A 66332-nucleotide genomic window follows, 5' to 3' on the forward strand; every position below is an offset into this window, starting at 1 on the left:
AGTATCAAACTGAGGTCTGGAGGAGGGGCATAGAGGGAGGAGCCAGTGCACACCCAGAACTAAAGTCTTTCTTAAAGTGCCCATGTCTCCTGCGGAGCCCGTCTATCCCCATGGTCCTTACGGAGTCCCCAGCATCCTCTAGGACTTTAGAGAAAATAGGATTTTAATACCTACTGGTAAATCCTTTTCTCTTAGTCCGTAGAGGATGCTGGGCACCCGTCCCAGTGCGTACTGTGTCTGCAGTTATTAAATGGCCCTTAACTCCAGAACATTTATGTGGAGACAACTTTCCTGACTTGACCATCTTCCTTGGATGTTTTCCCCCTGTGTGACTGCTCCCCAGCCTCGGAGGGTTGCATCCGTGGTCCCTAGGATCCCGTCCTGGATCCCAAACTATCGCCCCTCTAGGTGGTGAGAACTGTGCAGCCACCAATGGAGTGAGATTCTGGTCTTGGAAGACAGGATTATCCTCCGGTGCATGTGTAGGTGGGATCCGGACCACTTGTCCAACAGGTCCCACTGGAACACTCTGGCATGGAGCCTGCCAAACTGAATGGCCTCGTAGGCCGCAACCATCTTCCCCAGCAACCGAATGCATTGATGGATTAACACTCTTGCTGGTTTCAGAATTTGTTTGACCAGACTCTGGATCTCCAGAGCCATTCCACTAGAAGAAAACCTCTTCTGTGTCCAGTATCACTCCCAAAAACAACAACCGCGTCATTAGGATATCGGATTTTTCTGTATTTTGGAATAATTGCATACCATAACGAGATATTATGGTGATGGGACCTAAATCTAAGCACAGAATGCATTTATGTTTCATATATACCATATACACACAGCCTGAAGGTCATTTTAGACAATATTTTTTATAACTTTGTGCATTAAACAAAGTGTGTGTACATTCACAGAATTCATTTATGTGTCATATACACCTTATACACACAGTCTGAAGTTCATTTAATACAATATTTTTAATAACTTTGAGTATTAAACAAAGTTTGTGTACACTGAGCCATCAAAAAACAAAGGTTTCACTATCTCAGTCTCACTCAAAAAAGTCCGTATTTCGGAATATTTGGATATGGGATACTCAACCTGTATTACTTTTTTCTGCTACTGGTTCTTTACCTATGCAAACAAGCATCTGACTTGCCTTTCCTATTGCTTTGTTACATTGCTCACCTGAAATAGTAATACTTAGATAGCTTTCCTCTTGCCATTATAATGCCCTTAATATTATAGTTAGCCTTTGTATTTTTGAGACGTGTATGATTTTGCATTTTTTGGCATTAAATGTTGCCATGTTCTTGACCATTCCTCTAGTCCAGGGGCGGAACTGCCAGAGACAACGGAGTCAGTTGCCGCCGGGCTCCAGCCCTAAAGGGGCTTCCTCCATTGCCCTCCGGCTGTTACGTGCCCTTCCTACTAAATAGACAAAGGCGCTACCAGCAGGGTCTCGCAGTTTGTACATTCCATGCCGTAACACCCTTCTTTCCACCTTTTTAAAGACCCAGCCCAGCAGCCTCGCCGCTGCCACCACCGCTAGCTGCAGCACTGCCAGCGGTGGGGTGCCCCTGCTTCTTCTCACACCACAGATAGCTGGGCAGCACTGCAACTGCCTGCCTGATTGCTCCGCCCCCTTCCGGCTCCCAAGCACCTCTGCTGCCCAGTGATCCAGGAGCCTGCTGCTAGGAAGAAGTGGCCGAGCTTCAGCAAGCGAGTCTGGACACTGGCGGAGGAAGCCATGATAACCAGATAATGGGGAGTGGAGAGCCAGTTCCAAGGTAATACTTTATACAGCTGGTTGAGATCCTGGTCGGTGGATATGGATTCCAAGAAAACCCTGGAGGTGCTTCCTTTCAAGGGAGACACTCTCTTTGGAGAAGACCTCAATAAGATTGTAGCTGATCTGGCTACCGCTAAAACAGCTTGCCTACCTAGTATGACTTCTACCACGCAGAAGGCTAAAAGTACTTTCCCTTGGCCCTTTCATCCTCAAGGTAAAGCGTACCCAAGGTCAGGCATACCCAAAGCAAGCTCATGCTTCCAGACCTGCCAAGCCCAGACTGAAGCAAGCCTGGGCTGCCCATCAGCCTGCTTCCAAAACGGACAAGCCTGCCGCATGACGGTGCAGGCCTCCCTCTGGGGGATCCCAGGGTGGGGGGCCCGACTTCTAGGTTTGGCATAATTCTAAGCTAGAGAATTCTGTTTGGAGCTCACCTTGTACTTTGTGAAGAAATAATCAGCATTGTGGCTGAGCAGATACATGTAGTGTGTGGCTGCAAACTGCATGGATCTGCTGCGTTGTAATGCTGATACTTTTTTTTTCAAAGTACCAATAGCTTCATATAATGTTCACAATTTTTATGCAGGATCAAATAGCTCAATAGGTAGGGTGTTTGATTAGAATTCAACAGGTTATAGGTTTGAATCCTGGGTATGGTAGTTTGAGATGTGTTATTTAATAAAGTATGTTGTTCTGACTGCCGGCATCCTATCACCTGGGATATCATACTAAATAAATGGAGTTGATCAATTTTTTTTTATTTTTTTTTTAAACTAGGGACAATTTCCAGATACTTTTCTTTATAACTGAGATTGCCCCCTGGAACTTCACATCAGTTGACAACTATGCATGAGTGGGCAGTGCTTGCTCTGGATCTGCCCACCCATTTATGTGCCGTCATAAAAGAAAGCACAACTGACAGTTATCCTGGGCGTACACTACACAATTATCTGTCAGGCTATCTATCCAGTCTGGATGGATGGAATGAAAATCTGGTAATGTATAGGAGCAAATGTCAATTAACCATTTGCTCCCAAACACTAGAAAAGTGGTCAAAAAATGGTCATTACACAAATTGGTTAAACCCAAAATTTAACCAATTTGTTTAGGGGACCATTTTTGTCCATTTTCTAGTGTTTGAGAGTAAATCGTTGATGGTCATTTGCTCACATAGATAACCGGATTTCTATTCCAACCAGCCAGTGTTGGAGATATGGTCTGCCAGATTACATAATGCATACCAGAGCCATAACTAGACTTTTTGGTGCCCTGTGACAGATAATTATATGCCCCCCCCCCTCCCCATTTTTGCAATATAGACAAAAGGCGCATGCCTTGTGGGGAAGGGGCATAACAAGATTGGTCTCAGAGAAAGCACATGAGATATGAAGATATATCTAGTATACTTGACACTCAATGGTTTGTGGTATTGCCGGGGTGCCCTCCTTAAATGCATATACAGTCACACATGGCGTGTTTGTGCAAATGGCATATTAGCAGTCAGCACTAACTGGTGACATGCCATTTGTACAAGTAAGCCATGTGTGACTAGTATATAAACATACTTTATTAAATAACACCTCAAACTATCATACCCAGGATTCAAACCTATAACCTGTTGAATTCTAATCAAATACCCTACCCATTGAGCTACTTGATCCTGCATCTATTCTAACCTCCAAAAACAGATTCAGTTGCATTTTCCAGCGTGTTTTGTTTGCGCCTTTGCAAATGTCTTACATCGACAAACTTATTTAGTACTATTTTGCAAATAGGGTTACATTGTCGCAACATTGTGTTCCCTAATTGCTTGATTTTTTTAAATGCAACAATTGATAAAGACACCTGATAATTGCTCTGTGGAGTCTTATTTTGTGTCTACTTCTTATCTACATTTAATTCCCTACCTCTAATCAAGGCATTTTTAAATGCTGGGGGCTGCCAGGACGTGAGGCCTACCTAGACTTTAGATCTGAATTTGAATGTACTTGTGAACTAACTTAATTTCCTACTTCTAAATTCATTCCTAAATTCACTACTTATATTAATCCTGTAGTTGGGCATTTTGAGCCTTCAATTGTGGGCATTGTTTTGTGTCCAGACCAGCAGCTGGTGGTGTGCATTTTGCTGGAAAGGCATCGAAGACCTCCGATATGCTGCATCTCCTAATGTGTGTCTCCCTCAAGTGGCTGTCAGCAAATGCATGCTAGACACCCCATTCCAAGCTGATTGTGACATCACGGAACATGCATCATAGAACAGGCATGCTAGAATATGGGTCTTCAACCTGCGACCCTCCAGCTGCTGTGGAACTACATATACCAGCATGCCCTGCCTCAGTTTTAGCATACCTTAATAGCAAAACTGTGGCAGGGCATGCTGGGATGTGTAGTTTCACAGCAGCTGGAGGGCCACAGGATGAAGACCCATGTGCTAGAGCCAAGCCGCAGGTGCATTGAATGCTAGCAAGCTGAATGTTTAAATCCTTTTTGTTCCGCAGCATTCCAATGCGGAAGATTCCATGGAACCAGAGATTATTCCATTGAGAAGGACATGCTGCCTGGATGACTGCACTGTGCAAATTAAGTCACGGAGCCAGTTGGCTTGTGGGTGGCTCTGGTGACTGGGTGGTTGGGTGGGCGGTGTGTCGGAGGTGGAGCACATGCAAATGAATGTGTATCATCCAGCTAGTGAGAGTGAAAACTCATGCAGGAGTGTGCCTGCTTGTCAGTGGGTTATGCACCTTGCCAGACGTCAAATCTACATGGAGCAGCTGGAGGGGACAAGAGCAGGTTTGCAAAATATAGATAGAAGAGCATATATGCTGGCGCATTCTCCATGATTGTGTCAGCTTATGTTTTGGTGCACTGCACTTTCCTCCATTAAGTTTTAGCTATTTTGGTTAAACGCAAGTGTAGTTGCTTCTCGCCCTTTTGGCTGTGATCTTGTATCGTGGTTAAAGAGTCTGCTGGAGGGATTGTTTTCTTCATTGGCGAGAGACTGAAGATATTCCAGGATGGAAGGCTTGGGAACACTATCCGTTTTTAAGTTGTGGAAGAGTTGAAAGACCGGATTGGACTACATTCTATAGTAAAGGATATCTTTGTATTTATTAATCCTCCCTTTATATGTGTCTGTCTTTCAATAAAGCTTCGGGCTTGTGATTCCCTCACCCTCTTACACTCCACACCCATAGCCTTATTAACTGTTGTATTATTGTATTGTTTAAATGTATAGTGCAGTTCATGATTTATAGTGTAGGCTGGCCTGTGCTGTAGTTCTTGAACTGTACTATACCGACAGCATTTGTATTGTGTTTTATCTGTGCTGCAACACAGTACTTATGTGTGTAATGTTTATGTATGTTTTTTTGCTTCTTTATGTCAATAAAGACTGCTTTTTCAATCCAATATCTGAAAACAATCAATGTTTATCTTTGATGGCAATAGAAGTGGTATGATATTTGCTGCTTTTGAAAGGCAATATCTGATATGTCCCCTATCTGGGAACCATATATTAAATGGCTTTTCAGAAAAGGGAGATGGTAGAAGAGCTTTCAGTACTGGTAGGACCGATGCACATTTCCTATTCTAGCCTCCAAAAACAGATTCAGTTGCATTTTCCAGCGTGTTTTGGATGCGCCTTTGCAAATGTCTTACATCGACAAACTTATTTAGTACTATTTTGCAAATAGGGTTACATTGTTGCAACATTGTGTTCCCTAATTGCTTGATTTTTTAAATGCAACAATTGATAAAGACACCTGATAACTGCTCTGTGGAGTCTTATTTTGTGTCTACTTTTTATCTACATTTAATTCTCTACCTCTAATCAAGGCATTTTTAAGTGCTGGGAACTGCCAGGACGTGAGGCCTACCTAGACTTTAGATCTGAATTTGAATGTACTTGTGAACTAACTTAATTTCCTACTTCTAAATTCATTCCTAAATTCACTACTTACATGAATCCTGTAGTTGGGCATTTTGGGACTTCGATTGTGGGCATTGTTTTGTGTCCAGACCAGCAGCAGGTGGTGTGCATTTGCTGGAAAGGCATCGAAGACCTCCGATATGCTGCATCTCCTGATGTGTGTCTCCCTCAAGTGGCTGTCAGCAAATGCCTGCTAGACACCCCATTCCAAGCTGATTGTGACATCACGGTACATGCATCATAGAACAGGCATGCTAGAACATGGGTCTTCAACCTGCGACCCTCCAGCTGCTGTGGAACTACACATCCCAGCATGCCCTGCCTCAGTTTTAGCATACCTTAATAGCAAAACTGTGGCAGGGCATGCTGGGATGTGTAGTTTCACAGCAGCTGGAGGGCCACAGGATGAAGACCCATGTGCTAGAGCCAAGCCGCAGGTACATTGAATGCTAGCAAGCTGAATATTTAAATCCTTTTTGTTCCGCAGCATTCCAATGTGGAAGATTCCATGGAACCAGAGATCCTTCCATTGAGAAGGACATGCTGCCTGGATGACTACACTGTGCAAATTAAATCACGGAGCTAGTTGGTTTGTGGGTGGCTCTGGTGACTGGGTGGTTGGGTGGGTGGTGTGTCGGAGGTGGAGCACATGCAAATGATTGTGTATCATCCAGCTAGTGAGAGAGAAAACTCATGCAGGAGTGTGCCTGTTTGTCAGTGGGTTATGCACCTTGCCAGACGTCAAATCTACATAGAGCAGCTGGAGGGGACAAGAGCAGGTTTGCAAAATATAGATAGAAGAGCATATATGCTGGCACATTCTCCATGATTGTGTCAGCTTATGTTTTGGTGCACTGCACTTTCCTCCACTAAGTTTTAGCCATTTTTGTTAAGCTCAAGTGTAGTTGCTTCTCGGCCTTTTGGCTGTGATCTTGTATCGTGGTTGAAGGGTCTGCTGGAGGGAGGGATTGTTTTCTTCATTGGCGAAAGACCAAAGATATTCCAGGATGGAAGGCTTGGGAACACTATCCGTTTTTCAGTTGTGGAAGAGCACAGAGGTCGGATTGGACTACATTCTATAGTAAAGGATACCTTTCTATTTATTGCCCCTCCCCTTATATGTGTCTGTGTTACAATAAAGCTTCGGTCTTGTGATTCCCTCACCCTCTTACACTCCACACCCATAGCCTTATTAACTGTTGTATTATTGTATTGTTTAAATGTATAGTGCAGTTCATGATTTATAGTGTAGGCTGGCCTGTGCTGTAGTTCTTGAACTGTACTATACCGACAGCATTTGTATTGTGTTTTATCTGTGCTGCAACACAGTACTTATGTGTGTAATGTTTATGTATGTTTTTTTGCTTCTTTATGTCAATAAAGACTGCTTTTTCAATCCAATATCTGAAAACAATCAATGTTTATCTTTGATGGCAATAGAAGTGGTATGATATTTGCTGCTTTTGAAAGGCAATATCTGATATGTCCCCTATCTGGGAACCATATATTAAATGGCTTTTCAGAAAAGGGAGATGGTAGAAGAGCTTTCAGTACTGGTAGGACCGATGCACATTTCCTATTCTAGCCTCCAAAAACAGATTCAGTTGCATTTTCCAGCGTGTTTTGGATGCGCCTTTGCAAATGTCTTACATCGACAAACTTATTTAGTACTATTTTGCAAATAGGGTTACATTGTTGCAACATTGTGTTCCCTAATTGCTTGATTTTTTAAATGCAACAATTGATAAAGACACCTGATAACTGCTCTGTGGAGTCTTATTTTGTGTCTACTTTTTATCTACATTTAATTCTCTACCTCTAATCAAGGCATTTTTAAGTGCTGGGGGCTGCCAGGACGTGAGGCCTACCTAGACTTTAGATCTGAATTTGAATGTACTTGTGAACTAACTTAATTTCCTACTTCTAAATTCATTCCTAAATTCACTACTTACATGAATCCTGTAGTTGGGCATTTTGGGACTTCGATTGTGGGCATTGTTTTGTGTCCAGACCAGCAGCAGGTGGTGTGCATTTGCTGGAAAGGCATCGAAGACCTCCGATATGCTGCATCTCCTGATGTGTGTCTCCCTCAAGTGTCTGTCAGCAAATGCCTGCTAGACACCCCATTCCAAGCTGATTGTGACATCACGGTACATGCATCATAGAACAGGCATGCTAGAACATGGGTCTTCAACCTGCGACCCTCCAGATGCTGTGGAACTACACATCCCAGCATGCCCTGCCTCAGTTTTAGCATACCTTAATAGCAAAACTGTGGCAGGGCATGCTGGGATGTGTAGTTTCACAGCAGCTGGAGGGCCACAGGATGAAGACCCATGTGCTAAAGCCAAGCCGCAGGTACATTGAATGCTAGCAAGCTGAATATTTAAATCCTTTTTATTCCGCAGCATTCCAATGTGGAAGATTCCATGGAACCAGAGATCCTTCCATTGAGAAGGACATGCTGCCTGGATGACTACACTGTGCAAATTAAATCACGGAGCCAGTTGGCTTGTGGGTGGCTCTGGTCACTGGGTGGTTGGGTGGGTGGTGTGTCGGAGGTGGAGCACATGCAAATGATTGTGTATCATCCAGCTAGTGAGAGAGAAAACTCATGCAGGAGTGTGCCTGCTTGTCAGTGGGTTATGCACCTTTCCAGACGTCAAATCTACATGGAGCAGCTGGAGAGGACAAGAGCAGGTTTGCAAAATATAGACAGAAGAGCTCTCCAGCCTAGTTTGCTGTCTGTTTCCACTTCTCTTTTCTTGAGCCGCTCCCTTCTATGCCCTTGCGCACTATCCTGACTTCTCCCATCTGCTTACTTTGTGCCTTCCAACGCACAATGCGAACTACAGGTAGTGCTGCAGGGCCCACACCCTTTTACTTGCCATACAGAGCAGCTCTGGAGCTGTTACAGTGCCCAGCTTCTGCAAGAAATCAGCTTGAATGCTTCAGGGGCTGGGGCATAGCCAACATGAGCCCCACACCGAAGGAGCGTGGAGGTGTTTAATGCGAACTAGGGGTCATCCAAGCGCTGCAAAAGGCCGACATGCCCTGCACGCCCATTTTCTCTATTCATATGCAGACGAGGGTTGAAGCCAACTTTGACCCACTGCTTGGATGACATCACCATATGCAAATCCATCTGCTGCAGGCCTTCCTCCAGGAATGCTTGCACTAGTTGTTGCATTTGGTTTGTTGTTTGGGGGTGCTTCAGTATTAGGCAGCCTTCTGCCCTCCCATGTTCATCTGAAAATATGTGTTCTCCCTGCAGTTGTTGTCCCCAGATGAGAGTTCCCTTGTGCTGCCTCAGTTGAATCTTCTTTACTTGACAGAGATGTGCCTGAGCAGCGGCCCTCCCCAGCCCTATCCCAAATCATACTTATTTTGCATAGGAGATACCATGGTCATGAAGATTGTTCTCCCAGGGTGAGGTTCATTCATTGCATTCTGGGTATGCTGACCCCTGTGATTTCCCCAAATGTGGGAAACTTGACTGCATTATTTGTGGTAGTGGGGGACTGTGTTTGTGCTTTCCTCTGGTCAGCTCTGGTAAAAGTCAGATTTCTTTGTCTCAGATCTTCCTCTAGCCTTGTTCTTCTTTCGAGAGTTCCCTTGTGCTGCCTCAGTTGGATCTCCTTTACTTGACAGGGGGGTGCCCAAGCAGCGACCCTCCCCAGCTCTAGCCCAACTCCTACTTACCTGCCAGGTGAGATACTATGATCATGAAGGTGCTTCTCCCAGGACAAGGCTCACCCATTGCACTCTGGGTGTGCTGCCCCTGTGATTTCCCCAAATGTGGGAAACTTGACTGCATAATTTGTGTTTCCACTGGTCGGCTTTCATATAATTCAGATCTCTTTGTCTCAGGTCTCTCTCCAGCCTAGTTTGCAGTCTGTTTCCACTTCTTCTTTTTTGAGCCCCTCCCTTCTATACCCTTGTGCACTATCCTGACTTCTCCTCCTGTCTGCTTACTTTGTGCCTTCCAATGCACAATGCAAACTACAGGTAGTGCTGCAGGGCCCACAAACTTTTACTTGCATTACAGAGCAGCTCTGGAGCTGTTACAGTGCCCAGCTGCTGCAAGAAATCAGCTTGAATGCTTCAGGGGCTGGGGCATTGCCAACATGAGCCCCACACCGAAGGAGGGTGGGGGTGTTTAATGCGAACTAAGGGTCATCCAAGCGCCGCAAAAGGCCGCCATTCCCTGCATACCCCTTTTCTCTTTTCATATGCAGATGAGGGTTCCAGCCAACCGTGCCCACTGCTTGGATGACATCACTGTATGCAAATCCGTCTTCTGCAGACCTTCCCCCAGGAATGCTTGTACTAGTTGTTGCATTTGGTTTGTTGTTTGGGGGTGCTTCAGTATTAGGCAGCCTTCTGCCCTCCCATGTTCATCTGAAAATATGTGTTCTCCCTGCAGTTGTTGTCCCCAGATGAGAGTTCCCTTGTGCTGCCTCAGTTGAATCTCCTTTACTTGACAGAGATGTGCCTGAGCAGCGGCCCTCCCCAGCCCTATCCCAAATCATATTTATTTTGCATAGGAGATATCATGGTAATGAAGACTGTTATCCCAGGGTGAGGTTCATTCATTGCATTCTGGGTATGCTGACCCCTGTGATTTCCCCAAATGTGGGAAACTCGACTTCATTATTTGTGGTAGTGGGGGACTGTGTTTGTGCTTTCCTCTGGTCAGCTCTGGTAAAAGTCAGATTTATTTGCCTCAGATCTTCCTCTAGCCTTGTTCTTCTTTCGAGAGTTCCCTTGTGCTGACTCAGTTGGATCTCCTTCACTTGACAGGGAAGTGCCCGAGCAGCGACCTTCCCCAGCTCTAGCCCAACTCCTACTTACCTGCCAGGTGAGATACTATGATCATGTAGGTGCTTCTCCCAGGGCAAGGCTCACCCATTGCACTCTTGGTGTGCTGCCCCTGTGATTTCCCAAAATGTGGGAAACTTGACTGCATAATTTGTGTTTCCCCTGGTCGGCTCTCGTATAATTCAGATCTCTTTGTCTCAGGTTTCTTTCCAGCCTAGTTTGCTGTCTGTTTCCACTTCTCTTTTCTTGAGCCGCTCCCTTCTATGCCCTTGCGCACTATTCTGACCTCTCCTGTCTGCTTACTTTGTGCCTTCCAACGCACAATGCAAACTACAGGTAGTGCTGCAGGGCCCACACCCTTTTACATGCTTTACAGAGCAGCTCTGGAGCTGTTACAGTGCCCAGCTGCTGCAAGAAATCAGCTTGAATGCTTCAGGGGCTGGGGCATAACCAACATGAGCCCCACACCGAAGGAGGGTGGAGATGTTTAATGCGAATTAGGGGTCATCCAAGCGCCGCAAAAGGCCGCCATTCCCTGCACATCCCTTTTTTCTTTTCATATGCAGACGAGGGTTGAAGCCAACTTTGACCCACTGCTTGGATGACATCACCATATGCAAATCCATCTGCTGCAGGCCTTCCCCAGGAATGCTTGCACTAGTTGTTGCATTTGGTTTGTTGTTTGGGGGTGCTTCAGTATTAGGCAGCCTTCTGCCCTCCCATGTTCATCTGAAAATATGTGTTCTCCCTGCAGTTGTTGTCCCAAGATGAGAGTTCCCTTGTGCTGCCTCAGTTGAATCGCCTTTACTTGACAGAGATGTGCCTGAGCAGCGGCCCTCCCCATCCCTGTCCCAAATCATACTTATTTTGCATAGGAGATACCATGGTCATGAAGATTGTTCTCCCAGGGTGAGGTTCATTCATTGCATTCTGGGTATGCTGACCCCTGTGATTTCCCCAAATGTTGGAAACTCGACTGCATTATTTGTGGTAGTGGGGGGCTGTGTTTGTGCTTTCCTCTGGTCAGCTCTGGTAAAAGTCAGATTTCTTTGTCTCAGATCTTCCTCTAGCCTTGTTCTTCTTTCGAGAGTTCCCTTGTGCTGCCTCAGTTGGATCTCCTTCACTTGACAGGGGGGTGCCCGAGCAGCGACCCTCCCCAGCTCTAGCCTAACTCCTACTTACCTGCCAGGTGAGATACTATGATCATGTAGGTGCTTCTCCCAGGGCAAGGCTCACCCATCGCACTCTTGGTGTGCTGCCCCTGTGATTTCCCCAAATGTGGGAAACTTGACTGCATAATTTGTGTTTCCCCTGGTCGGCTCTCGTATAATTCAGATGTCTTTGTCTCAGGTCTCTCTCCAGCCTAGTTTGCTGTCTGTTTCCACTTCTCTTTTCTTGAGCCGCTCCCTTCTATGCCCTTGCGCACTATCCTGACTTCTCCCGTCTGCTTACTTTGTGCCTTCCAACGCACAATGCGAACTACAGGTAGTGCTGCAGGGCCCACACCCTTTTACTTGCCTTACAGAGCAGCTCTGGAGCTGTTACAGTGCCCAGCTGCTGCAAGAAATCAGCTTGAATGCTTCAGGGGCTGGGGCATAGCCAACATGAGCCCCACACCGAAGGAGGGTGGAGGTGTTTAATGCGAACTAGGGGTCATCCAAGCGCCGCAAAAGGCCGCCATGCCCTGCATGCCCCTCTTCTCTATTCATATGCAGATGAGTGTTGAAGCCAACTTTGACCCACTGCTTGGATGACATCACCATATGCAAATCCATCTGCTGCAGGCCTTCCCCCAGGAATGCTTGCACTAGTTGTTGCATTTGGTTTGTTGTTTGGGGGTGCTTCAGTATTAGGCAGCCTTCTGCCCTCCCATGTTCATCTGAAAATTTGTGTTCTCCCTGCAGTTGTTGTCCCCCGATGAGAGTTCCCTTGTGCTGCCTCAGTTGAATCTCCTTTACTTGACAGAGATGTGCCTGAGCAGCGGCCCTCCCCAGCTCTATCCCAAATCATACTTATTTTGCATAGGAGATACCATGGTCATGAAGATTGTTTTCCCAGGGTGAGGTTCATTCATTGCATTCTGGGTATGCTGACCCCTGTGATTTCCCCAAATGTGGGAAACTGGACTGCATTATTTGTGGTAGTGAGGGACTGTGTTTGTGCTTTCCTCTGGTCAGCTCTGGTAAAAGTCAGATTTCTTTGTCTCAGATCTTCCTCTAGCCTTGTTCTTCTTTCGAGAGTTCCCTTGTGCTGCCTCAGTTGGATCTCCTTCACTTGACAGGGGGGTGCCCGAGCAGCGACCCTCCCCAGCTCTAGCCCAGCTCCTACTTACCTGCCAGGTGAGATACTATGATCATGAAGGTGCTTCTCCCAGGGCAAGGCTCACCCATTGCACTCTGGGTGTGCTACTCCTGCGGTTTCCCCAAATGTTGGACACTTGACTGCATAATTTGTGTTTCACCTGGTCGGCTCTCGTATAATTCAGATCTCTTTGTCTCAGGTCTCTCTCCAGCCTAATTTGCAGTCTGTTTCCACTTCTCTTTTCTTGAGTTGCTCCCTTCTATGCCCTTGCGCACTGTCCTGACTTCTCCCGTCTGCTTACTTTGTGCCTTCCAACGCACAATGCAAACTACAGGTAGTGCTGCAGGGCCCACACCCTTTTACTTGCCTTACAGAGCAGCTCTGGAGCTGTTACAGTGCCCAGCTGCTGCAAGAAATCAGCTTGAATGCTTCAGGGGCTGGGGCATAGCCATCATGAGCCCCACACCGAAGGAGGGTGGAGGTGTTTAATGCGAACTAGGGGTCATCCAAGCACCGCAAAAGGCCGCCATGCCCTGCATGCCAATTTTATCTTTTCATATGCAGACGAGGGTTGAAGCCAACTTTGACCCACTGCTTGGATGACATCACCATATGCAAATCCATCTGCTGCAGGCCTTCCCCCAGGAATGCTTGCACTAGTTGTTGCATTTGGTTTGTTGTTTGGGGGTGCTTCAGTATTAGGCAGCCTTCTGCCCTCCCATGTTCATCTGAAAATATGTGTACCTCCTGCAGTTGTTGTCCCCAGATGAGAGTTCCCTTGTGCTGCCTCAGTTGAATCTCCTTTACTTGACAGAGATGTGCCTGAGCAGCGGCCCTCTCCAGCCCTATCCCAAATCATACTTATTTTGCATAGGAGATATTATGGTCATGAAGATTGTTCTCCCAGGGTGAGGTTCATTCATTGCATTCTGGGTATGCTGACCCCTGTTATTTCCCCAAATGTGGTAAACTTGACAGCATTATTTGTGGTAGTGGGGGACTGTGTTTGTGCTTTCCTCTGGTCAGCTCTGGTAAAAGTCAGATTTCTTTGTCTCAGATCTTCCTCTAGCCTTGTTCTTCTTTCGAGAGTTCCCTTGTGCTGCCTTAGTTGGATCTCCTTCACTTGACAGGGGGGTGCCCGAGCAGTGACCCTCCCCAGCTCTAGCCCAACTCCTACTTACCTGCTAGGTGAGATACTATGATCATGAAGGTGCTTCTCCCAGGGCAAGGCTCACCAATTGCACTCTGGGTGTGCTGCTCCTGCGATATCCTCAAATGTGGGAAACTTGACTGCATAATTTGTGTTTCCCCTGGTCGGCTCTCGTATAATTCAGATCTCTTTGTCTCATGTCTCTCTCCAGCCTAGTTTGCTGTCTGTTTACACTTCTCTTTTCTTGAGCCACTCCCTTCTATGCCCTTGCGCACTATCTTGACTTCTACCGTCTGCTTACTTTGTGCCGTCCAACGCACAATGCGAACTACAGGTAGTGCTGCAGGGCCCACACCCTTTTAGTTGCCTTACAGAGCAGCTCTGGAGCTATTACAGTGCCCAGCTGCTGCAAGTAATCAGCTTGAATGCTTCAGGGGCTGGGGCATAGCCAACATGAGCCCCACACCGAAGTAGGGTGGAGGTGTTTAATGCGAACTAGGGGTCATCCAAGCGCCGCAAAAGGCCGCCATGCCCTGCACGCCCCTTTTCTCTTTTCATATGCAGACGAGGGTTGAAGCCAACTTTGACCCACTGCTTGGATGACATCACCATATGCAAATCCATCTGCTGCAGGCCTTCCCCCAGGAATGCTTGTACTAGTTGTTGCGTTTGGTTTGTTGTTTGGGGGTGCTTCAGTATTAGGCAGCCTTCTGCCCTCCCATGTTCATCTGAAAATATGTGTTCTCCCTGCAGTTGTTGTCCCCAGATGAGAGTTCCCTTGTGCTGCCTCAGTTGAATCTCCTTTACTTGACAAGGGAGGCATTTTGGATTTTTTCTTTGGGTACCCATACACCTGATGGTCTGAATGAGAGCATCGAACTGAACAACATTGGCAGTCTCTGAAGATTTTATCTATTGATTTACCTAATACATTATTTATTGAATATCCATTTATTGTATGTTTAATAAATAAAAAAATTATTAGAAGTAGCTATTTTGGAAACAGCTTTCCTCTTAGGATGAAACTGTATAATCCTGTTGTGTGTGTTCCTTTAAAGTTCTTTAGTAAAATCCACTAGTAATGATGAACATCAGATTTCTTCCTCCATCCTCTTTTTACACTTTCTCTTGGTTCTATATATATTTTTTTTTCTATTTTTATTTTTTTCCCCTCCTTCTCCCAAAAGGCCCCCCTCCCCCCCCCCCCCTCCCTGTTTTACATTTTAAAATCTTTAAATATTTAAATCTTCGAATCCTTAAATTGTCTGTTTAATATTTATTTTTTCTTCAATTCTTTTTGTTGTTTAAACAGCAATGTAGTTATTCCAGGGGTTAAAATAATGAAATATAGAAATAATATTAACAAAAATTAAAGGTAAAAATGAATTGATAGAATGATCCCATTAAAAGTAAATAAATAATATGGATGTTAAGCTGAGCAGGTTGGATTCGAACATGGGACTAGCTGCATAGAGTGCATTTGATGTTTCCCCTGCGCCACAAGAACTGCTTTAGTAATGGCATGGATTTATGTTACCCTAAAAGGTTTTATATAAGTAAATGGGGATCCTTAGTGCTGAGTCTCTGAATTATGTATATGTGATTATAGATATGAGGTATTGATTGAAAGATTATAGGTTAATCTGTATATAGATTATATATTTTCTGTTATTTTTTAAACCACCTTGTTGCTTATTTTATTATTATTTTTAATCACCATGTTGCTTATTTTTATATTATGAAATGCCTTTATATGTGCAATTGCAATTAGAAAGTTGTTCCATATGTGAGTCATTACATGTATGCATCCAATTAGTACATGTATGTATCCAATCAACTAATTAGTAATGCTATTGGTCCGGTGCATTTTAAAAAGAGCCTGCTAGGCTGCTGATGTATCCTCTGACGAAACCGCTCTTGGATAACAGCGGAAAAACGCGTAAGGAAGGTGATTACCGGACACTCTGATTGCTGAGATATAAGCCCGTTCATGAACGAGCTACATCACGGCGGACGTCTGATGTAAAGACAGCGGTGAAGGGGAAAAAGCAATTTGAGACCGAGCAAAAGGAGGTCTCTACCCCACGGCAGGGAGAAATATCCCGACCGCGAGTGCCAATAAGATCCAGCCACGGTTAACGGGGGTCGTAGCATACCGCTGTGTTTCACCAACCATCACAGCGCTCTCCCCCTGTTTTCTTTCATTACTCACGTGAGTTACATATGAACTTTAACTGCAGTAAATAAGAGGCGTTGGTTACAACTGTTGCTGTTCATCCACAAGAAGGAATTTAATGTATCAATTACAATTGGAAAGTAATGATTAAATTACAACAGCTGTATCCAGGAGGATTTTTTGGACACTTTAATAAACATTCCGTTGTCATCAAGGGCAATATGAAATAGATCCTGATTACATTTAGATATGGATAGTGGTGCCTATATATGTTGACTCCATTGTATTTTATTGAATGTGGGTTTCTTCTGTCTATATATATTTTTTAAAAATAAAGAGCTTGTATATTTTATTTTTTGCGCTCCCTTAATAACAAGTGTGATTATCTTTAAAATTTGGTTTATTATTGGTAGAACAGTACTACCTATGGGAGCAGCATTTTATAATATATGGTGAAAATTAATAGATGTATAAAGATTAAATAAGCAACAAATTGGTGAAATAGATAAGTTTTGATAGAATCGCTGGGTTCTATATATATATATTGACATTTGGTTATATATATGTATAGACTTTATAAATTCTTGACAGAGATGTGCCTGAGCAGCGGCCCTCCCCAGCCCTATCCCAAATCATAATTATTTTGCATAGGAGATACCATGGTCATGAAGATTGTTCTCCCAGGGTGAGGTTCATTCATTGCATTCTGGGTATGCTGACCCCTGTGATTTCCCCAAATGTGGGAAACTCGACTGCATTATTTGTGGTAGTGGGGGACTGTGTTTGTGCTTTCCTCTGGTCAGCTCTGGTAAAAGTCAGATTTATTTGTCTCAGATCTTCCTCTAGCCTTGTTCTTCTTTCGAGAGTTTCCATGTGCTGCCTCAGTTGGATCTCCTTCACTTGACAGGGGGGTGCCCAAGCAGCGACCCTCCCCAGCTCTAGCCCAACTCCTACTTACCTGCCAGGTGAGATACTATGATCATGAAGGTGCTTCTCCCAGGGCAAGGCTCACCCATTGCACTCTGGGTGTGCTGCTCCTGCGGTTTCCCCAAATGTTGGACACTTGACTGCATAATTTGTGTTTCCCCTGGTCGGCTCTCGTATAATTCAGATCTCTTTGTCTCAGGTCTCTCTCCAGCCTAGTTTGCTGTCTGTTTCCACTTCTCTTTTCTTGAGTTGCTCCCTTCTATGCCCTTGCGCACTATCCTGACTTCTCCCGTCTGCTTACTTTGTGCCTTCCAACGCACAATGCAAACCACAGGTAGTGCTGCAGGGCCCACACCCTTTTACTTGCCTTACAGAGCAGCTCTGGAGCTGTTACAGTGCCCAGCTGCTGCAAGAAATCAGCTTGAATGCTTCAGGGGCTGGGGCATAGCCCCACACCGAAGGAGGGTGGAGGTGTTTAATGCAAACTAGGGGTCATCCAAGCGCCGCAAAAGGCCGCCATGCCCTGCACGCCCCTTTTCTCTTTTCATATGCAGACGAGGGTTGAAGCCAACTTTGACCCACTGCTTGGATGACATCACCATATGCAAATCCATCTGCTGCAGGCCTTCCCCCAGGAATGCTTGCACTAGTTGTTGCATTTGGTTTGTTGTTTGGGGGTGCTTCAGTATTAGGCAGCCTTCTGCCCTCCCATGTTCATCTGAAAATATGTGTTCTCCCTGCAGTTGTTGTCCCCAGATGAGAGTTCCCTTGTGCTGCCTCAGTTGAATCTCCTTTACTTGACAGAGATGTGCCTGAGCAGCGGCCCTCCCCAGCCCTATCCCAAGTCATACTTATTTTGCATAGGAGATACCATGGTCATGAAGATTGTTCTCCCAGGGTGAGGTTCATTCATTGCATTCTGGGTATGCTGACCCCTATGATTTCCCCAAATGTGGGAAACTCGACTGCATTATTTGTGGTAGTGGGGGACTGTGTTTGTTCTTTCCTCTGGTCAGCTCTGGTAAAAGTCAGATTTATTTGTCTCAGATCTTCCTCTAGCCTTGTTCTTCTATCGAGAGTTTCCTTGTGCTGCCTCAGTTGGATCTACTTCACTTGACAGGGGGGTGCCCGAGCAGCGACCCTCCCCAGCTCTATCCCAAATCCTACTTACCTGCCAGGTGAGATACTATGATCATGAAGGTGCTTCTCCCAGGGCAAGTCTCACCCATTGCACTCTGGGTGTGCTGCTCCTGCGATTTCCCCAAATGTGGGAAACTTGACTGCATAATTTGTGTTTCCCCTGGTCGGCTCTCGTATAATTCAGATCTCTTTGTCTCAGGTCTCTCTCCAGCCTAGTTTGCTGTCTATTTCCACTTATTTTTTCTTGAGCCGCTCCCTTCTATGCCCTTGCGCACTATCCTGACTTCTCCCGTCTGCTTAATTTGTGCCTTCCAACGCACAATGCGAACTAAAGGTAGTGCTGCAGGGCCCACGCCCTTTTACTTGCCTTACAGAGCAGCTCTGGAGCTGTTACAGTGCCTAGCTGCTGCAAGAAATCAGCTTGAATGCTTCAGGGGCAGGGGCATAGCCAACATGAGCCCCACACCGAAGGAGGGTGGAGGTGTTTAATGCGAACTAGGGGTCATCCAATCGCCGCAAAAGGCCGCCATGCCCTGCACGCCCCTTTTCTCTTTTCATATGCAGACGAGGGTTGAAGCCAACTTTGACCCACTGCTTGGATGACATCACCATATGCAAATTCATCTGCTGCAGCCTTCCCCCAGGAATGCTTGCACTAGTTGTTGCATTTGGTTTGTTGTTTGGGGGTGCTTCAGTATTAGGCAGCCTTCTGCCCTCCCATGTTCATCTGAAAATATGTGTTCTCCCTGCAGTTGTTGTCCCCAGATGAGAGTTCCCTTGTGCTGCCTCAGTTGAATCTTCTTTACTTGACAGAGATGTGCCTGAGCAGCGGCCCTCCCCAGCCCTATCCCAAATCATACTTATTTTGCATAGGAGATACCATGGTCATGAAGATTGTTCTCCCAGGGTGAGGTTCATTCATTGCATTCTGGGTATGCTGACCCCTGTGATTTCCTTAAATGTGGGAAACTCGACTGCATTATTTGTGGTAGTGGGGGACTGTGTTTGTGCTTTCCTCTGGTCAGCTCTGGTAAAAGTCAGATTTCTTTGTCTCAGATTTTCCTCTAGCCTTGTTCTTCTTTCGAGAGTTCCCTTGTGCTGCCTCAGTTGGATCTCCTTCACTTGACAGGGGGGTGCCCGAGCAGCGACCCTCCCCAGCTCTAGCCCAACTCCTACTTACCTGCCAGGTGAGATACTATGATCATGAAGTTGCTTCTCCCTGGGCAAGGATCACCCATTGCACTCTGGGTGTGCTGCCCCTGTGATTTCCCCAAATGTGGGAAACTTGACTGCGTAATTTGTGTTTCCCCTGGTCGGCTCTCATATAATTCAGATCTCTTTGTCTCAGGTCTCTCTCCAGCCTAGTTTGCTGTCTGTTTCCACTTCTTTTTTCTTGAGCCCCTCCCTTCTATACCCTTGTGCACTATCCTGACTTCTCCTCCTGTCTGCTTACTTTGTGCCTTACAATGCACAATGCAAACTACAGGTAGTGCTGCAGGGCCCACACCCTTTTACTTGCCTTACAGAGCAGCTCTGGAGCTGTTACAGTGCCCAGCTGCTGCAAGAAATCAGCTTGAATGCTTCAGGGGCTGGGGCATGGCCAACATGAGCCCCACACCGAAGGAGGGTGAAGGTGTTTAATGCGAGCTAGGGGTCATCCAAGCGCCGCAAAAGGCTGCCATGCCCTGCACGCCCCTTTTCTCTTTTCATATGCAGACGAGGGTTGAAGCCAACTTTGACCCACTGCTTGGATGACATCACCATATGCAAATCCATCTGCTGCAGGCCTTCCCCCAGGAATGCCTGCACTAGTTGTTGCATTTTGTTTGTTGTTTTGGGGTGCTTCAGTATTAGGTAGCCTTCTGCCCTCCCATGTTCATCTGAAAATATGTGTTCTCCCTGCAGTTGTTGTCCCCAGATGAGAGTTCCCTTGTGCTGCCTCAGTTGAATCTCCTTTACTTGACAGAGATGTGCCTGAGCAGCGGCCCTCCCCAGCCCTATCCCAAATCATACTTATTTTGCATAGGAGATACCTTGGTCATGAAGATTGTTCTCCCAGGGTGAGGTTCATTCATTGCATTCTGGGTATGCTGACCCCTGTGATTTCCACAAATGTGGGAAACTCGACTGCATTATTTGTGGTAGTGGGGGACTGTGTTTGTGCTTTCCTCTGGTCAGCTCTGGTAAAAGTCAGATTTCTTTGTCTCAGATTTTCCTCTAGCCTTGTTCTTCTTTCGAGAGTTCCCTTGTGCTGCCTCAGTTGGATCTCCTTCACTTGACAGGGGGCTGCCCGAGCAGCGACCCTCCCCAGCTCTAGCCCAACTCCTACTTACCTGCCAGGTGAGATACTATGATCATGAAGTTGCTTCTCCCATGGCAAGGATCACCCATTGCACTCTGGGTGTGCTGCCCCTGTGATTTCCCCAAATGTGGGAAACTTGACTGCGTAATTTGTGTTTCCCCTGGTCGGCTCTCATATAATTCAGATCTCTTTGTCTCAGGTCTCTCTCCAGCCTAGTTTGCTGTCTGTTTCCACTTCTTTTTTCTTGAGCCCCTCCCTTCTATACCCTTGTGCACTATCCTGACTTCTCCTCCCGTCTGCTTACTTTGTGCCTTACAATGCACAATGCAAACTACAGGTAGTGCTGCAGGGCCCACACACTTTTACTTGCCTTACAGAGCAGCTCTGGAGCTGTTACAGTGCCCAGCTGCTGCAAGAAATCAGCTTGAATGCTTCAGGGACTGGGGCATGGCCAACATGAGCCCCACACAGAAGGAGGGTGGGGGTATTTAATGCGAACTAGGGGTCATCCAAGCGCCGCAAAAGGCCGCCATGCCCTGCATACCCCTTTTCTCTTTTCATATGCAGATGAGGGTTCCAGCCAACTTTGGCCCACTGCTTGGATGACATCACCGTATGCAAATCCGTCTTCTGCAGACCTTCCCCCAGGAATGCTTGTACTAGTTGTTGCATTTGGTTTGTTGTTTGGGGGTGCTTCAGTATTAGGCAGCCTTCTGCCCTCCCATGTTCATCTGAAAATATGTGTTCTCCCTGCAGTTGTTGTCCCCAGATGAGAGTTCCCTTGTGCTGCCTCAGTTGAATCTTCTTTACTTGACAGAGATGTGCCTGAGCAGCGGCCCTCCCCAGCCCTATCCCAAATCATACTTATTTTGCATAGGAGATACCATGGTCATGAAGATTGTTCTCCCAGGGTGAGGTTCATTCATTGCATTCTGGGTATGCTGACCCCTGTGATTTCCCCAAATGTGGGAAACTTGACTGCATTATTTGTGGTAGTGAGTGACTGTGTTTGTGCTTTCCTCTGGTCAGCTCTTGTAAAAGTCAGATTTCTTTGTCTCAGATCTTCCTCTAGCCTTGTTCTTCTTTCGAGAGTTTCCTTGTGCTGCTTCAGTTGGATCTCCTTCACTTGACAGGGGGGTGCCCGAGCAGCGACCCTCCCCAGCTCTAGCCCAACTCCTACTTACCTGCCAGGTGAGATACTATGATCATGAAGGTGCTTCTCCCAGGGCAAGGCTCACCCATTGCACTCTGGGTGTGCTGCTCCTGCGATTTCCCCAAATGTGGGAAACTTGACTGCATAATTTGTGTTTCCCCTGGTCGGCTCTCGTATAATTCAGATCTCTTTGTCTCAGGTCTCTCTCCAGCCTAGTTTGCTGTCTGTTTCCACTTCTCTTTTCTTGAGCCGCTCCCTTCTATGCCCTTGCGCACTATCCCAGGATAATTATTGTAGCTGGTCTGCGGGTAACAGCTCTCAGATCCACTTCTAGAAAAAATGCAACAATGTAATTTGAGTGACAAACTGCAGAGATGAACCCTTTCTGTGACTGCTGCACAGGGATCACACAAACTCTATTCATAGGGCTGACTTCACTTAGGGGAGATGTTCTCGCCCCGCAAAGAAGTGCGAGTATATACCGCACTTACGGTACCATTGGATTTACAGATATTTTCTTGCAATACACTATGGGGGTCATTCTGAGTTGATTGCTCGCTAGCAGTTTTTAGCAGCCTTAAAACGGTGGAGTTAACATATCTCACGTGGAAGGTGGTCATGTTATTAGCCTTGGCTTTGGCTAGGCGAGTGTCGGAATTAGCGGCTTTGTCACATAAAAGCCCATATTTGGTGTTCCATGTGGATAGAGCGGAATTGCGGACCCATCCTCAATTCCTACCAAAAGTGGTCTCATCTTTTCATATGAACCAATCTATTGTGGTGCCTTTGGCTACGCGTGACTTGGAGGATTCCGAGTTACTTGATGTGGTCAGGGCTTTGAAAATTTACGTGGCCAGGACGGCTAGAGTCAGGAAAACTGAAGCGCTGTTTGTCCTGTATGCAACCAACAAGATTGGTGCCCCTGCTTCAAAGCAGGCTATTGCTCGCTGGATTTGTAACACGATTCAGCAAGCGCATTCTATGGCTGGATTGCAGTTACCGAAATCGGTCTAGGCCCATTCCACGAGGAAAGTGGGCTCTTCTTGGGCGGCTGCCCGAGGGGTCTCGGCACTACAGCTGTGTCGAGCTGCTACTTGGTCAGGTTCAAACACCTTTTCAAAATACTATAAGTTTGATACCCTGGCTGAGGAGGAACTCATGTTTGCTCAATCGGTGCTGCAGAGTCATCCGCACTCTCCCGCCCGTTTTGGAGCTTTGGTATAATCCCCATGGTCCTTATGGAGTCCCCAGCATCCTCTAGGACATTAGAGAAAATAAGATTTTAAACCTACCGGTAAATCTTTTTCTCGTAGTCCGTAGAGGATGCTGGGCGCCCGTCCCAAGTGCGGACTACTTCTGCAATACTTGTATATAGTTATTGCTTCAATAAGGGTTATGTTATAGTTGCATCGGTCCTGCACTGATGCTACAGTATGTTGTTTTTTCGTACTCATAACTGGGTAGTTTATCACAAGTTATACAGTGTGATTGGTGTGGCTGGTATGAATCTTGCCCTGGATTAACAAAATCCTTTCCTCATACTGTCAGTCTCCTCTGGGCACAGTTTCTCTAACTGTGGCATAGAGGCGCATAGAGGGAGGAGCCAGTGCACACCCAGAACTAAAGTCTTTCTTAAAGTGCCCATGTCTCCTGCGGAGCCCGTCTATCCCCATGGTCCTTACGGAGTCCCCAGCACCCTCTACGGACTACGAGAAAAAGATTTACCGGTAGGTTTAAAATCTTATTTTCTACTTTATTCTTTTCTATCCTAGTTTATTACGACCAACTCTCATCCAAGGAGTTTGATATTCTACTACCTGCATGCAATTTAAATTGCTTAAATTGTTTATATGGTTGATTTGTCCTTCACAACCCATAATCTGCAACTTGGATGTACTTGTGTCATTGAAAATCTTATAATAAAAATGTTTATATATTGAAAAAAAAAGTTATAAGACATATGCATTCAATATTTGAAGAAACAAAATAAAATAAAGCTATGTATTGGGTTTCACTAACAAGCACATTGGAAGACTTGACTACTGTTAAAAGACATGCATTACATGGTATAGAGCCACAAACCACAATGTAGTAAAATAAAAACAAACTTACATGTGCTAGAGCTGGGGAGGGTCGCTGCTCGGGCAGCCCCCTGTCAAGTGAAGGAGATCCAACTGAGGCAGCACAAGGGAACTCTCGAAAGAAGAACAAGGCTAGAGGAAAATCTGAGACAAAGAAATCTGACTTTTACCAGAGCTGACCAGAGGAAAGCACAAACACTGTCCCCCACTACCACAAATAATGCAGTCGAGTTTCCCACATTTGTGGAAATCACAGGGGTCAGCATACCCAGAATGCAATGAATGAACCTCACCCTGGGAGAACAATCTTCATGACCATGGTATCTCCTATGCAAAATAAGTATGATTTGGGATAGGGCTGGGGAGGGCCGCTGCTCAGGCACATCTCTGTCAAGTAAAGGAGATTCAACTGAGGCAGCACAAGGGAACTCTCATCTGGGGACAACAACTGCAGGGAGAACACATATTTTCAGATGAACATGGGAGGGCAGAAGGCTACCTAATACTGAAGCACCCCCAAACAACAAACAAAATGCAACAACTAGTGCAAGCATTCCTGGGGGAAGGCCTGCAGCAGATGGATTTGCATATGGTGATGTCATCCAAGCAGTGGGTCAAAGTTGGCTTCAACCCTCGTCTGCATATGAAAAGAGAAAAGGGGCGTGCAGGGCATGGCAGCCTTTTGCGGCGCTTGGATGACCCCTAGCTCGCATTAAACACCTCCACCCTCCTTCGGTGTGGGGCTCATGTTGGCTATGCCCCAGCCCCTGAAGCATTCAAGCTGATTTCTTGCAGCAGTTGGCACTGTAACAGCTCCAGAGCTGCTCTGTAAGGCAAATAAAAGGGTGTGGGACCTGCAGCACTACCTGTAGTTCGCATTGTGCGTTGGAAGGCAAAAAGTAAGCAGACGGGAGAAGACAGGATAGTGCGCAAGGGCATAGAAGGGAGCGGCTCAAGAAAAGAGAAGTGGAAACAGACAGCAAACTAGGCTGGAGAGAGACCTGAGACAAAGAGATCTGAATTATACGAGAGCCGACCAGGGGAAACACAAATTATGCAGTCAAGTTTCCCACATTTGGGGAAATCGCAGGAGCAGCACACCCAGAGTGCAATGGGTGAGCCTTGCCCTGGGAGAAGCACCTTCATGATCATAGTATCTCACCTGGCAGGTAAGTAGGAGTTGGGCTAGAGCTGGGGAGGGTCGCTGCTCGGGCACCCCCCTGTCAAGTGAAGGAGATCCAACTGAGGCAGCACAAGGAAACTCTCGAAAGAAGAACAAGGCTAGAGGAAGATCTGAGACAAAGAAATCTGACTTTTACCAGAGCTGACCAGAGGAAAGCACAAACACAGTCACTCACTACCACAAATAATGCAGTCAAGTTTCCCACATTTGGGGAAATCACAGGGGTCAGCATACCCAGAATGCAATGAATGAACCTCACCCTGGGAGAACAATCTTCATGACCATGGTATCTCCTATGCAAAATAAGTATGATTTGGGATAGGGATGGGGAGGGCCGCTGCTCAGGCACATCTCTGTCAAGTAAAGGAGATTCAACTGAGGCAGCACAAGGGAACTCTCATCTGGGGACAACAACTGCAGGGAGAACACATATTTTCAGATGAACATGGGAGGGCAGAAGGCTGCCTAATACTGAAGCACCCCCAAACAACAAACCAAATGCAACAACTAGTACAAGCATTCCTGGGGGAAGGTCTGCAGAAGACGGATTTGCATACGGTGATGTCATCCAAGCAGTGGGCCAAAGTTGGCTGGAACCCTCATCTGCATATGAAAAGAGAAAAGGGGTATGCAGGGCATGGCGGCCTTTTGCGGCGCTTGGATGACCCCTAGTTCGCATTAAATACCCCCACCCTCCTTCTCTGTGGGGCTCATGTTGGCCATGCCCCAGCCCCTGAAGCATTCAAGCTGATTTCTTGCAGCAGCTGGGCACTGTAACAACTCCAGAGCTGCTCTGTAAGGAAAGTAAAAGGGTGTGGGCCCTGCAGCACTACCTGTAGTTTGCATTGTGCGTTGGAAGGCACAAAGTAAGCAGACGGGAGAAGTCAGGATAGTGAGCAAGGGCATAGAAGGGAGCAACTCAAGAAAAGAGAAGTGGAAACAGACAGCAAACTAGGCTGGAGAGAGACCTGAGACAAAGAGATCTGAATTATACGAGAGCCGACCAGGGGAAACACAAATTATGCAGTCAAGTGTCCAACGTTTGGGGAAACCGCAGGAGCAGCACACCCAGAGTGCAATGGGTGAGCCTTGCCCTGGGAGAAGCACCTTCATGATCATAGTATCTCACCTGGCAGGTAAGTAGGAGTTGGGCTAGAGCTGGGGAGGGTCGCTGCTCGGGCACCCCCCTGTCAAGTGAAGGAGATCCAACTGAGGCAGCACATGGAAACTCTCGAAAGAAGAACAAGGCTAGAGGAAGATCTGAGACAAATAAATCTGACTTTTACCAGAGCTGACCAGAGGAAAGCACAAACACAGTCCCCCACTACCACAAATAATGCAGTTGAGTTTCCCACATTTGGGGAAATCACAGGGGTCAGCATACCCAGAATGCAATGAATGAACCTCACCCTGGGAGAACAATCTTCATGACCATGGTATCTCCTATGCAAAATAAGTATGATTTGGGATAGGGCTGGGGAGGGCTCAGGCACATCTCTGTCAAGAATTTATAAAGTCTATACATATATATAACCAAATGTCAATAAATATATATAGAACCCAGTGCTCCTATCAAAACTTATCTATTTCACCAATTTGTTGCTTATTTAATCTTTATACATCTATTAATTTTCACCATATATTATAAAATGGTGCTCCCATAGGTAGTACTGTTCTACCAATAATAAACCAAATTTTAAAGATAATCACACTTGTTATCAAGGGAGCGCAAAAAATAAAATATACAAGCTCTTTATTTTAAAAAAAATATATATAGACAGAAGAAACCCACATTCAATAAAATACAATGGAGTCAACATATATAGGCACCACTATCCATATCTAAATGTAATCAGGATCTATTTCATATTGCCCTTGATGACAACGGAATGTTTATTAAAGTGTCCAAAAAATCCTCCTGGATACAGCTGTTGTAATTTAATCGTTACTTTCCAATTGTAATTGATACATTAAATTCCTTCTTGTGGATGAACAGCAACAGTTGTAACCAACGCCTCTTATTTACTGCAGTTAAAGTTCATATGTAACTCACGTGAGTAATGAAAGAAAACAGGGGGAGAGCGCTGTGATGGTTGGTGAAACACAGCGGTATGCTACGACCCCCGTTAACCGTGGCTGGATCTTATTGGCACTCGCGGTCGGGATATTTCTCCCTGCCGTGGGGTAGAGACCTCCTTTTGCTCGGTCTCAAATTGCTTTTTCCCCTTCACCGCTGTCTTTACATCAGACGTCCGCCGTGATGTAGCTCGTTCATGAACGGGCTTATATCTCAGCAATCAGAGTGTCCGGTAATCACCTTCCTTACGTGTTTCTCCGCTGTTATCCAAGAGCGGTTTCGTCAGAGGATACATCAGCAGCCTAGCAGGCTCTTTTTAAAATGCACCGGACCAATAGTATTACTAATTAGTTGATTGGATACATACATGTACTAATTGGATGCATACATGTAATGACTCACATATGGAACAACTTTCTAATTGCAATTGCACATATAAAGGCATTTCATAATATAAAAATAAGCAACATGGTGATTAAAAATAATAATAAAATAAGCAACAAGGTGGTTTAAAAAATAACAGAAAATATATAATCTATATACAGATTAACCTATAATCTTTCAATCAATACCTCATATCTATAATCACATATACATAATTCAGAGACTCAGCACTAAGGATCCCCATTTACTTATATAAAACCTTTTAGGGTAACATAAATCCACGCCACTACTAAAGCAGTTCTTGTGGCGCAGGGGAAACATCAAATGCACTCTATGCAGCTAGTCCCATGTTCGAATCCAACCTGCTCAGCTTAACATCCATATTATTTATTTACTTTTAATGGGATCATTCTATCAATTCATTTTTACCTTTAATTTTTGTTAATATTATTTCTATATTTCATTATTTTAACCCCTGGAATAATTACATTGCTGTTTAAACAACAAAAAGAATTGAAGAAAAAATAAATATTAAACAGACAATTTAAGGATTCGAAGATTTAAATATTTAAAGATTTTAAAATTTAAAACAGGGAGGGGGGGAGAGGGAGGGGGGCCTTTTGGGAGAAGGAGGGGAAAAAAATAAAAATAGAAAAAAAATATATATATATAGAACCAAGAGAAAGTGTAAAAAGAGGATGGAGGAAGAAATCTGATGTTCATCATTACTAGTGGATTTTACTAAGGAACATTAAAGGAATACACACAACATGATTATACAGTTTCATCCTAAGAGGAAAGCTGTTTCCAAAATAGCTACTTCTAATAATTTTGTTTATTTATTAAACATACAATAAATGGATATTCAATAAATAATATATTAGGTAAATCAATAGATAAAATCTTCAGAGACTGCCAATGTTGTTCAGTTCGATGCTCTCATTCAGACCATCAGGTGTAAGGGTACCCAAAGAAAAAATCCAAAATGCCTCCCTTGTCAAGTAAAGGAGATTCAACTGAGGCAGCACAAGGGAACTCTCATCTGGGGACAACAACTGCAGGGAGAACACATATTTTCAGATGAACATGGGAGGGCAGAAGGCTGCCTAATACTGAAGCACCCCCAAACAACAAACCAAATGCAACAACTAGTACAAGCATTCCTGGGGGAAGGCCTGCAGCAGATGGATTTGCATATGGTGATGTCATCCAAGCAGTGGGTCAAAGTTGGCTTCAACCCTCGTCTGCATATGAAAAGAGAAAAGGGGCGTGCAGGGCATGGCGGCCTTTTGCGGCGCTTGGATGACCCCTAGTTCGCATTAAACACCTCCACCCTACTTCGGTGTGGGGCTCATGTTGGCTATGCCCCAGCCCCTGAAGCAATCAAGCTGATTACTTGCAGCAGCTGGGCACTGTAATAGCTCCAGAGCTGCTCTGTAAGGCAACTAAAAGGGTGTGGGCCCTGCAGCACTACCTGTAGTTCGCATTGTGCGTTGGAAGGCACAAAGTAAGCAGACGGGAGAAGTCAAGATAGTGCGCAAGGCATAGAAGGGAGTGGCTCAAGAAAAGAGAAGTGTAAACAGACAGCAAACTAGGCTGGAGAGAGACATGAGACAAAGAGATCTGAATTATACGAGAGCCGACCAGGGGAAACACAAATTATGCAGTCAAGTTTCCCACATTTGAGGATATCGCAGGAGCAGCACACCCAGAGTGCAATTGGTGAGCCTTGCCCTGGGAGAAGCACCTTCATGATCATAGTATCTCACCTAGCAGGTAAGTAGGAGTTGGGCTAGAGCTGGGGAGGGTCGCTGCTCGGGCACCCCCCTGTCAAGTGAAGGAGATCCAACTGAGGCAGCACAAGGGAACTCTCGAAAGAAGAACAAGGCTAGAGGAAGATCTGAGACAAAGAAATCTGACTTTTACCAGAGCTGACCAGAGGAAAGCACAAACACAGTCCCCCACTACCACAAATAATGCTGTCAAGTTTACCACATTTGGGGAAATAACAGGGGTCAGCATACCCAGAATGCAATGAATGAACCTCACCCTGGGAGAACAATCTTCATGACCATGGTATCTCCTATGCAAAATAAGTATGATTTGGGATAGGGCTGGGGAGGGCCGCTGCTCAGGCACATCTCTGTCAAGTAAAGGAGATTCAACTGAGGCAGCACAAGGGAACTCTCATCTGGGGACAACAACTGCAGGAGGTACACATATTTTCAGATGAACATGGGAGGGCAGACGGCTGCCTAATACTGAAGCACCCCCAAACAACAAACCAAATGCAACAACTAGTGCAAGCATTCCTGGGGGAAGGCCTGCAGCAGATGGATTTGCATATGGTGATGTCATCCAAGCAGTGGGTCAAAGTTGGCTTCAACCCTCGTCTGCATATGAAAAGAGAAAATTGGCATGCAGGGCATGGCGGCCTTTTGCGGTGCTTGGATGACCCCTAGTTCGCATTAAACACCTCCACCCTCCTTCGGTGTGGGGCTCATGATGGCTATGCCCCAGCCCCTGAAGCATTCAAGCTGATTTCTTGCAGCAGCTGGGCACTGTAACAGCTCCAGAGCTGCTCTGTAAGGCAAGTAAAAGGGTGTGGGCCCTGCAGCACTACCTGTAGTTTGCATTGTGCGTTGGAAGGCACAAAGTAAGCAGACGGGAGAAGTCAGGATAGTGCGCAAGGGCATAGAAGGGAGCAACTCAAGAAAAGAGAAGTGGAAACAGACTGCAAATTAGGCTGGAGAGAGACCTGAGACAAAGAGATCTGAATTATACGAGAGCCGACCAGGTGAAACACAAATTATGCAGTCAAGTGTCCAACATTTGGGGAAACCGCAGGAGTTGCACACCCAGAGTGCAATGGGTGAGCCTTGCCCTGGGAGAAGCACCTTCATGATCATAGTATCTCACCTGGCAGGTAAGTAGGAGCTGGGCTAGAGCTGGGGAGGGTCGCTGCTCGGGCACCCCCCTGTCAAGTGAAGGAGATCCAACTGAGGCAGCACAAGGGAACTCTCGAAAGAAGAACAAGGCTAGAGGAAGATCTGAGACAAAGAAATCTGTCTTTTACCAGAGCTGACCAGAGGAAAGCACAAACACAGTCCCCCACTACCACAAATAATGCAGTCCAGTTTCCCACATTTGGGGAAATCACAGGGGTCAGCATACCCAGAATGCAATGAATGAACCTCACCCTGGGAGAACAATCTTCATGACCATGGTATCTCCTATGCAAAATAAGTATGATTTGGGATAGGGCTGGGGAGGGCCGCTGCTCAGGCACATCTCTGTCAAGTAAAGGAGATTCAACTGAGGCAGCACAAGGGAACTCTCATCTGGGGACAACAACTGCAGGGAGAACACATATTTTCAGATGAACATGGGAGGGCAGAAGGCTGCCTAATACTGAAGCACCCCCAAACAACAAACCAAATGCAACAACTAGTGCAAGCATTCCTGGGGAAGGCCTGCAGCAGATGGATTTGCATATGGTGATCTCATCCAAGCAGTGGGTCAAAGTTGGCTTCAACCCTCGTCTGCATATGAAAAGAAAAAAGGGATGTGCAGGGCATGGCGGCCTTTTGCGGCGCTTGGATGACCCCTAATTCGCATTAAACATCTCCACCCTCCTTCGGTGTGGGGCTCATGTTGGCTATGCCCCAGCCCCTGAAGCATTCAAGCTGATTTCTTGCAGCAGCTGGGCACTGTAACAGCTCCAGAGCTGCTCTGTAAAGCATGTAAAAGGGTGTGGGCCCTGCAGCACTACCTGTAGTTTGCATTGTGCGTTGGAAGGCACAAAGTAAGCAGACAGGAGAGGTCAGAATAGTGCGCAAGGGCATAGAAGGGAGCGGCTCAAGAAAAGAGAAGTGGAAACAGACAGCAAACTAGGCTGGAGAGAGACCTGAGACAAAGAGATCTGAATTATACGAGAGCCGACCAGGGGAAACACAAATTATGCAGTCAAGTTTCCCACATTTGGGGAAATCACAGGGGCAGCACACCCAGAGTGCAATGGGTGAGCCTTGCCCTGGGAGAAGCACCTACATGATCATAGTATCTCACCTGGCAGGTAAGTAGGAGTTGGGCTAGAGCTGGGGAGGGTCGCTGCTCGGGCACCCCCCTGTCAAGTGAAGGAGATCCAACTGAGGCAGCACAAGGGAACTCTCGAAAGAAGAACAAGGCTAGAGGAAGATCTGAGACAAAGAAATCTGACTTTTACCAGAGCTGACAAGAGGAAAGCACAAACACAGTCCCCCACTACCACAAATAATGCAGTCAAGTTTCCCACATTTGGGGAAATCACAGGGGTCAGCATACCCAGAATGCAATGAATGAACCTCACCCTGGGAGAACAATCTTCATGACCATGGTATCTCCTATGCAAAATAAGTATGATTTGGGATAGGGCTGGGGAGGGCCGCTGCTCAGGCACATCTCTGTCAAGTAAAGGCGATTCAACTGAGGCAGCACAAGGGAACTCTCATCTGGGGACAACAACTGCAGGGAGAACACATATTTTCAGATGAACATGGGAGGGCAGAAGGCTGCCTAATACTGAAGCACCCCCAAACAACAAACCAAATGCAACAACTAGTGCAAGCATTCCTGGGGAAGGCCTGCAGCAGATGGATTTGCATATGGTGATGTCATCCAAGCAGTGGGTCAAAGTTGGCTTCAACCCTCGTCTGCATATGAAAAGAAAAAAGGGATGTGCAGGGCATGGCGGCCTTTTGCGGCGCTTGGATGACCCCTAATTCGCATTAAACATCTCCACCCTCCATTCAAGCTGATTTCTTGCAGCAGCTGGGCACTGTAACAGCTCCAGAGCTGCTCTGTAAGGCAAGTAAAAGGGTGTGGGCCCTGCAGCACTACCTGTAGTTTGCATTGTGCGTTGGAAGGCACAAAGTAAGCAGACAGGAGAGGTCAGAATAGTGCGCAAGGGCATAGAAGGGAGCGGCTCAAGAAAAGAGAAGTGGAAACAGACAGCAAACTGATTTCTTGCAGCAGCTGGGCACTGTAACAGCTCCAGAGCTGCTCTGTAAGGCAAGTAAAAGGGTGTGGGCCCTGCAGCACTACCTGTAGTTTGCATTGTGCGTTGGAAGGCACAAAGTAAGCAGACAGGAGAGGTCAGAATAGTGCGCAAGGGCATAGAAGGGAGCGGCTCAAGAAAAGAGAAGTGGAAACAGACAGCAAACTAGGCTGGAGAGAGACCTGAGACAAAGAGATCTGAATTATACGAGAGCCGACCAGGGGAAACACAAATTATGCAGTCAAGTGTCCCACATTTGGGGAAATCGCAGGAGCAGCACACCCAGAGTGCAATGGGTGAGCCTTGCCCTGGGAGAAGCACCTACATGATCATAGTATCTCACCTGGCAGGTAAGTAGGAGTTGGGCTAGAGCTGGGGAGGGTCGCTGCTCGGGCACCCCCCTGTCAAGTGAAGGAGATCCAACTGAGGCAGCACAAGGGAACTCTCGAAAGAAGAACAAGGCTAGAGGAAGAAATGAGACAAAGAAATCTGACTTTTACCAGAGCTGACCAGAGGAAAGCACAAACACAGTCCCCCACTACTACAAATAATGCAGTCAAGTTTCCCACATTTGGGGAAATCACAGGGGTCAGCATACCCAGAATGCAATGAATGAACCTCACCCTGGGAAAACAATCTTCATGACCATGGTATCTCCTATGCAAGATAAGTATGATTTGGGATAGGGCTGGAGAGGGCCGCTGCTCAGGCACATCTCTGTCAAGTAAAGGAGATTCAACTGAGGCAGCACAAGGGAACTCTCATCTGGGGACAACAACTGCAGGGAGAACACATATTTTCAGATGAACATTGGAGGGCAGAAGGCTGCCTAATACTGAAGCACCCCCAAACAACAAACCAAATGCAACAACTAGTGCAAGCATTCCTGGGGGAAGGCCTGCAGCAGATTGATTTGCATATGGTAATGCCATCCAAGCAGTGGGTCAAAGTTGGCTTTAACCCTCGTCTGCATATGAAAAGAGAAAAGGGGCGTGCAGGGCATGGCGGCCTTTTGCGGCGCTTGGATGACCTCTAGTTCGCATTAAACACCTCCACCCTCCTTCGGTGTGGGGCTCATGTTGGCTATGCCCCAGCCCCTGAAGCATTCAAGCTGATTTCTTGCAGCAGCTGGGCACTGTAACAGCTCCAGAGCTGCTCTGTAAGGCAAGTAAAAGGGTGTGGGCCCTGCAGCACTACCTGTAGTTTGCATTGTGCATTGGAAGGCACAAAGTAAGCAGACGGGAGAAGTCAGGATAGTGCGCAAGGGCATAGAAGGGAGCGGCTCAAGAAAAGAAAAGTGTAAACAGACAGCAAACTAGGCTGGAGAGAGACATGAGACAAAGAGATCTGAATTATACGAGAGCCGACCAGGGGAAACACAAATTATGCAGTCAAGTTTCCCACATTTGAGGATATCGCAGGAGCAGCACACCCAGAGTGCAATTGGTGAGCCTTGCCCTGGGAGAAGCACCTTCATGATCATAGTATCTCACCTAGCAGGTAAGTAGGAGTTGGGCTAGAGCTGGGGAGGGTCGCTGCTCGGGCACCCCCCTGTCAAGTGAAGGAGATCCAACTGAGGCAGCACAAGGGAACTCTCGAAAGAAGAACAAGGCTAGAGGAAGATCTGAGACAAAGAAATCTGACTTTTACCAGAGCTGACCAGAGGAAAGCACAAACACAGTCCCCCACTACCACAAATAATGCTGTCAAGTTTACCACATTTGGGGAAATAACAGGGGTCAGCATACCCAGAATGCAATGAATGAACCTCACCCTGGGAGAACAATCTTCATGACCATGGTATCTCCTATGCAAAATAAGTATGATTTGGGATAGGGCTGGGGAGGGCCGCTGCTCAGGCACATCTCTGTCAAGTAAAGGAGATTCAACTGAGGCAGCACAAGGGAACTCTCATCTGGGGACAACAACTGCAGGAGGTACACATATTTTCAGATGAACATGGGAGGGCAGACGGCTGCCTAATACTGAAGCACCCCCAAACAACAAACCAAATGCAACAACTAGTGCAAGCATTCCTGGGGGAAGGCCTGCAGCAGATGGATTTGCATATGGTGATGTCATCCAAGCAGTGGGTCAAAGTTGGCTTCAACCCTCGTCTGCATATGAAAAGAGAAAATTGGCATGCAGGGCATGGCGGCCTTTTGCGGTGCTTGGATGACCCCTAGTTCGCATTAAACACCTCCACCCTCCTTCGGTGTGGGGCTCATGATGGCTATGCCCCAGCCCCTGAAGCATTCAAGCTGATTTCTTGCAGCAGCTGGGCACTGTAACAGCTCCAGAGCTGCTCTGTAAGGCAAGTAAAAGGGTGTGGGCCCTGCAGCACTACCTGTAGTTTGCATTGTGCGTTGGAAGGCACAAAGTAAGCAGACGGGAGAAGTCAGGATAGTGCGCAAGGGCATAGAAGGGAGCAACTCAAAAAAAGAGAAGTGGAAACAGACTGCAAATTAGGCTGGAGAGAGACCTGAGACAAAGAGATCTGAATTATACGAGAGCCGACCAGGTGAAACACAAATTATGCAGTCAAGTGTCCAACATTTGGGGAAACCGCAGGAGTTGCACACCCAGAGTGCAATGGGTGAGCCTTGCCCTGGGAGAAGCACCTTCATGATCATAGTATCTCACCTGGCAGGTAAGTAGGAGCTGGGCTAGAGCTGGGGAGGGTCGCTGCTCGGGCACCCCCCTGTCAAGTGAAGGAGATCCAACTGAGGCAGCACAAGGGAACTCTCGAAAGAAGAACAAGGCTAGAGGAAGATCTGAGACAAAGAAATCTGACTTTTACCAGAGCTGACCAGAGGAAAGCACAAACACAGTCCCTCACTACCACAAATAATGCAGTCCAGTTTCCCACATTTGGGGAAATCACAGGGGTCAGCATACCCAGAATGCAATGAATGAACCTCACCCTGGGAAAACAATCTTCATGACCATGGTATCTCCTATGCAAAATAAGTATGATTTGGGATAGAGCTGGGGAGGGCCGCTGCTCAGGCACATCTCTGTCAAGTAAAGGAGATTCAACTGAGGCAGCACAAGCGAACTCTCATCTGGGGACAACAACTGCAGGGAGAACACATATTTTCAGATGAACATGGGAGGGCAGAAGGCTGCCTAATACTGAAGCACCCCCAAACAACAAACCAAATGCAACAACTAGTGCAAGCATTCCTGGGGGAAGGCCTGCAGCAGATGGATTTGCATATGGTGATGTCATCCAAGCAGTGGGTCAAAGTTGGCTTCAACCCTCATCTGCATATGAATAGAGAAGAGGGGCGTGCAGGGCATGGCGGCCTTTTGCGGCGCTTGGATGACCCCTAGTTCGCATTAAACACTTCCACCCTCCTTCGGTGTGGGGCTCATGTTGGCTATGCCCCAGCCCCTGAAGCATTCAAGCTGATTTCTTGCAGCAGCTGGGCACTGTAACAGCTCCAGAGCTGCTCTGTAAGGCAAGTAAAAGGGTGTGGGCCCTGCAGCACTACCTGTAGTTCGCATTGTGCGTTGGAAGGCAAAAAGTAAGCAGACGGGAGAAGTTAGGATAGTGCGCAAGGGCATAGAAGGGAGCGGCTCAAGAAAAGAGAAGTGGAAACAGACAGCAAACTAGGCTGGAGAGAGACCTGAGACAAAGACATCTGAATTATACGAGAGCCGACCAGGGGAAACACAAATTATGCAGTCAAGTTTCCCGCATTTGGGGAAATCACAGGGGCAGCACACCCAGAGTGCGATGGGTGAGCCTTGCCCTGGGAGAAGCACCTACATGATCATAGTATCTCACTTGGCAGGTAAGTAGGAGTTGGGCTAGAGCTGGGGAGGGTCGCTGCTCGGGCACCCCCCTGTCAAGTGAAGGAGATCCAACTGAGGCAGCACAAGGGAACTCTCGAAAGAAGAACAAGGCTAGAGGAAGATCTGAGACAAAGAAATCTGTCTTTTACCAGAGCTGACCAGAGGAAAGCACAAACACAGTCCCCCACTACCACAAATAATGCAGTCGAGTTTCCAACATTTGGGGAAATCACAGGGGTCAGCATACCCAGAATGCAATGAATGAACCTCACCCTGGGAGAACAATCTTCATGACCATGGTATCTCCTATGCAAAATAAGTATGATTTGGGATAGGGCTGGGGAGGGCCGCTGCTCAGGCACATCTCTGTCAAGTAAAGGCGATTCAACTGAGGCAGCACAAGGGAACTCTCATCTGGGGACAACAACTGCAGGGAGAACACATATTTTCAGATGAACATGGGAGGGCAGAAGGCTGCCTAATACTGAAGCACCCCCAAACAACAAACCAAATGCAACAACTAGTGCAAGCATTCCTGGGGAAGGCCTGCAGCAGATGGATTTGCATATGGTGATCTCATCCAAGCAGTGGGTCAAAGTTGGCTTCAACCCTCGTCTGCATATGAAAAGAAAAAAGGGATGTGCAGGGCATGGCGGCCTTTTGCGGCGCTTGGATGACCCCTAATTCGCATTAAACATCTCCACCCTCCTTCGGTGTGGGGCTCATGTTGGCTATGCCCCAGCCCCTGAAGCATTCAAGCTGATTTCTTGCAGCAGCTGGGCACTGTAACAGCTCCAGAGCTGCTCTGTAAAGCATGTAAAAGGGTGTGGGCCCTGCAGCACTACCTGTAGTTTGCATTGTGCGTTGGAAGGCACAAAGTCAGCAGACAGGAGAGGTCAGAATAGTGCGCAAGGGCATAGAAGGGAGCGGCTCAAGAAAAGAGAAGTGGAAACAGACAGCAAACTAGGCTGGAGAGAGACCTGAGACAAAGAGATCTGAATTATACGAGAGCCGACCAGGGGAAACACAAATTATGCAGTCAAGTTTCCCACATTTGGGGAAATCACAGGGGCAGCACACCCAGAGTGCAATGGGTGAGCCTTGCCCTGGGAGAAGCACCTACATGATCATAGTATCTCACCTGGCAGGTAAGTAGGAGTTGGGCTAGAGCTGGGGAGGGTCGCTGCTCGGGCACCCCCCTGTCAAGTGAAGGAGATCCAACTGAGGCAGCACAAGGGAACTCTCGAAAGAAGAACAAGGCTAGAGGAAGATCTGAGACAAAGAAATCTGACTTTTACCAGAGCTGACCAGAGGAAAGCACAAACACAGTCCCCCACTACCACAAATAATGCAGTCAAGTTTCCCACATTTGGGGAAATCACAGGGGTCAGCATACCCAGAATGCAATGAATGAACCTCACCCTGGGAGAACAATCTTCATGACCATGGTATCTCCTATGCAAAATAAGTATGATTTGGGATAGGGCTGGGGAGGGCCGCTGCTCAGGCACATCTCTGTCAAGTAAAGGCTGTCAGGAATCGACTTACCAGACTGGCATCCGTCCGCCGCTGCGGGCTCCGTCCTGGCTCCCTGCGGTCGCCTGTCGCCTGTGCCCCTGCCATGGGACATCGTCAAGGTCCTGGGGGCACTCCTGAGCCAGCGGGCGTGTGCGCGCCGCGTCCCCGCTGGGCCGCGGCGTGGGCGCCGCCATGACAGTTTCCAAACAGCTAGTATGCTGCGGCCAATCCGGTGCGTGGCCGCACCCACTGTCCTTTCCTCCATCCAATCCCTGCACACCATGGGGTATATAGGAGGCTACAGTTTCACCTCACAGGCATCCTGGACTTTGTGTCATTCTGACAACCTGCATGAAAGGATCGACTCCTGTTTCTCCTGAGTTCCTGGTTCTCTGCTAAGAACTTATACTCCTGGTGATTCTGCTTTGCTCCCGTGGAACTTCAAGGCTCAGCAATACCAGCAACCTGCATTGGGCTTCACACTCATCACCACCTTGTGTGCTTCAGCCTGCAGTTGAAGACTAAACTCCAGGTGTGTTCATTCCTCCACCTGTGACACAGCTTGCTGCTGCCAGTGCCTCATCACCTGCACTGTGAGTTGGTCTCCTGCTTATGCTCAGGTTTGCAATATCCATCTACTGCCTTAGTTCTCTGTTTTAAAACCCTGCTCTGGTTTCTAAACCAGAATCATTTCATTGACATTCATTCTGTTGTTTTATATTTCCGGATATGATTTCTCAAGTCACCTATCATCCATTACCATAGACTATTTGTTATCATTCCAAGTGTTTGACTTTTCTCATCTGATTTATTATTTCTGCTGCATTTCTGTTTAAACTTATCTGCTAAATAAAATACCATTGCGCTCATGCGCAAGAACGTGATACAACCTCCTCGTCTCTTTCCTCCTACCTCCACTGACCCACTAGCGCCCCCTCCGGGGACACAGACCAAACACAATCTGACAGTAAGTCCAGGATCGATGGACTCGGATGGTGGACGGAGTGTGGGGTCAGAGGCCTTGCAAAATCTGGTCTCCCGTCTGGATGGTCAAGATGTTGCGCAGCAGCAGATGCTTCACTTTCTACAAGGGATGTCCTCCCGATTGGATACACTGCAGCAATCCCTGCCAAGTGTACTCTCACCTACTGTTACCCCAGCACCTGCCAGTGCTGTAAGTTCTTCTATGTCGGCTGCATCAGCTCCAGTGTCTCGTCTGCACCTGCCCGTGCCGAGCAAATATGATGGCAGTCCTAAATTATGTCGCGGGTTTCTTAATCAGTGCGAAATACAGTTTGAGTTATTGCCACATAACTTTCCTACACCAAGGTCCAAGGTTGCCTACATCATTTCCTTACTCTCTGGATCTGCTCTGAATTGGGTGTCTCCTCTGTGGGAACGTGCTGACCCTCTGATCAATAACTACTCAGACTTCGTGTCAACCTTTAGACGGATCTTTGACGAGCCTGGTCGTGCAACATCAGCTTCGGCAGACCTGATCCAACTTCGTCAAGGTAACCGAAGCATGGGACAATATGTCATCCAGTTCCAGACGTTGGCTGCAGAAGTCCAATGGAACAACCAAGCTCTGGTAGCAACCTTCTGGCACGGACTTTCGGATCGGATCAAGGACGAACTGGCAACCCGTGACATCCCTGTTCAACTGTCTGACTTGATCTCCCTGTGTATAAAGCTGGACTCTCGCATCCGCGAACGCAATAATGAACGCGCTCGGAGTGAACCTCGCAGAGTAAGGTTCATACCTTCTGTACAGTTTCAGCCTCCTTCTTCTGACGAGCCTATGCAGGTAAATAGGTCCCGCCTAACCCCTGAGGAGCGGGCAAGAAGATTACGAGAGAGGCTTTGCCTATACTGTGCTGCTGCGGGTCATCAAATTAACTCCTGCACGATGCGTTCGGGAAACGCCAGATCCTGACTTGTAAGGGAGGAGTCAAGTTAGGATCATTCAGTCAAGCTCCTTCTCAACAAGATCTCATTCTTCCAGTGACGCTAGAAACTTCCGTTGGGCTCCAGTCTGCGTCAGCATTAGTGGACTGCGGTGCTGCAGGAAATTTTATCACCCAAGCTGCGGTAAACAAATTTTGCTTGTCTACCTGTGAACTCTCTTATCCTGTATACATTACTGCTGTGGATGGTAGTAGAATCTCTAAAGGGAACATTTCACATCAAACTACCCCAGTGGTTCTGGGAGTTGGATTTCTCCATTCAGAAGTGATCAAGTTCCTGGTCATCCCTCAAGCCACCCAGGAGATTGTCTTGGGCATGCCTTGGCTTCAACTACATAACCCACAGTTCGACTGGACAACGTTGCAGCTTACCTCATGGAGTTCACACTGTCATCATTCCTGCTTAGCCCAAGTGTGTCCCATCAAGTCTACCGAAGTAAAGTCACAGCTAACACTCCCAGCAGCTTATCAAGACTTCGCAGACGTCTTCTGTGAAAAGGCTGCTGATATCCTGCCGCCCCATAGGGAATGGGATTGTCCCATCGATCTCCTTCCTGGCAAGAAGCCACCCAGGGGGCGCACCTACCCTTTGTCTGTTCCTGAAACAGAGGCGATGAGTAATTACATCAGAGAGAATCTTCAGAAAGGATTCATCCGTCCGTCATCATCACCCGCTGGTGCAGGTTTTTTCTTCGTCAAAAAGAAGGATGGTGGACTACGTCCATGCATTGACTATCGGGGTCTCAATGACATTACCATCAAGAATAGTTATCCTCTACCACTTATTACCGAACTTTTTGATAGAGTTAAGGGGGCTCGCATCTTTACCAAGTTAGATCTCCGCGGTGCCTATAATCTCATCAGAATCCGGAGTGGTGACGAGTGGAAGACAGCCTTCAACACTCGAGATGGCCATTATGAATACCTGGTAATGCCATTTGGGTTAAGTAATGCTCCAGCGGTATTCCAACACTTCGTGAACGAGATCTTTCGTGATGTCCTGTATAAGTACCTTGTTGTTTACTTAGATGATATTCTTATCTTTTCTCAAGACCTTCCATCTCATCGCCTACAAGTCTGTGAAGTTCTCCGACGTCTTCGTGAGAACCGTCTCTACGGGAAATTATCTAAATGTACCTTCGAAGTTCCCTCTATACCCTTCCTGGGGTATATAATTTCCGGATCGGATCTTCAGATGGACCCGGCAAAATTGGAAGCCATTGCCAATTGGTCCATTCCAAACTCCCTCAAATCTATCCAGCGGTTCCTGGGTTTTGCCAACTATTATAGAAAATTTATTCGAGGATTCTCCACTCTCATCGCTCCTATTACCAACCTGACTCGGAAAGGGGCAGATCATTCCAACTGGTCAGAAGAAGCCTTGGCAGCCTTCCGGAAGATCAAGCTAGCCTTTATGTCTGCTCCAGTGCTGTCACAGCCAGATGTCAACAGGCCGTTCGAGTTGGAGGTAGATGCCTCTACAGTTGGGGTTGGAGCTGTTCTCTCCCAGAAGGGATCTGATGGGAAAGTTCACCCTTGTGGATTCTTTTCTCGCAAGTTTCTTCCCGCAGAAGCTAACTACTCCGTGGGAGATCAAGAGTTACTGGCAATCAAACTGGCTCTCGAGGAATGGAGATATCTCCTAGAAGGGGCTAAACATCCGTTTAACATCTTCACGGATCATAAAAACCTGCTATACCTAAAAGCAGCTCAGTGCCTTAACCCTCGCCAGTCCAGGTGGGCTATGTTTTTCTCACGTTTTAATTTTAGGCTTCATTTCCGCCCAGGTTCACAGAATGTGAAAGCCGACGCATTATCCCGGTCCATGGAATCGGAAGAGGGAACATCTGACTCTGTGCCACATTCCATCCTGAGTCCCGTGGTTTTCGCTGCCTCTCAAGTCTCTCCAGCTCCACCTCCGGGTAAGACTTTTGTTTCCCCAGAACTCCGTCCCAAGTTGCTAGCTTGGGCCCACCAATCCAAGTTCACTGGTCATCCTGGTGTCCTGAAGACATTCAAGTTCCTTTCTGCGTCATATTGGTGGCCGAAGATGAAAGTGGACATCCAGGATTTCGTGGCATCCTGTCCTAAATGTGTGCAGCACAAGACTCCTCGTCAGTCTCCAGCAGGTCAGTTACAACCCTTATCTGTCCCTAATCGTCCTTGGTCTCACCTATCAATGGATTTTATCACTGATCTTCCACCTTCTCAGGGACATAACACTATTTGGGTTGTAGTGGACAGATTTTCCAAGATGGCTCATTTCGTTCCTCTCCAGGGTCTCCCTTCAGCCCCGAAACTTGCCCAGATCTTCCTACAGGAGATCTTCCGTTTACACGGTTTACCCTCCGAAATAATATCTGATCGGGGGGTACAGTTTGTAGCAAGGTTTTGGAGGGCCCTCTGTTCTGCCATGCAGATAAAATTGAAATTCTCGTCATCATACCATCCTCAGACGAACGGGCAGACAGAGAGAGTCAATCAAGAACTTGAGACTTTCCTAAGGCTATATGTAACATCCTCCCAGGATGATTGGTTCAATCTGCTCCCATGGGCCGAGTTTGCCCATAACTTTCGTTACCACACTGCTACAGACACGACACCTTTCTTTGCAGTCTATGGGCAACATCCCCGGGTACCTGAATTCCAAGAACTCCCTCACATGGATGTTCCTGCTGCCACTACTGCTCTGACTCAGTTTTCCTCTATTTGGAAAAGAATTCATGTTTCCCTCAAAAAAGCCTCCAGTCGATACAAGATCTACGCCGACCGCAAGAGACGTGCGGTTCCCCATTTGAAACCGGGGGACAGGGTTTGGTTATCAACCCGCAACCTTCGTCTCAGGGTCCCATCCATGAAGTTTGCACCACGCTTCATTGGTCCATACCCTATTGAGAGTGTCATCAACCCAGTGGCTTACAAGTTGAAATTACCACCTTCACTTCGTATTCCTAATGCCTTTCACATTTCTCTCCTCAGACCTCTAGTCCTAAACCGCTTTCAGAATACTCTTCCAGCAGGTCCCAAGGTTCGAACTCAGCGGGGCGTGGAATTTGAGATCAACAAGATTCTGGACTCTCGTTGCCGGTATGGACGTCTCCAGTACCTGGTCGATTGGTTCGGTTATGGCCCAGAGGAGAGAAGCTGGGTGAATTCATCTGATGTCCATGCTCCTAGGTTGGTCCGTGTCTTCCACAGCACTCATCCCTCCAAACCACGTGGGTGTTCGGTGTCCACCCCTAAAGGAGGGGGTACTGTCAGGAATCGACTTACCAGACTGGCATCCGTCCGCCGCTGCGGGCTCCGTCCTGGCTCCCTGCGGTCGCCTGTCGCCTGTGCCCCTGCCATGGGACATCGTCAAGGTCCTGGGGGCACTCCTGAGCCAGCGGGCGTGTGCGCGCCGCGTCCCCGCTGGGCCGCGGCGTGGGCGCCGCCATGACAGTTTCCAAACAGCTAGTATGCTGCGGCCAATCCGGTGCGTGGCCGCACCCACTGTCCTTTCCTCCATCCAATCCCTGCACACCATGGGGTATATAGGAGGCTACAGTTTCACCTCACAGGCATCCTGGACTTTGTGTCATTCTGACAACCTGCATGAAAGGATCGACTCCTGTTTCTCCTGAGTTCCTGGTTCTCTGCTAAGAACTTATACTCCTGGTGATTCTGCTTTGCTCCCGTGGAACTTCAAGGCTCAGCAATACCAGCAACCTGCATTGGGCTTCACACTCATCACCACCTTGTGTGCTTCAGCCTGCAGTTGAAGACTAAACTCCAGGTGTGTTCATTCCTCCACCTGTGACACAGCTTGCTGCTGCCAGTGCCTCATCACCTGCACTGTGAGTTGGTCTCCTGCTTATGCTCAGGTTTGCAATATCCATCTACTGCCTTAGTTCTCTGTTTTAAAACCCTGCTCTGGTTTCTAAACCAGAATCATTTCATTGACATTCATTCTGTTGTTTTATATTTCCGGATATGATTTCTCAAGTCACCTATCATCCATTACCATAGACTATTTGTTATCATTCCAAGTGTTTGACTTTTCTCATCTGATTTATTATTTCTGCTGCATTTCTGTTTAAACTTATCTGCTAAATAAAATACCATTGCGCTCATGCGCAAGAACGTGATACAACCTCCTCGTCTCTTTCCTCCTACCTCCACTGACCCACTAGCGCCCCCTCCGGGGACACAGACCAAACACAATCTGACAAAGGCGATTCAACTGAGGCAGCACAAGGGAACTCTCATCTGGGGACAACAACTGCAGGGAGAACACATATTTTCAGATGAACATGGGAGGGCAGAAGGCTGCCTAATACTGAAGCACCCCCAAACAACAAACCAAATGCAACAACTAGTGCAAGCATTCCTGGGGAAGGCCTGCAGCAGATGGATTTGCATATGGTGATGTCATCCAAGCAGTGGGTCAAAGTTGGCTTCAACCCTCGTCTGCATATGAAAAGAAAAAAGGGATGTGCAGGGCATGGCGGCCTTTTGCGGCGCTTGGATGACCCCTAATTCGCATTAAACATCTCCACCCTCCTTCGGTGTGGGGCTCATGTTGGCTATGCCCCAGCCCCTGAAGCATTCAAGCTGATTTCTTGCAGCAGCTGGGCACTGTAACAGCTCCAGAGCTGCTCTGTAAGGCAAGTAAAAGGGTGTGGGCCCTGCAGCACTACCTGTAGTTTGCATTGTGCGTTGGAAGGCACAAAGTAAGCAGACAGGAGAGGTCAGAATAGTGCGCAAGGGCATAGAAGGGAGCGGCTCAAGAAAAGAGAAGTGGAAACAGACAGCAAACTAGGCTGGAGAGAGACCTGAGACAAAGAGATCTGAATTATACGAGAGCCGACCAGGGGAAACACAAATTATGCAGTCAAGTGTCCCACATTTGGGGAAATCGCAGGAGCAGCACACCCAGAGTGCAATGGGTGAGCCTTGCCCTGGGAGAAGCACCTACATGATCATAGTATCTCACCTGGCAGGTAAGTAGGAGTTGGGCTAGAGCTGGGGAGGGTCGCTGCTCGGGCACCCCCCTGTCAAGTGAAGGAGATCCAACTGAGGCAGCACAAGGGAACTCTCGAAAGAAGAACAAGGCTAGAGGAAGAAATGAGACAAAGAAATCTGACTTTTACCAGAGCTGACCAGAGGAAAGCACAAACACAGTCCCCCACTACTACAAATAATGCAGTCAAGTTTCCCACATTTGGGGAAATCACAGGGGTCAGCATACCCAGAATGCAATGAATGAACCTCACCCTGGGAAAACAATCTTCATGACCATGGTATCTCCTATGCAAGATAAGTATGATTTGGGATAGGGCTGGAGAGGGCCGCTGCTCAGGCACATCTCTGTCAAGTAAAGGAGATTCAACTGAGGCAGCACAAGGGAACTCTCATCTGGGGACAACAACTGCAGGGAGAACACATATTTTCAGATGAACATTGGAGGGCAGAAGGCTGCCTAATACTGAAGCACCCCCAAACAACAAACCAAATGCAACAACTAGTGCAAGCATTCCTGGGGGAAGGCCTGCAGCAGATTGATTTGCATATGGTAATGCCATCCAAGCAGTGGGTCAAAGTTGGCTTTAACCCTCGTCTGCATATGAAAAGAGAAAAGGGGCGTGCAGGGCATGGCGGCCTTTTGCGGCGCTTGGATGACCTCTAGTTCGCATTAAACACCTCCACCCTCCTTCGGTGTGGGGCTCATGTTGGCTATGCCCCAGCCCCTGAAGCATTCAAGCTGATTTCTTGCAGCAGCTGGGCACTGTAACAGCTCCAGAGCTGCTCTGTAAGGCAAGTAAAAGGGTGTGGGCCCTGCAGCACTACCTGTAGTTTGCATTGTGCATTGGAAGGCACAAAGTAAGCAGACGGGAGAAGTCAGGATAGTGCGCAAGGGCATAGAAGGGAGCGGCTCAAGAAAAGAAAAGTGGAAACAGACAGCAAACTAGGCTGGAGAGCTCTTCTGTCTATATTTTGCAAACCTGCTCTTGTCCTCTCCAGCTGCTCCATGTAGATTTGACGTCTGGAAAGGTGCATAACCCACTGACAAGCAGGCACACTCCTGCATGAGTTTTCTCTCTCACTAGCTGGATGATACACAATCATTTGCATGTGCTCCACCTCCGACACACCACCCACCCAACCACAAAGTGACCAGAGCCACCCACAAGCCAACTGGCTCCGTGATTTAATTTGCACAGTGTAGTCATCCAGGCAGCATGTCCTTCTCAATGGAAGGATCTCTGGTTCCATGGAATCTTCCACATTGGAATGCTGCGGAACAAAAATGATTTAAATATTCAGCTTGCTAGCATTCAATGTACCTGCGGCTTGGCTCTAGCACATGGGTCTTCATCCTGTGGCCCTCCAGCTGCTGTGAAACTACACATCCCAGCATGCCCTGCCACAGTTTTGCTATTAAGGTATGCTAAAACTGAGGCAGGGCATGCTGGGATGTGTAGTTCCACAGCAGCTGGAGGGTCGCAGGTTGAAGACCCATGTTCTAGCATGCCTGTTCTATGATGCATGTACCGTGATGTCACAATCAGCTTGGAATGGGGTGTCTAGCAGGCATTTGCTGACAGCCACTTGAGGGAGACACACATCAGGAGATGCAGCATATCGGAGGTCTTCGATGCCTTTCCAGCAAATGCACACCACCTGCTGCTGGTCTGGACACAAAACAATGCCCACAATCGAAGTCCCAAAATGCCCAACTACAGGATTCATGTAAGTAGTGAATTTAGGAATGAATTTAGAAGTAGGAAATTAAGTTAGTTCACAAGTACATTCAAATTCAGATCTAAAGTCTAGGTAGGCCTCACGTCCTGGCAGCCCCCAGCACTTAAAAATGCCTTGATTAGAGGTAGGGAATTAAATGGAGATAAGAAGTAGACGCAAAATAAGACTCCACAGAGCAGTTATCAGGTGTCTTTATCAATTGTTGCATTTAAAAAATCAAGCAATTAGGGAACACAATGTTGCAACAATGTAACCCTATTTGCAAAATAGTACTAAATAAGTTTGTCGATGTAAGACATTTGCAAAGGCGCATTTAAAACACGCTGGAAAATGCAACTGAATCTGTTTTTGGAGGCTAGAATAGGAAATGTGCATCGGTCCAACAAGAACTGAAAGCTCTTCTACCATCTTCCTTTTCTGAAAAGCCATTTAATATATGGTTCCCAGATAGGGGACATATCAGATATTGCCTTTCAAAAGCAGCAAATATCATACCACTTCTATTGCCATCAAAGATAAACATTGATTGTTTTCAGATATTGGATTGAAAAAGCAGTCTTTATTGACATAAAGAAGCAAAAAAACATACATAAACATTACACACATAAGTACTGTGTTGCAGCACAGATAAAACACAATACAAATGCTGTCGGTATAGTACAGTTCAAGAACTACAGCACAGGCCAGCCTACACTATAAATCATGAACTGCACTATACATTTAAACTATACAATAATACAACAGTTAATAAGGCTATGTGTGTGGAGTGTAAGAGGGTGAGGGTATCACAAGCCCGAAGCTTTATTGAAAGACAGACACATATAAATGGAGGATTAATAAATACAAAGATATCCTTTACTATAGAATGTAGTCCAATCCGGTCTTTCAACTCTTCCACAACTGAAAAACGGATAGTGTTCCCAAGCCTTCCATCCTGGAATATCTTCAGTCTCTCGCCAATGAAGAAAACAATCCCTCCAGCAGACTCTTCAACCACGATACAAGATCACAGCCAAAAGTGCGAGAAGCAACTACACTTGCGTTTAACCAAAATGGCTAAAACTTAGTGAAGGAAAGTGCAGTGCACCAAAACATAAGCTGACACAATCATGGAGAATGCGCCAGCATATATGCTCTTCTATCTATATTTTGCAAACCTGCTCTTGTCCCCTCCAGCTGCTCCATGTAGATTTGACGCCTCTCAAGGTGCATAACCCACTGACAAGCAGGCACACTCCTGCATGAGTTTTCACTCTCACTAGCTGGATGATACACATTCATTTGCATGTGCTCCACCTCCGACACACCGCCCACCCAACCACCCAGTCACCAGAGCCACCCACAAGCCAACTGGCTCCGTGATTTAATTTGCACAGTGCAGTCATCCAGGCAGCATGTCCTTCTCAATGGAATAATCTCTGGTTCCATGGAATCTTCCGCATTGGAATGCTGCGGAACAAAAAGGATTTAAACATTCAGCTTGCTAGCATTCAATGTACCTGCGGCTTGGCTCTAGCACATGGGTCTTCATCCTGTGGCCCTCCAGCTGCTGTGAAACTACACATCCCAGCATGCCCTGCCACAGTTTTGCTATTAAGGTATGCTAAAACTGAGGCAGGGCATGCTGGTATATGTAGTTCCACAGCAGCTGGAGGGTCGCAGGTTGAAGACCCATATTCTAGCATGCCTGTTCTATGATGCATGTTCCGTGATGTCACAATCAGCTTGGAATGGGGTGTCTAGCATGCATTTGCTGACAGCCACTTGAGGGAGACACACATCAGGAGATGCAGCATATCGGAGGTCTTCGATGCCTTTCCAGCAAATGCACACCACCAGCTGCTGGTCTGGACACAAAACAATGCCCACAATTGAAGGCTCAAAATGCCCAACTACAGGATTCATGTAAGTAGTGAATTTAGGAATGAATTTAGAAGTAGGAAATTAAGTTAGTTCACAAGTACTTTCAAATTCAGATCTAAAGTCTAGGTAGGCCTCACGTCCTGGCAGCCCCCAGCATTTAAAAATGCCTTGATTAGAGGTAGGGAATTAAATGTAGATAAGAAGTAGACACAAAATAAGACTCCACAGAGCAATTATCAGGTGTCTTTATCAATTGTTGCATTTAAAAAAATCAAGCAATTAGGGAACACAATGTTGCGACAATGTAACCCTATTTGCAAAATAGTACTAAATAAGTTTGTCGATGTAAGACATTTGCAAAGGCGCAAACAAAACACGCTGGAAAATGCAACTGAATCTGTTTTTGGAGGTTAGAATAGATGCAGGATCAAGTAGCTCAATGGGTAGGGTATTTGATTAGAATTCAACAGGTTATAGGTTTGAATCCTGGGTATGATAGTTTGAGGTGTTATTTAATAAAGTATGTTTATATATTAGTCACACATGGCTTACTTGTACAAATGGCATGTCACCAGTTAGTGCTGACTGCTGATATGCCATTTGCACAAACACGCCATGTGTGACTGTATATGCATTTAAGGAGGGCACCCCGGCAATACCACAAACCATTGAGTGTCAAGTATACTAGATATATCTTCATATCTCATGTGCTTTCTCTGAGACCAATCTTGTTATGCCCCTTCCCCACAAGGCATGCGCCTTTTGTCCATATTGCAAAAATAGTGGAGGGGGGGGGGCGCATATAATTATCTGTCACAGGGCACCAAAAAGTCTAGTTATGGCTCTGGTATGCATTATGTAATCTGGCAGACCATATCTCCAACACTGGCTGGTTGGAATAGAAATCCGGTTATCTATGTGAGCAAATGACCATCAACGATTTACTCTCAAACACTAGAAAATGGACAAAAATGGTCCCCTAAACAAATTGGTTAAATTTTGGGTTTAACCAATTTGTGTAATGACCATTTTTGACCACTTTTCTAGTGTTTGGGAGCAAATGGTTAATTGACATTTGCTCCTATACATTACCAGATTTTCATTCCATCCATCCAGACTGGATAGATAGCCTGACAGATAATTGTGTAGTGTACGCCCAGGATAACTGTCAGTTGTGCTTTCTTTTATGACGGCACATAAATGGGTGGGCAGATCCAGAGCAAGCACTGCCCACTCATGCATAGTTGTCAACTGATGTGAAGTTCCAGGGGGCAATCTCAGTTATAAAGAAAAGTATCTGGAAATTGTCCCTAGTTTAAAAAAAAAATAAAAAAAATTGATCAACTCCATTTATTTAGTATGATATCCCAGGTGATAGGATGCCGGCAGTCAGAACAACTATACCATACCCAGGATTCAAACCTATAACTACCATACCCAGGATTCAAACCTATAACCTCTTGAATTCTAATCAAACACCCTACCTATTGAGCTATTTGATCCTGCATAAAAATTGTGAACATTATATGAAGCTATTGGTACTTTGAAAAAAAAAGTATCAGCATTACAACGCAGCAGATCCATGCAGTTTGCAGCCACACACTACATGTATCTGCTCAGCCACAATGCTGATTATTTCTTCACAAAGTACAAGGTGAGCTCCAAACAGAATTCTCTAGCTTAGAATTATGCCAAACCTAGAAGTCGGGCCCCCCACCCTGGGATCCCCCAGAGGGAGGCCTGCACCGTCATGCGGCAGGCTTGTCCGTTTTGGAAGCAGGCTGATGGGCAGCCCAGGCTTGCTTCAGTCTGGGCTTGTCAGGTCTGGAAGCATGAGCTTGCTTTGGGTATGCCTGACCTTGGGTACGCTTTACCTTGAGGATGAAAGGGCCAAGGGAAAGTACTTTTAGCCTTCTGCGTGGTAGGAGTCATACAAGGTAGGCAAGCTGTTTTAGCAGTAGCCAGATCAGCTACAATCTTATTGAGGTCTTCTCCAAAGAGAGTGTCTCCCTTGAAAGGAAGCACCTCCAGGGTTTTCTTGAAATCCATATCCACCGACCAGGATCTCAACCAGCTGTATAAAGTATTACCTTGGAACTGGCTCTCCACTCCCCATTATCTGGTTATCATGGCTTCCTCCGCCAGTGTCCAGACTCGCTTGCTGAAGCTCGGCCACTTCTTCCTAGCAGCAGGCTCCTGGATCACTGGGCAGCAGAGGTGCTTGGGAGCCGGAAGGGGGCGGAGCAATCAGGCAGGCAGTTGCAGTGCTGCCCAGCTATCTGTGGTGTGAGAAGAAGCAGGGGCACCCCACCGCTGGCAGTGCTGCAGCTAGCGGTGGTGGCAGCGGCGAGGCTGCTGGGCTGGGTCTTTAAAAAGGTGGAAAGAAGGGTGTTACGGCATGGAATGTACAAACTGCGAGACCCTGCTGGTAGCGCCTTTGTCTATTTAGTAGGAAGGGCACGTAACAGCCGGAGGGCAATGGAGGAAGCCCCTTTAGGGCTGGAGCCCGGCGGCAACTGACTCCGTTGTCTCTGGCAGTTCCGCCCCTGCACTAGAGGAATGGTCAAGAACATGGCAACATTTAATGCCAAAAAATGCAAAATCATACACGTCTCAAAAATACAAAGGCTAACTATAATATTAAGGGCATTATAATGGCAAGAGGAAAGCTATCTAAGTATTACTATTTCAGGTGAGCAATGTAACAAAGCAATAGGAAAGGCAAGTCAGATGCTTGTTTGCATAGGTAAAGAACCAGTAGCAGAAAAAAGTAATACAGGTTGAGTATCCCATATCCAAATATTCCGAAATACGGAATATTCCGAAATACGGACTTTTTTGAGTGAGACTGAGATAGTGAAACCTTTGTTTTTTGATGGCTCAGTGTACACAAACTTTGTTTAATACTCAAAGTTATTAAAAATATTGTATTAAATGAACTTCAGACTGTGTGTATAAGGTGTATATGACACATAAATGAATTCTGTGAATGTACACACACTTTGTTTAATGCACAAAGTTATAAAAAATATTGGCTAAAATGACCTTCAGGCTGTGTGTATATGGTATATATGAAACATAAATGCATTCTGTGCTTAGATTTAGGTCCCATCACCATAATATCTCGTTATGATATGCAATTATTCCAAAATACAGAAAAATCCGATATTCAAAATTCCTCTGGTCCCAAGCATTTTGGATAAGGGATACTCAACCTGTAATGCCACTGTATAGGTCCTTGGTACAGCCACATTTAGAATCCTGTGTTCAGTTCCAGAAGCCATATCTCAAGCGCCTTGAGTCCTGTTGGAGAAAGAGCACTATATAAATAAATAGTATCAAAATTTGTTTCACGGCACCCCTAGGCCAAAGTTTTCTTTATTGAGAAATTCAGAAAAAAATATAAAATTAAGTAAATTGTGTTTATAGCATGTCATCCTCAGGTTCAGTTATGTTGTGAGGGAATGGTTTTGCCAATTTAATAAAGTATAAATAATTTTAATTGGTCCTGGACCACCAAACTATGCTACCAGTGCAAGAACCCCAGTTTGGAAACTACTGCCATAAAATAAACCTTTTTTGTTTTTTTTAAACTACATGTAATACACCTTAGATCTCAGTTCCTAAAAGGTTTTAAACCCTTGCATACAGTAAACTACACATATTTAAAAATCCTACACCGGGCACAAGTGCTCACTGGCCAATTTCATGGCAGTCTCGGATAGGAGGGCATTGTGGATTCACCAAGGGAATGCTGATGCTGACTCCAAGAAGCCTCTTCAAGATCGCAGGAGCAGAGTCCTCTGCTTCTGCCAAATCCACTGCATGACGCTGGGGCTCTCTTGCAGGAGCCCACACCAGTGGGGGGCACCAGGGGCGGAACTACTGGCAGGGCAGGCAGTGCATTGCACTGGGGCCCCGCCGCACTCAAGGGCCCACAGCCGCCGGCATTACAATGAGTCACAATGACTCATTGTATCATGCCGCAGCCGCACACCAGCGCTCCCGTCGGGTCTGCGTCCTGCGACTCCCGCCGCCCGCCCGTCGTAACGAACAGATCAGGCCAGGGCACTACGGGCAGCAGCCGCAGCACCAGACACGCTGCCGCCTCTGTAACACACGAAGAGGGAGGAGGGTCGCTTGGAGATGAGAGGAGCAGCGGCACGGGGGGGAGGAGGAGGAGGAGGGAGGTGAAGGAAGGAGCCGCAGCAGCGCTTTGTTACTGGTGGAGGCGCTGCTGCTGCTGCCCCTCTGCTTCACTATAGGCTGTCTTCCGAGAACAGCCTATAGTGAAGCAGAGGGGCAGCAGCAGCAGCGCCTCCACCAATAACACAGCGCTGCTGCGGCTTCCTCCTCCACCTCCCTTCTCCTCCTTCTCTACTGCCCGGGAATCGTCAAGCTGCACGAGGAGCCTGAGCCAGCGGAGAGGGTAAGTATAATTCTTCTTTCTTTCTTTCTTTCTTTCTTTCTTTCTTTCTTTCTTTCTTTCTTTCTTTCTTTCTTTCTTTCTTTCTTCTCTTTCTTTCTTGGGACTGCCTGCCGCTATGTGTAAAAAGGGGGAATCTGCCTGCCGCTATGTGTAAAAAGGGGGAATCTGCCTGCCGCTATGTGTAAAAAGGGGGAATCTGCCTGCCGCTTTTTGTGTAAAAAGGGGGAATCTGCCTGCAGCTATGTGTAAAAGGGGGGAATCTGCCTGCAGCTATGTGTTAAAAGGGGGAATCTGCCTGCAGCTATGTGTAAAAAGGGGGACTGCCTGCCGCAATGTGTAAAAAGGGGGAATCTGCCTGCCGCTATGTGTAAAAAGGGGGAATCTGCCTGCAGCTATGTGTAAAAAGGGGGACTGCCTGCCGCAATGTGTAAAAAGGGGGAATCTGCCTGCCGCAATGTGTAAAAAGGGGGAAGCTGCTTGCCGCAATGTGTAAAAAGGGGGAATCTGCTTGCCGCAATGTGTAACAAGGGGGAATCTGCCTGCCGTAATGTGTAACAAGGGAGATGCTGTCTGCCGTAATGTGTAACAAGGGCACGCTGTCTGCCATAATGTGTAACAAGGGCAAGCTGTCTGCTGTAATGTGTAACAAGGGCAAGCTGTCTGCTGTAATGTGTAAAAAGTGTACGATGTCTGCCATTATGTGTAACAAGGGCAGGCTGACTGCTGTTATGTGAAAAAAGTGTACGCTGTCTGCCGCTATGTTTAACAAGGGCAGGCTGTCTGCCGTTATGTGAAAAAAATGTACGCTGTCTGCCGCTATGTGTAACAAGGGCACGCTGTCTGCCGTTGTGTAAAAAAGGGGGATGCTGTCTGCCGTAATGTGTAAAAAGGGGACGCTGTCTGCTGTAATGTGTAAAAAGAGGACGCTGTCTGCTGTAATGTGTAAAAAGAGGAATCTGTCCGCCGTAAGGTGTAAAAGGGTCTCTACCTGGTGTAGTGGTGCTACTGTGCGGCGTAATTTGAATAATGGAGACTACTGTGCACCGTTTTATGAATTGGTATTATTTTGTGGCCACACCCCTTAACCACGAAGCCACGCCACTATGTTTTTTTGCTGCCCCTGTTTTGCATGCAGGGGTGGGGCTCCAATGCCGTTTCTTGCACACACTGCTAAAATGTCTAGTTACGGCACTGTTGCTAGGTATCCACTTCCCTGAGCAGGCCCCCCTCACCAGATCCTCTCCAGGGGTGAGGGGGTGGACTTGGATGGGATGGGATGGGGGGGGGGGGCCCAAGCCATTTTGTCGCACATGGGCCCACTGCTCGCTAGTTCCGCCACTGGGGGGCACGTCTAAAACTCTTCAGTCAGTTCTGGATTCATTCGGACCTGGACTCGTGGGTTTTACAAATAGTGTCCCAAGGGTACAAACTGGGGTTTCAAGAAGTTCCCCCTCACCAATTGTTCAAATCAGCCTTAGTCAGCAGGGAGAAGGTTTTTATTCAAGCCTCTTCGTGGTCCCGAAGCCGGACGGCTCAGTCAGACCAGTCTTAAATCTGAAATCCCTTAATTTCTACCTAAAGAAATTCAATTTCAAGATGGAATCTCTCAGGGTAGTGATCTCCAGTCCGGGGGATAAAGGAGATTTCATGGTTTTGGTAGACATAAAGGATGCCTACTTACATGTTCCCATTTAGCCACTGCATCAAGCTACCTGAGGTTTGCAATTCAGGATTGTCATTACCAATTTCAGACGTTGCCGTTTGGTCTTTCCACGGCTCCGAGGATTTTCACCAGGGTGATGGCGGAAATGATGGTTCTCCTTCGCAAGCAAGGAGTCACAATTATCCCGTACTTGGATGATCTCCTGATAAAGGACGCGATCCCGGTACCAGTTGGTGCAAAACATCTACTCTCCCTGACAGTTCTTTAACAACATGGTTGGCTCCTAAACTTGCCAAAATCGCAGTTGGTCCTAATGACGCGGTTGTTGTTTTTGGGAGTGATACTGGACACAGAAGAGGTTTTCTTCTAGTGGAATGGCTCTGGAGATCCAGAGTCTGGTCAAACAAATTCTGAAACCAGCAAGAGTGTTAATCCATCAATGCATTCTGTTGCTGGGGAAGATGGTTGCGGCCTACGATGCCATTCAGTTTGGCAGGCTCCATGCCAGAGTGTTCCAGTGGGACCTGTTGGACAAGTGGTCCGGATCCCACCTACACATGCACCGGAGGATAATCCTGTCTTCCAAGACCAGAATCTCACTCCATTGGTGGCTGCACAGTTCTCACCACCTAGAGGGGCGATGGTTTGGGATCCAGGACGGGATCCTAGGGACCACGGATGCAACCCTCCGAGGCTGGGGAGCAGTCACACAGGGGGAAAACATCCAAGGAAGATGGTCAAGTCAGGAAAGTTGTCTCCACATAAATGTTCTGGAGTTAAGGGCCATTTAATAACTGCAGACACAGTACGCACTGGGACGGGTGCCCAGCATCCTCTACGGAATAAGAGAAAAGGATTTACCAGTAGGTATTAAAATCCTATTTTCTCTAACGTCCTAGAGGATGCTGGGGACTCCGTAAGGACCATGGGGATAGACGGGCTCCGCAGGAGACATGGGCACTTTAAGAAAGACTTTAGTTCTGGGTGTGCACTGGCTCCTCCCTCTATGCCCCTCCTCCAGACCTCAGTTTGATACTGTGCCCAGTGGAGACTGGGTGCTTTTCAGGAGCTCTCCTGAGCTTTCTGACAGAAAGTATTTTGTTAGGTTTTTAATTTTCAGGGAGCACTGCTGGCAACAGACTCCCTCATCGAGGGACTGAGGGGAGAGAAGCAGCCCTACTCTCTGAGTTGCAAGGTCCTGCTTCTTAGGCTACTGGACACCATTAGCTCCAGAGGGATTGGTACGCAGGATCTCACCCTCGCCGTCCGTCCCAGAGCCACGCCGCCGTCCCCCTCGCAGAGCCGGAAGATAGAAGCCGGGTGAGTATGAGAAGAAAAGAAGACTTCAGAGGCGGCAGAAGACTTCATGATCTTCACTGAGGTAACGCACAGCACTGCAGCTGTGTGCCTTTGCTCCCATACACCTCACATACTCCGGTCACTGTAAGGGTGCAGGGCGCAGGGGGGGCGCCCTGGGCAGCAATATAAACCTCTTTCGCAAAAATATAACATATATACAGCTGGGCACTGTATAAATGTATGAGCCCCCACCAATTTTACAGTTTAAGCGGGACAGAAGCCCACCTCCGAGGGGGCGGGGCTTCTCCCTCAGCACTCACCAGCGCCATTTTTTCTCCACAGCACCGCTGAGAGGAAGCTCCCCGGACTCTACCCTGCTTATACCACGTTAGACAAGAGGGTTGAAAAGAGGGGGGGGGGGGGCACATAATTCGCAAATTACATACAGCAGCACTACTGGGCAAACATTAAGTTACTGTTTTATTCCTGGGTTATATAGCGCTGGGGTGTGTGCTGGCATACTCCCTCTCTGTCTCTCCAAAGGGCCTTGTGGGGAAACTGTTTTCAGAAAAAGCATTCCCTGTGTGTGTGGTGTGTCGGTACACGTGTGTCGACATGTCTGAGGAAGAAGGCTATATTAGAGAGGAGCGGGAGCAAATGAATGTGGTTTCTCTGCCGACAGCTGATTGGATGGATATGTGGAATGTTTTAAATGCTAGTGTAAACTCATTGCACAAAAGATTAGACAAGGCAGAAGCTTTGGGACAGTCAGGGTCTCAACCCATGCCTGATCCTATGTTGCAGGGACTGTCAGGGTCTCATAAGCGCCCACTATCCCAGTTTGTTGACACAGATACCGACACGGATTCTGACTCCAGTGTCGATTACGATGATGCAAAGTTACAGCCAAAATTGGCAAAATCCATTCGATTTATGATTATGGCAATAAAAGATGTTTTGCACATCACAGAGTAACCCCCTGTCGCTGACAAGAGGGTACATATGTACAAGGGAAAGAAGCCTGAGGTAACCTTTCCCCCCTCACACGAGCTAAACGAGTTATGTAAAAAAGCTTGGAAATCTCCAGATAAAAGACTGCAGATATCCAAAAGGAATCTTATGGCGTATCCTTTCCCATCAACGGATAGGTTACGATGGGAATCCTCCCCTAGGGTGGACAAAGCATTAACACGCTTATCCAAGAAGGTAGCCCTCCCGTCCCAGGATACGGCTACCCTCAAAGAGTGTGCTGACCGCAAACAGGAGATTACCCTGAAGTCCATTTATACACATTCAGGTACCTTACTCAGACCGGCAATTGCGTCGACCTGGGTGTGTAGTGCTGTAGCGGCATGGACAAATGCCTTATCTGAGGGGATGGATAGCCTAGACAAGGATACTATTTTATTGACCCTGGGGCATATAAGAGATGCTGTCCTATATATGTGTGTATGCAAACTACCGGTGGTGCTGCAGGGCCCACACCCTTTTACTTGTCTTGTAGAGCCCAGCTGCTGCAAGAAATCAGCTTGAATGCTTCAGGGGCTTGGGCATGGCCAACATGAGCCCCACACCGAAGGAGGGTGGGGGTGTTTAATGCAAACTTGGGGTTATCCAAGCGCCGCAAAAGACCGCCATGCCCCGCATGCCCCTTTTCTCTTTTCATATACAGATGAGGGTTCCAGCCAACTTTGGCCCACTGCTTGGATGACATCACTGAATGCAAATCCGTCTGCTGCAGACCTTCCCCCAGGAATGCTTGCAATAGTTGTTGCATATGGTTTAATGTCTGAGGGTGCTTCAGTATTAGGCAGCCTTCCGCCCTCCCATGTTCATCAGAAAAGATGTGGTCTCCCTGCAGTTGTTGTCCCCAGACGAGAGTTCCCTTGTGCTTCCTCAGTTAAATCTCCTTAACTTGACGAGGGTGTGCCCGAGCAGCCGCCCTCCCCAGCCCTTTCCCAACACATACTTATCTTGCATATGAGATCTCTTGATCATGAAGATAGTTCTCACAGGTTGAGGTTCATCCTGGCCCCGCTCCCCGCTGGAGAGCGCTGATGGGGACAGCAACGGGGCTTCAGCAGCAGGGTGAGTATGTGTGGCCAGAGACCTCCCTTCCCATGTGCAGGCCTGCAGAGTGTGCCGCGCAGGATGGGGCATGTGACACTCTCCCTCCCTGGGGCTCTTCCAGATGTAGCTCCTCAGCAGTATTTTTCCCGGGCTGCGCGGCGCTCTCCCCGACTGGCATCCGCCCTGGAACACTGCCTTCCTCAACGCAACATCAGCAGGGGGCCCGGGCCTCATCACCTTCCCAGGTCTTTCTCATGTATGTATCATGTATGTGAGTGTGATATATGTATGAATCATATATGTTTGTGATATATATATATATATATATATTCCATAGACAAAAAACCTTACGGTTTCACATGTCCCATTAAGGCTTCTTAGACATGATCGAAATTTCAGAAACCTGTTGTAACTCTTCCACTCAAACTCCAAAAAGCAATGAAATTCCGATCATTAAGGCTGACGCCTTAATGGACGTGTTCCTTGCGCAATACAGATATGGTATGCCATCACAGCCTGTGGGTAAGTGCAGATTCAGCACTCTCACAGAGTGAGATTGCTGTCACTCACACAATGGTGGAGCTGCTAATTCACAGATTTGTGTGCTCATTGGAATACACACATGCAGTCTATGCAACTGAAGGTCTGAGCGGAAGACAAAGCTGCTCAGATGAGGTAAGAGTGTTGTTGATTGGAGGGAGGAAATCGGTGTGGATGGGGGAACAGAAGTGTGTGGATAGAGGGAACACTAAGCAGCACTAATGGGGGGGACAAAGAAACACGGGGTAATTCAGACCGCAGCAGCAGCGATTGCAGTCTGAATTAGTTTGTGAGGTGCGCACGTGCAATGGCCGCACTGCGCGTGCGTACCCCAGGAGCCCAGTGAGATGCTATCACCCTGCCTGATTGATAGGCAGAGGTGGTTGCGGGGAAGGAAGGGGGCGAGCAAACAGCGTTAGAATGCCATTGGCAGGGCATGGTCTGCACAACGGAGGCGTTTCCGGACCACTGGGGGGTGGGCTGTGGCGTTATCCCCCTGCCAAGAGCGCAGGATCCACTAAATTTACCTTCAGGATGTCAGCTACATGAATGGGGTAAGAGTGGTGTGGATAGGGGGTAGATTAAGCAGCAAGTATGGGAAGGGAGACAGAGCGGTGTAGATGGGGGAAATGGTGCAGATGGGTTGAAAACACTGGCATGGATGGGTAGAAAACTGGTGCAGATGGGAGAGAAGACAGTGTGCTATGTATTGGAGGAGGCAGAGTGACGTTGAAGAAGGAAACACTGAGCAGCACAGAGAAAAGGAAACGGTGGTACAGACAAGGCACAGGTGGGGAAAGATGGTACAGACTAGCACAGATGGGAGAACACAGCAGTAGGGATTGGGGAAGACAGGGCAGCATGGGGGTGTATAGGGGAAGTAAGTGTAGATGCATAGTCCGTAGATGGGGTATTATAGTTTAGCAAATAACCAAGATGTTTGAGGGAGCTAAATGTGTATACTAAGTGAGATGGATGTATGGAGTGAGAAGGATGTTGTAACAAGGTGGCATTGTTGTGGTGACTGAATGGGATGGTTGTGGGCACTGTGTGGGATGGGAGCACCACAAAACTGCACAGACCTTCAGTTGCATAGACTGCATGTGTGTATTCCAATGAGCACACAAATCTGTGAATTAGCAGCTCCACCATTGTGTGAGTGACAGCAATCTCACTCTGTGAGAGTGCTGAATCTGCACTTACCCACAGGCTGTGATGGCATACCATATCTGTATTGCGCAAGGAACACGTCCATTAAGGCGTCAGCCTTAATGATCGGAATTTCATTGCTTTTTGGAGTTTGAGTGGAAGAGTTACAACAGGTTTCTGAAATTTCGATCATGTCTAAGAAGCCTTAATGGGACATGTGAAACCGTAAGGTTTTTTGTCTATGGAATTTCATCGCTTTTTTTAAATTTATTTTTTTTATTCAGAAATGTAGAATTTCACTGTAAGAATAAACATTTGATTTTTTAAATGTTTAATGAAAATGTTCGTATAACATCACTGTTCTGTGCAAAATAATTTTATTTACCAAACCGAATTGTTTAAGGTCCGTACACACTTAACGATTTAATGAGCGACGTCGCTCATTTTCCCCCTCCTTGAGCGACATCGCTCGTTTTATCGTTAAGTGTATATGCCGCCAGCGAAGAAACAATGCGCGGCCCCGCGGGTCGGCAACAATCGTCGCTGTCGGTAGGGCATGCATGAAGGATGTGGACTGTCATCCACGACCTTCATACAGGGCTGGCGGGGGCGTGACGTCACTGAGCAATATGAGCGGTCATACCGCTCAGTGTGTACAGCCGGCCGCCGGCCCGGGAGGGGGAAACATTAGACAATGTCGCTCACAGAGCGACATCGTTTAATGTGTATGGGCCTTTAGACTTTGGTCAAAATATTTTGCAGCTGATGCAGGGAGGGGGGTAGGCGGCAGCAGCATGTAACTGAGGCTGGAGGTAGGCGTGAAATGCATTGCTTGTACGTGTGAGTGCGTGGTGTCAGGTGCTGCGCATGTATATGTGTGTGTGTCAGGTGCTGCCTGTGTATGTGTGTCAGGTCCTGTGTGTGTGTGTGTGTGTGTGTCAGGTGCTGCGTGTATATATGAGTGTGTCTGATGAAGCGTGTGTATGCGTCAGCTGCCGCACGTGTGTGTGTGTCAGGTGTTGCGGGTGTATATGTGTGCGAGTATCATGTGCTCCGCGTGTGTACAAGTGTATGTCTGGTGCTGCGCATGAATACGTATGTCTGTGTCAGGTGCTGCGCGTGTACATTAGTGTGCGTCAGGTGCTGCGCGTGTACATGAGTGTGTATTAGGTGCTGTGCATGTACATGAGTGTGCGTCAGGTGCTGCGTGTGTACATGAGTGTGCATTAGGTGCTGCGCGTGTACATGTGTGTGCGTCAGGTGCTGCACGTGTCTATGTGTGTGTCAGGTGCTGCATGTGTATATTAGTGTGTCTGATGGTGTGCGTGTATATGTATGTGTCAGGTGCTCCGTTTATATGTATGTGTCAGGTGCTGCGTGTATATGCATGTGTCAGGTGCTGCGTGTATATGTATGTGTCAGGTGCTGCGTGTATATGTATGTGTCAGGTGCTGCGTGTATATGTATGTGTCAGGTGCTGCGTGTACATGCATGTGTCAGGTGCTGCATGTTTATTTTATTGTGTCTGATGCTACGTGTGTGTGTCAGGTGCCGCATGTGTATATGTGTGTGTGTCAGGTGTTGCGCGTGTGTGTGTCAGGTGCTGCATGTATATTTTATTGTGTCTGATGCTACGTGTGTGTGTCAGGTGCCGCACGTGTATGTGTGTGTGTGTGTGTCAGGTGTTGCGCGTGTATGTGTATGTCAAGTGCCGTTCCCCTTCTTCCCATCCCAGCTCTCTCTATAGAATACAGCTCTGCACCCAGAGAGAGGGAAAGACCAGGGGGCTGATCACTGCACTGCTCACTTTTTGGTCATGAGTTCGGCCTCCTGTTTCTTCCAGTGCTGTGTTCCTGCAGCCCAGCCCTCCCTGTTGTGCCAGAGAATCAGCCCTTCCTTCCCCTGCCAGTGAGAGAGAGTCCGAGGCAGAGACACTCTTCCCGTAGCTGGCCTACCCCCAGTACTTCAGCACTGGCCATGCGGCAGTCAACAAAGGAGACCAGCAGGGGGTTCTGGCAGCATCAGCTGTGGCCGCAGCTGGATCGGGGAGGCCTGCAGTGTCTGAGGTGGGCAGCACTTCCTCCGCCGCTGTCACCTTCCCCTGCCGGAGAGAAAGCCAGAGACATACCCTTCCCGCAGCTGGGCTACCCCTAGTACCTCATCGCTGGCCAGGCAGAAGTCTATGGAGGGGACCGGCAGGGGTTTCGGGGCCGCAGCAGCAGCGGCCGAAGCCAGATCAGGGAGGCCTGCAGGGTCAGAGCTGGGCAGCACTTCCACCAACACTGTCACCTCTGTGCTGGGCATGTACACCAGTCCGTACAGACGGAGGTGTCCACAACAGGCAGCAGTATAATGAGTCAGACAAACTCATTACACGCTGCCCACTGCTGCGCCGCATGCCCTCGATGGAGGAAGCCTAGATGCGGTCCCCAGCTGCAGCGAGGGAGAAGGGTGATCACATCACCCTTAAACCCGGCACCTCACAATCAGCTGGGGATCTGCAGTAGCTTCATCTCTCTCTTCCTCTCCCTCTCTGACAGCACAGCAGCCCCTCTGGGTTCCATGTAGCTCTGCCCCCCTGCTCACAGTTCACTTGGCCTCTCCTGATTAAAAAGAAAATAAGAGCCTGACCTGCTGCTCAGATGCGAGGAGGGGACGGGCGGTAGGTCCTCTGTGAGTGCAGTACACAGTCAAAATTAACTCTGACTCCTCACAACAGTGTGGACTGCGGGCGACGTCATATGCCAATTTGGGTGTGCTTGCCGCACTACCTGCCCATCAAGCCCAACGTGGTGCCATGGTGCCAGCCCCACCCACTATACGGATTCCATTTTGTATTAGGAACCCTATAACAACATTCCGACATCCCTCCCTATGACGCTGCCATCCATACACTGCCATTCTCATATATCCGTACACCGCCACTCTCATACACAACTGTACACTGTTGCTCTCATATATCCATACACTGCCGCTCTCATACATCCGTACAACCCCGCTCTTATACATCCGTACAACTCCGCACTCTTACAGACGCACACTGCCGCACTCTTACAGACGCACACCATCACACTCATACAGCCGCACACCGATGCAGTTATACAGCCGTACATTGCCGCTCTCATACATCCGCACACTGCCGCTCTCATATATCCGCACACTGCCGCTCACATCTATGCATACATAGCCTCCATACATCTACACATCAAATCCCCGCGCAAGGGAACACTGAAAATAGGATTTTGGTACTTACCAGGTAAATCCTTTTCTTTGAATCCATAGGGGGCACTGGAGTACTCTTAGGGATATGGACGGGCGTAGCCGAACAAAGGCACTGAATATTTAAATTTAGGACTCTCCCCCCTCCATATCCCCGAGTACCTCAGTGTACTCTCTCAGTGTTTTTTTACTGAGCGAACAGGAACTATATAGAGAGGTTGACAATGGAGAATACCTATAACATAACGGACAACAACAAAGTTGACCCATAACCTTACTGTCAACTAAACAGTTGACACCATAACCGATAGAACTTTATAATTTGAACCAATCGGTGAAAATGTGTTACCATAAGCTCCTCTGAGCTTAATATCAATCAAGTAAAACTTTTTACCCTAAGCTCCCTTGAGCTTAAAACAACCCAGGTAAAACTGCTCTGGGTGGGCGTCCAGTGCCCCCTATGGATTCAAAGAAAAGGATTTACCTGGTAAGTACCAAAATCCTATTTTCTTTATCATCCACTAGGGGTCACTGGAGTACTCTTGGGACGTACCAAAGCTTCCCTCGTGGGCGGGAGAGCTGTTTGATACTTGTAACAGTAGGCAGGCCAAAGCCAGATGCTGATGGCGCCACCATTCATAACGTGTAAACGTGCACAAACGTGGTGCACTAAAGGCTATGTAGCCGCGTCGTAGACGCTCCACGACCCGCTGGGTCTGACATTCCCACAGAACCTGTGGGATGAGCTATTACTGACGTAGGCGATTGTAACTTAGCCTTAAAGTAAGCCTGACTTGTAGTCATTATTATTATCCAACTGGATAATGTCTGCTGAGAAACTGGCTAACCCCAGTTGGCAGTATCATAGAGAACAAACAACGTATTCATATCACGTACTGTAGACGTTCGGGACATATATAAACGCGTAATGCGTGTACCACATTCAGAATTCTAGAATGTGCTGTCCACACAGGAACCACTATTGGTATATTGATGTGAAGGATACGAAAGCGGAATTCGTCCGAAAATCTGCTTTGTCATGAGAAAACTCAAATACGGTGGCTTGGAATACAAGGCACCCAAATATGAAAACAAAACCCTTGCCGAAGCCAAGGCTAGAAGAAAAATATTTTCCAAAGTGAGAAACTTAATCCCCATTTGTTGTAAGGGTTCAAAATATGAAAACTGTAAGAAATCTGAACCCAACCTCAAGCAACCTGGCGCTGTAGGTGGGATAAATAGAGTCTGAACTTTGATGACACCTTGTAGAAAGATGTGTACAGACGCAATAGAGGCAAACGTCTTTGAAAATAAGTTTACCATACAGATATCTGCACTGAGAGTGCAGGTAAACGCAGTTTTCCATCCCACCCCGTTTAACAGAATACGGGTAACTTGAAGGATGATGTCGGATACTTCCGAGGTTTACCACCTATGTAAGCACACGAAATTTTGTAATAATGGGCTGCCTTAAGCGGCTTACTAGCTTGTAACATGGTTGGTGTAACCGATACTGTAATGCTCCATTTCTTAAGATGGCGGTCTGAACCCTCACCCCGTCAACCGCAGCTGCGGTACATACGTAATAGGTACATAGGTAACTATGGGTAAAAGACCGTTCCCTGATGTAACAGGTTGGACGTATTATGAGCGGCCCAAGATCGTGTGCAAGTATTCCTTGGAAAATCGAGAAGCAAACTTCTCCGAAACCCATGAGATACCACCAGTATGACTGTGACGAACTGTCTTATGATCCGTTTTGGCAACGGAGAGAGCAGCGGAAAATGGTGGAGCCAGATACACGATGCTGAATGACCACATGAATGTGAGAGACTCCACCGCCACTGCCCTTGTGATGTGTTTTGTACACATACTGAGCTTTTGTAATTGTGGCGAGATGCCATCATGTATACTTGAGGGTAACCCCCTTCTGTGGACTCACATATGAAACACCTCTGGATTTAATGTCCAGTTTTCAGGATCCAAATCCTGACGGGTGAGATCATCTGTCTAACAGATGTCCACTCACGGAATGATCTCTTGACATTTTCACATAATGGTGTTCTGAGCCATTGAGGATTTGAGTTACCTGCCGCATTGCCATGCGGCTTCTTGGTTCTCACTGTTGTTGTGTATGCAACTGCCGTTGCCTTGTTTGACTGCTTAAGCCCAGCGTGAGCCAGGCATCAAAAAATTACATGAAACTCACGGTTGTTCCTCTCCACGGAAATCTTTAGTAAAAGGCGAAAGATTTATTCGTTCTGAAGAGAAACCAGAGTATATCCCTGGTCAGACTGAAAGTGAATCATGTATTGCATTGTAAAATGCACGGAGTTCTAGGACATTTATCGACAGCAATCTGTCGTGTTTTAGAACCTTTGTCACTGATTTTAACTACAAATCCTGACCCTCTGCGACTGTCGTCCAGAGTATATGCACCCTTGTCCCTCTGTGGGAAACGCGAGTGAAGGGTGGCAAACTAAATTGAAAACACATCTTTATTCTTAATAGGTGAATACACCAATGTACCGCTAGTGTGCGTGTTTTGCACTAATTACTAGATGTACATTATTCTTGCTGGTGTAGTAGGTAAAAGTCTTTGATTTACCGTATTTATAATCTTACCTAGGAATTGACATCGTTTAGACGGAATTAGATGCGATTGTTTTCGAACTTGATCTGCTACCGCAGTATACCTTAGTAGCGCAAGTTAGAGGAACTTTGTTGAGACAGAGTTCTTATGTGAGATGAGCTATCATCCCAACATCACTTTGGTAAATACCCGAAGCGATAAGCAACGGTAGACCTGAAATGGTTAATGGTTGTGGCGATTTGCAAACGCTAGAACCTGTGATGAACAAACCGGACTGGGTAAATACGCATTGTGAAGATCAAATGCAATTATGCAAATTTTGTGGCTCCAATAAGCAAATACTAACCGCAGAAAATCCATTTTCCAAGTGTAGTAAATGACTTGCTGATTGATATTGCGACGGAGCAGTTTGGTTTTGCTCAAACAGAGGGGAATAAGTAACTCTGACTCTGTTGGCGTACTACTGCCTGGTTTATAAACCAGCAAAACTAAATGGCCACCTGCCAAACCGTTCGACAGAGGCAGTTTTGTACTTTAAGCTGTAAATAGCTGAGACATGTATGAGTTGAAATCATGAAACCTCGCAAATGTAACATGTAAAGACGCGCTTCCACAATTGTAAAAGAGGTGATCAAACCACTGGCTTGCTGACTGTAACGTCCTGTCGTTACAAGGCGTGACTGTTTCTTATAAAGGGGTAAAACGCCGTTACAAGTATACTGTATGCGGTAATGGCTGAATATCATAAAGGGATAAAACGCCGTTACAAGTATATCAAATTTAGGAGCAAACAAGCTCTGGCCTTGTCGCGCTTAACTAGCGACAATGAAAATAACCGGCGTTAGCAGAAGCTTTACAGATATACTCTGCAGCTTCTTTTAACCGTGATCGTCATTGTTTCATACATAGATTCTAGTGACCCAAATGTATCCTGGGTTTTTATAATGTTTGACAGAAACGCATCTACCAATGGCGGATCGCGTCCTTTTGGAAACGATTATGTATGGTTGTCCAAAACCCCGCAC

At 47.1% G+C, this 66332-nt stretch overlaps 42 non-coding genes and 2 pseudogenes across 42 annotated transcripts; 20 read left to right on the plus strand and 24 right to left on the minus strand.

Annotated features, from left to right (window-relative positions):
- Window positions 1–9100: 9100 nt before the first annotated feature.
- LOC134950540 (U1 spliceosomal RNA) lies at window positions 9101–9264 on the plus strand. The gene has a single exon (XR_010183441.1). It is a non-coding gene; the product is annotated as a U1 spliceosomal RNA (small nuclear RNA).
- A 152-nt stretch (window positions 9265–9416) lies between these two features.
- LOC134952664 (U1 spliceosomal RNA) lies at window positions 9417–9579 on the plus strand. Its single transcript, XR_010185140.1, has one exon. It is a non-coding gene; the product is annotated as a U1 spliceosomal RNA (small nuclear RNA).
- A 673-nt stretch (window positions 9580–10252) lies between these two features.
- On the plus strand, window positions 10253–10416 carry LOC134951937 (U1 spliceosomal RNA). The gene has a single exon (XR_010184578.1). It is a non-coding gene; the product is annotated as a U1 spliceosomal RNA (small nuclear RNA).
- A 152-nt stretch (window positions 10417–10568) lies between these two features.
- Window positions 10569–10731, plus strand: LOC134953382 (U1 spliceosomal RNA). Its single transcript, XR_010185551.1, has one exon. It is a non-coding gene; the product is annotated as a U1 spliceosomal RNA (small nuclear RNA).
- Window positions 10732–11401: 670 nt separating this feature from the next.
- LOC134950926 (U1 spliceosomal RNA) lies at window positions 11402–11565 on the plus strand. The gene has a single exon (XR_010183758.1). It is a non-coding gene; the product is annotated as a U1 spliceosomal RNA (small nuclear RNA).
- Window positions 11566–11717: 152 nt separating this feature from the next.
- On the plus strand, window positions 11718–11880 carry LOC134953449 (U1 spliceosomal RNA). Its single transcript, XR_010185587.1, has one exon. It is a non-coding gene; the product is annotated as a U1 spliceosomal RNA (small nuclear RNA).
- A 671-nt stretch (window positions 11881–12551) lies between these two features.
- LOC134951483 (U1 spliceosomal RNA) lies at window positions 12552–12715 on the plus strand. Its single transcript, XR_010184215.1, has one exon. It is a non-coding gene; the product is annotated as a U1 spliceosomal RNA (small nuclear RNA).
- A 152-nt stretch (window positions 12716–12867) lies between these two features.
- LOC134953034 (U1 spliceosomal RNA) lies at window positions 12868–13030 on the plus strand. The gene has a single exon (XR_010185379.1). It is a non-coding gene; the product is annotated as a U1 spliceosomal RNA (small nuclear RNA).
- A 671-nt stretch (window positions 13031–13701) lies between these two features.
- LOC134951539 (U1 spliceosomal RNA) lies at window positions 13702–13865 on the plus strand. The gene has a single exon (XR_010184261.1). It is a non-coding gene; the product is annotated as a U1 spliceosomal RNA (small nuclear RNA).
- A 152-nt stretch (window positions 13866–14017) lies between these two features.
- On the plus strand, window positions 14018–14180 carry LOC134953421 (U1 spliceosomal RNA). The gene has a single exon (XR_010185568.1). It is a non-coding gene; the product is annotated as a U1 spliceosomal RNA (small nuclear RNA).
- A 2624-nt stretch (window positions 14181–16804) lies between these two features.
- Window positions 16805–16968, plus strand: LOC134950446 (U1 spliceosomal RNA). Its single transcript, XR_010183364.1, has one exon. It is a non-coding gene; the product is annotated as a U1 spliceosomal RNA (small nuclear RNA).
- A 152-nt stretch (window positions 16969–17120) lies between these two features.
- Window positions 17121–17283, plus strand: LOC134952898 (U1 spliceosomal RNA). The gene has a single exon (XR_010185277.1). It is a non-coding gene; the product is annotated as a U1 spliceosomal RNA (small nuclear RNA).
- Window positions 17284–17944: 661 nt separating this feature from the next.
- On the plus strand, window positions 17945–18108 carry LOC134950639 (U1 spliceosomal RNA). The gene has a single exon (XR_010183523.1). It is a non-coding gene; the product is annotated as a U1 spliceosomal RNA (small nuclear RNA).
- A 152-nt stretch (window positions 18109–18260) lies between these two features.
- LOC134952424 (U1 spliceosomal RNA) lies at window positions 18261–18423 on the plus strand. The gene has a single exon (XR_010184949.1). It is a non-coding gene; the product is annotated as a U1 spliceosomal RNA (small nuclear RNA).
- A 670-nt stretch (window positions 18424–19093) lies between these two features.
- On the plus strand, window positions 19094–19257 carry LOC134950674 (U1 spliceosomal RNA). Its single transcript, XR_010183552.1, has one exon. It is a non-coding gene; the product is annotated as a U1 spliceosomal RNA (small nuclear RNA).
- Window positions 19258–19409: 152 nt separating this feature from the next.
- Window positions 19410–19551, plus strand: LOC134953318 (U1 spliceosomal RNA; annotated as a pseudogene).
- Window positions 19552–20246: 695 nt separating this feature from the next.
- Window positions 20247–20410, plus strand: LOC134951113 (U1 spliceosomal RNA). Its single transcript, XR_010183912.1, has one exon. It is a non-coding gene; the product is annotated as a U1 spliceosomal RNA (small nuclear RNA).
- A 152-nt stretch (window positions 20411–20562) lies between these two features.
- On the plus strand, window positions 20563–20704 carry LOC134953472 (U1 spliceosomal RNA; annotated as a pseudogene).
- A 695-nt stretch (window positions 20705–21399) lies between these two features.
- Window positions 21400–21563, plus strand: LOC134951385 (U1 spliceosomal RNA). Its single transcript, XR_010184136.1, has one exon. It is a non-coding gene; the product is annotated as a U1 spliceosomal RNA (small nuclear RNA).
- Window positions 21564–21715: 152 nt separating this feature from the next.
- Window positions 21716–21878, plus strand: LOC134952045 (U1 spliceosomal RNA). Its single transcript, XR_010184665.1, has one exon. It is a non-coding gene; the product is annotated as a U1 spliceosomal RNA (small nuclear RNA).
- Window positions 21879–23953: 2075 nt separating this feature from the next.
- LOC134950691 (U1 spliceosomal RNA) lies at window positions 23954–24117 on the minus strand. The gene has a single exon (XR_010183566.1). It is a non-coding gene; the product is annotated as a U1 spliceosomal RNA (small nuclear RNA).
- Window positions 24118–24787: 670 nt separating this feature from the next.
- Window positions 24788–24950, minus strand: LOC134952046 (U1 spliceosomal RNA). The gene has a single exon (XR_010184666.1). It is a non-coding gene; the product is annotated as a U1 spliceosomal RNA (small nuclear RNA).
- Window positions 24951–25102: 152 nt separating this feature from the next.
- On the minus strand, window positions 25103–25266 carry LOC134951388 (U1 spliceosomal RNA). The gene has a single exon (XR_010184137.1). It is a non-coding gene; the product is annotated as a U1 spliceosomal RNA (small nuclear RNA).
- A 671-nt stretch (window positions 25267–25937) lies between these two features.
- LOC134952934 (U1 spliceosomal RNA) lies at window positions 25938–26100 on the minus strand. The gene has a single exon (XR_010185306.1). It is a non-coding gene; the product is annotated as a U1 spliceosomal RNA (small nuclear RNA).
- A 152-nt stretch (window positions 26101–26252) lies between these two features.
- LOC134950287 (U1 spliceosomal RNA) lies at window positions 26253–26416 on the minus strand. The gene has a single exon (XR_010183232.1). It is a non-coding gene; the product is annotated as a U1 spliceosomal RNA (small nuclear RNA).
- Window positions 26417–29038: 2622 nt separating this feature from the next.
- LOC134953423 (U1 spliceosomal RNA) lies at window positions 29039–29201 on the minus strand. The gene has a single exon (XR_010185569.1). It is a non-coding gene; the product is annotated as a U1 spliceosomal RNA (small nuclear RNA).
- Window positions 29202–29353: 152 nt separating this feature from the next.
- LOC134951284 (U1 spliceosomal RNA) lies at window positions 29354–29517 on the minus strand. Its single transcript, XR_010184053.1, has one exon. It is a non-coding gene; the product is annotated as a U1 spliceosomal RNA (small nuclear RNA).
- Window positions 29518–30188: 671 nt separating this feature from the next.
- On the minus strand, window positions 30189–30351 carry LOC134953217 (U1 spliceosomal RNA). Its single transcript, XR_010185494.1, has one exon. It is a non-coding gene; the product is annotated as a U1 spliceosomal RNA (small nuclear RNA).
- A 152-nt stretch (window positions 30352–30503) lies between these two features.
- Window positions 30504–30667, minus strand: LOC134950945 (U1 spliceosomal RNA). Its single transcript, XR_010183774.1, has one exon. It is a non-coding gene; the product is annotated as a U1 spliceosomal RNA (small nuclear RNA).
- Window positions 30668–31337: 670 nt separating this feature from the next.
- LOC134952539 (U1 spliceosomal RNA) lies at window positions 31338–31500 on the minus strand. Its single transcript, XR_010185041.1, has one exon. It is a non-coding gene; the product is annotated as a U1 spliceosomal RNA (small nuclear RNA).
- Window positions 31501–31652: 152 nt separating this feature from the next.
- On the minus strand, window positions 31653–31816 carry LOC134950432 (U1 spliceosomal RNA). Its single transcript, XR_010183352.1, has one exon. It is a non-coding gene; the product is annotated as a U1 spliceosomal RNA (small nuclear RNA).
- An 831-nt stretch (window positions 31817–32647) lies between these two features.
- On the minus strand, window positions 32648–32810 carry LOC134952591 (U1 spliceosomal RNA). Its single transcript, XR_010185083.1, has one exon. It is a non-coding gene; the product is annotated as a U1 spliceosomal RNA (small nuclear RNA).
- Window positions 32811–32962: 152 nt separating this feature from the next.
- On the minus strand, window positions 32963–33126 carry LOC134950775 (U1 spliceosomal RNA). Its single transcript, XR_010183635.1, has one exon. It is a non-coding gene; the product is annotated as a U1 spliceosomal RNA (small nuclear RNA).
- A 671-nt stretch (window positions 33127–33797) lies between these two features.
- Window positions 33798–33960, minus strand: LOC134953424 (U1 spliceosomal RNA). The gene has a single exon (XR_010185570.1). It is a non-coding gene; the product is annotated as a U1 spliceosomal RNA (small nuclear RNA).
- Window positions 33961–34112: 152 nt separating this feature from the next.
- On the minus strand, window positions 34113–34276 carry LOC134951285 (U1 spliceosomal RNA). The gene has a single exon (XR_010184054.1). It is a non-coding gene; the product is annotated as a U1 spliceosomal RNA (small nuclear RNA).
- A 671-nt stretch (window positions 34277–34947) lies between these two features.
- LOC134953218 (U1 spliceosomal RNA) lies at window positions 34948–35110 on the minus strand. Its single transcript, XR_010185495.1, has one exon. It is a non-coding gene; the product is annotated as a U1 spliceosomal RNA (small nuclear RNA).
- Window positions 35111–35262: 152 nt separating this feature from the next.
- On the minus strand, window positions 35263–35426 carry LOC134951484 (U1 spliceosomal RNA). The gene has a single exon (XR_010184216.1). It is a non-coding gene; the product is annotated as a U1 spliceosomal RNA (small nuclear RNA).
- A 671-nt stretch (window positions 35427–36097) lies between these two features.
- On the minus strand, window positions 36098–36260 carry LOC134953429 (U1 spliceosomal RNA). Its single transcript, XR_010185573.1, has one exon. It is a non-coding gene; the product is annotated as a U1 spliceosomal RNA (small nuclear RNA).
- Window positions 36261–36412: 152 nt separating this feature from the next.
- LOC134950806 (U1 spliceosomal RNA) lies at window positions 36413–36576 on the minus strand. The gene has a single exon (XR_010183661.1). It is a non-coding gene; the product is annotated as a U1 spliceosomal RNA (small nuclear RNA).
- A 670-nt stretch (window positions 36577–37246) lies between these two features.
- LOC134952540 (U1 spliceosomal RNA) lies at window positions 37247–37409 on the minus strand. The gene has a single exon (XR_010185042.1). It is a non-coding gene; the product is annotated as a U1 spliceosomal RNA (small nuclear RNA).
- Window positions 37410–37561: 152 nt separating this feature from the next.
- Window positions 37562–37725, minus strand: LOC134950541 (U1 spliceosomal RNA). Its single transcript, XR_010183442.1, has one exon. It is a non-coding gene; the product is annotated as a U1 spliceosomal RNA (small nuclear RNA).
- A 6840-nt stretch (window positions 37726–44565) lies between these two features.
- Window positions 44566–44728, minus strand: LOC134952594 (U1 spliceosomal RNA). The gene has a single exon (XR_010185084.1). It is a non-coding gene; the product is annotated as a U1 spliceosomal RNA (small nuclear RNA).
- Window positions 44729–44880: 152 nt separating this feature from the next.
- LOC134950776 (U1 spliceosomal RNA) lies at window positions 44881–45044 on the minus strand. Its single transcript, XR_010183636.1, has one exon. It is a non-coding gene; the product is annotated as a U1 spliceosomal RNA (small nuclear RNA).
- A 19836-nt stretch (window positions 45045–64880) lies between these two features.
- LOC134953724 (U5 spliceosomal RNA) lies at window positions 64881–64995 on the minus strand. The gene has a single exon (XR_010185732.1). It is a non-coding gene; the product is annotated as a U5 spliceosomal RNA (small nuclear RNA).
- Between the last annotated feature and the right edge of the window lie 1337 nt (window positions 64996–66332).

This window comes from Pseudophryne corroboree, chromosome 8 (assembly GCF_028390025.1).
Source record: "Pseudophryne corroboree isolate aPseCor3 chromosome 8, aPseCor3.hap2, whole genome shotgun sequence".
Taxonomy (NCBI): Eukaryota; Metazoa; Chordata; class Amphibia; order Anura; family Myobatrachidae; genus Pseudophryne; species Pseudophryne corroboree.